We start from the raw sequence: 72,089 nt of genomic DNA, 5'->3' as shown, positions 1-72,089 counted from the left end.
GATCAGTGTAGTCAGAGAAGAGTAGCGCTGCAGGAGCAGAGCTCTTGCTCTGAGCCTGCCTTCACGGACCATTATATGGTCCTGCAGGACATTGGAGAAGGCGGCTTTGCCCAGTTGAAACCTGCCCGCCATCTTCTTCCCTGGGTCTGCCACAAGAAGTTTCCCAGTGAGCCTGCCCTTCCCTTGCCCTGTGAGCAGCAGCAGCAGCCTGCTAGAAGTGCCAGCATGCCCACCATCACTCTCCTCTGCTTCCTCAAGGACACACTGCCTCCCAGCCTAGCCTCCCAGCCTGACCCCGTGCCCAGCCCCTCACCCTCCCAAGAGACCTCCACAAGGCAACCCCCAGACAGAATCCCGGGTTGGAAGAGGGTGAGGAGGAGGATTGGCAAATGCCTCCGGCAGCTATGCTGCATACCCTGCTTCCGTGGGCCACTCTCCAGAAAGAGAGTGGTTCCGGTGGAAACGCCCAGCCCAGACAGACAGAACTGATGGACAGCAGGAAGATGCTCAGCTGTGCGGCTGCTGACATCATGGTGTGTAAGTGAGGTGTGCTGACGGGCTCAGGCTTCTCCACCCAGATCCAGGCAGGAGCGCATCTGCATCCACCAGAAGACTCCTCTGCCCCCACCTGCGAAGACACATCATAAGAGACTTTTCTCTGTGGAACACATCATAGAGACTTTTCCCTGGGACACTTCCTTCCCCCTGCCCTGCTCTTTGTCCTTTCTTCCATGCTTTGGGAGAAATTTATTTTCATTTTTTTAACATTGTATAATAAATTGTTTCAAAGATTTAAAAAATTGCAGGTTTTGTTTTTTTTAGAGAAAGGCCTAAGGACTAGAGCCAGAGCCCAGTAGCTATCCTCTCCAAGGCCTGGACCACAGTGCCGAGGATACTGAAGTAGATGATCTTTTGGGCCTTTCCAAAACCATACATTCCAATAAGTCACTTGTCTCAGAACATTGTCAAAAGTAGCGGAGGGGCTGAGGCTGGGGCTCAGCAGCAGAGCACTTGCCTAGTGTGTGCGAGGCTCTGGGTTCCATCCCCAGCACCACAGAAAACTAACAAAACCCAAAGGTAGCGGAGCCTGACAGTGTTGTCTGCTGGGCGGGCGTGGGAGGGTGGTGTGGGGTCTTCCTCTGAGAGCTGCACTAGGACAGGGAGAGGCGCACTACCTCGGTCAGCACGTGGCCCTGAGAGTCCCATATTGAGGCACAACAGGATTTGGGGCTTCTCTTTTTCTTCTCTTTCATGAGTTTGTCATGGAAAGGGAGGAATTGGTGTGGGGAGAAGAGCTCCGGGTGGGAAGGCCACTCCAGACCCTCCTTCTCTGACCTCTGGAACAGTCTGCCATTTGTGGAGAACTCAGGCAGTCCTCATTTCAAAGGGGGAGCAGTGGGCCCTGCCCTGGGACAGACTGGCAAGCCACTGCTGCCTGTCATCTCACCTGGGGAACCTACCATGGTACCACCTACCAAGTACCTTACCACCAAGTACCTTGCCTCATCACTGGGCAACTTGCTTACCTTACCACAGGTAAGTTACCACCAAGTACCTTGCCACCAAATACCCTGCCTTATCACAAAGTACCTTGCCACCAGGTGCTTTTACTGGCCCCAGCCTCTTCCCACCACCCAAGAGAGAGACGCAGCACTCACCCAGGACCAGCAGGCGGACGCGTGACTTGGAGGTTCCCACCATGTCTGACAACAGCGAGACGGAGCACTCGTAGGTGCCGTTGTCATCCATGGTCAGCTGGTAGGTGGCGATGGAGGCGTCCGGCTGCCCAACATTGCTTGATATGTTGACGCGATTCTCATAAAGCTCGCCGAAGATGTAGCTTTGGGTCTTAAATGTCCAGATGACCACTCTTTCCTGAGAGGAATAAGAAATGCCACCTGGTCCTCTCCCCTAAGGCCCTGACCTGGGCCTGTCCTTGGTGGCCCTGATTGGTTCCCCTGTGACCTCAGAGGCACAGACAAGCAGGCCCCTCAGACCAGAGCCAGCGCAGGTGCCAATTGGTGGTGCCTTCAGCTCCTGTCCCTCTGGGAGGTCTAGGATTCACCTTAAGTGGAAGGACTGGAACCCTTGGAAAGGGCAGGGCAGTTCAGCCCCCGGGGCACTCATGTGGCAGCGGGCTTTCTGGAATCCCTTGGGCCTCTCTGGCTGATCACCCGCCTCTTGTCTCCTCCCCTTCAGTCTGACAGCCCGTGCTTACTGAGCACCTGCCGCGTGCAACCACCCAGGGCTTCCAACTCACTTTCTTTTCTGTTTTCTTTTACTTCATTTTTATTTTTTTGATACTGAGGATTGAACCCAGGGGCACTCAACCCCTGAGCCACATCCCAGCCCTTGTTATTTAGAGACAGGGTCTCACTGCGTTGCTTAGGGCCTTCCTAAGTTGCTGAGGCTGGCTTTGAACTCGGAACTCCTGCCTCACCACTGAGCTTCTGGGAGGACAGCGTGTAGCACAGGCCGAGCCCCCTGTATTTTCTTGACTCCTGGCTTTGGAAGTCATGTATGTGCTGATAACTGATTGTTGGCCTAAGAGCACATGGCGGAGCTGGACCCGGACATTCCAGCCAGGCTGCTTGTCTTCTAACCCCAGTTCTGCCACTCATTGCTCGGGTGACCTTGAGCATGTGCTTGACCTCTCTGTGACCCCATTTCCTCTTGTGCCTGCCTCAGGGAGCTGCAGTGAAGGCACAGAAGGTAGCTCAGGCAAAGCAGCCAGGTGCGGGGTTTTGACCGCGTGGCCTCGGCCTTGCTGAGCCTCTGCTTGGCTCCTGCTTGGCTCCTGGCACTCAGGGGTGGGTAACTTGGGGGCTCTTCCCCAAGAGTGATGGGCTGGTGGGCAGCCACACTTGGGAACCTCTAAGGCCAGCGCTGGGACTGCCCAAGACAGGCATCACTTCTAGGCGTGGAGCTCGGGGGCCTCCTAAGAGAGGGGCTAGGAATCCTGAAAAATAACAGAGAACTAGCCAGCGGAGGGCTGGGGCTGGCTGTGCCAGGAGGAGCCAGTGGACGTTGGGGCAAACGGACCAGTCAGTTGTCAGTGTGAAGGAGCTGGAGGGAGGATGGCAGGGAGGGGGCGGGGGAGGCCAGTGGCGGCTGCTCCTTAGGCAGTGCCTGCCCCGCATTGGCTGCGTCCCGGCAGTTGGCCTGTGTCAGCTCACACCTCACGCGGTGGATCTTAGGGTTCCAGCTGCATCCCATGAGGCAGTGCGCACCCTGAGCTCAGGTCTCTTCCCAGGCCGCGTGGCCCAGGAAGCGGCAGAGCTGGGTTCCAGCTGGGCACCTGGCTCTGGACCTGAGCTCTAGAGCCCATGCCAAGCCAGCCCTGGGGGACGCCTGCGTGGGGCTGAAGAGCTTGCATCTTACTTTGAAGGCACTAGAGTCTCAGATTTTAGGAAGTGGGGTACAGAATGAATTGGAAGGGGAAAGGGGATCCACCAAGAAAACAGTCCCACAACTCAGGTGGAAGGTGCTGGCCCCAGACCAGGTCGTGGTGGTACACTCGGGTGACGGGGTGGAGCGTGGAAGAGGCAGGCCCCAGGGTTGGAGAGGGTTTAGAATCAGGGTGGGGCAGCCCTCCAGGGTTGGTGTCCTTTCTCAAAGAGGAAACGGGAGGAAGGGGGTGCTGTAAGAAGAACTGCTGGCTCCCGGAAGAGCAGGCCAGCAGCAGCCCGGGGCGGCGGGCACAGCTGGCTGAGGGTTTGGGGGCAGTGACAGGCAGGTGTTCTCCGACTCGCAGGCTAGATAAAGCCACCCAGCGAAGGAGTAGAGAAATGGCAAGCCTGGTAGTGTCACTCAAAGGGACCAGGGGGGCTTGGAGAGAGCCAGGGCAAGACCGCCCGGGTGCTGGGGGCCTCTGGGTCCCAAAGGTTAATAGTGAAAACACGGGTGAGCTCATTTGACTGTGGGGGTGAAAGCAAGCCACAGGGGCAGAGGAGCACAGTGCCACGGTACCGGGGAACCAGGGTGTGGAGCCATGTAGATAGAACAGGGGTGAGGTGGGAACAGGTTTTCAATGGGGAGGGCCCCATCAAATGACCCGGCCTTAGAGTGAGGAATATGCTAATCAAAGAGAGGACTGACTCTACTGGAACCATCAGGTCATTCGAGACTGGCCAATGGAGAGATCTGAGGACAGGTGACTTCGAAAATGAAGATGATGTACTCCAGCCGTCCTTCACCTGACACACCTGCTCCTGCCTGGCCTACCCCGCAGGTGCAGTTGATTCTGTGGATGGTATCAGAAGACCTTGTATTGTTGGCCTTCCGAGGGGTCACGGTCAGGTGATACCCATCCCCGTGATGCCCCGGCCTTTCATGGAGCCTTACCGAATGAGTCCTTAGAAGCTTGTCCCACTGAATAAATCCATCTCTGTCAGGGACAGAAGTGTGGTAGGTGCACGGAAGGGTGGCACTCTTTCCCCTGGCAGCCCGAAGAATTTCCTGTGGGGGTTTCCACAGAGATGGCATTGATGGTCACCCAGACTGGAAAGAAAGCAGGAAAGCCATGCAAAGGTAATGACGTGGACGTCACCATGCATGGCATGGGACCTCTGCCAGAATGCCCAGCCCTCCTGTCCTGATGGCCATGGGAACGGCTGCCACAACAGCAATGGTTGCCAAGGACCTCTGCTGTCTTCCAGGGCTGGGAGGCCATCGCCTGTGCCTGGTCCATGCATCTCCACCTCGAAACATCACAAAAAGGTCTGGTGCATCCAGTGGCCAAGCCTGGCTGTCCCCTCAGCCCCACCTCCTCCCATCTCCGCAGATTTTGTAAGCCTCATTTTCTCATCAGTAAAATACGAGTCTTCATTCTGACTTCCCAGAGCTGTTGGGGAAATGAGGAAAGAGACCGTGCGTCCATGTTTCCTGGTGCCTGGTCACAGGAGACCTCGACACACATTGCTGGCCTCCCATGGGACTTCGTCATCTACTAACTGATGTGTGTGGTGAGAGTAAAGGGATGAGGGTGTTCCTGGGTGTGCCTCTCAATTCCATCTCTGCTGGTCAGGATCCAGCCAGCAGCCAGAGGGGGAAACACAGGACGACACTGCCAGTGCTCTCCGATTGTCACTCCCGCGCCAGCTTTACCATAGCTTGGCGGCTCAGCCTCCTGTAGTCATCTTGCAGTTCTCTCATGTATTCTCCCAGTTTCCTTGACAGTAGAGACTTGTTACCCCTGCCACAGGGTCAGGGACGTCAGGCAATGTGCTCTGCTTAGCAGCTGACCCAGCCACGGCAGCCAGCACCTGGCCAGCAGGCAGCACGGCCATCTGACAGGCAGCCCCAGAGGGCGGGACCACAGGATCCACCTCCTGTCCCAGAACTTCACCTGCCTTCTTCTGTCCCCCTCGAATAGTTAATATGTGCCTACGGTGGGGACCAGGCCCCTGCTCTGCCCACCACGTGGTCATCTCCCTGGGGCACAGTCTGTGGACATGAAATGGGCTCACACGTAGGATTGGTTCAATGACCAAACTCCAAGGACGACTCTTGCTGGTAGGAGGGAAACCAAGAAGCAGCTGGGAACCGCGGGGCAGCAGCGTCCACCGCTGGTCTGGACCCCTCCGCTCTCGGGCTTCACACATGTAGCAGAGGTGTCACCTCCAGATACAGGACACACAGGGCTGAGGCAGCAAGCCTTGCCTCCCGCAGGGCAGCCACCTTCTCCCCTGGCCCTCCCTCTTCTAACTCGGAAGCGCCCTTTGACCTTGTATCCCCTGGTCTGCGCCCCACCGCGCTTATCACACCCCCCTCCACGGCCACTGGGGAAGTTGCGGCAGAGAGCTGAGCGCAGGGATTCTGGGTCAGGGCCTCTGCAGGGCTCCAGACCCTTCTCTGTTCAAAGCACGACCTTGGGCAGTCGACTTAGCTCTCTTGCCACAGGGTCCTCACTTGGGTGTGGATTGTATGGGATTAAGTGACATGAAATGCAGACTTCCTTTAGGGGTTCCTAACTCAAAATTGGCGCTCAGCAAATGAGAGCTGCTACTCCACAGCACACACCTCTCCTTCCCCGGCCATGGGCTGCTGCCGCGGTGCCCCTGGGTAGGAATTGATCCCAGAAGACAACCACCCACCGCCGTCCCAGGTGAGCTCTCGAAAGGACTGGTGATTGCTAATGATTGTAACCAGAGAACAGATCAGTCTTAGATATCGTGACAACAGTGAGTTAGATCCTTTTATGCTAATAGATTTTCGAGGGAAGACAGGAATAGATGAGAAAGAGCTCAAAAAGGAAAAGGGCGGCAGGTAGACTGTAAACCTGAGAAGGGTGTTAGAGGACTGGTCTCAGCCCTGGGGCTCACTCACGCTCCCCACTGCCCCAGACAGGCTTGAGAACCTTGTGCCTAAGGCCACCTGGTTATCTGCCTGGTGGAACCTCAGCCCCTCCTGGGCTCAGACACTGCCCTTGCTCTGAGGTCACGGTGACACATTCTCCACCATCCTCACCTGTTCCTTTCACTTCTTCCCACAGGCCTCAGGACCACTGTCCCTCACTTTCTCTTCTGTGGGACATTTTGGTCCCCACTGGGATGTGCCAAAGTCACCAGGAGGGACAGGTGATCCATGACTGGAAAACTGGGAAGTGAGGAGATTCCTTTCTAGAAGCTTCCAACTGCCCCCTTTCTGCTTCCTTGTAGGGGGATGGTGGGGGCACCTCCCCGCTGCCCAGAGCCGCCTCCCTGACCCCGTCTGGTCCTGCTCCACCTGCGCCCCTCCTGCTCCAGAAGTCTCCTTCCTACTCTGGCCCCCCTCTCTCCTTCCTTACCAGGCTTAGCCAAGTTGGTAGGTGCTAATGACCATTGTATCCCCCCAAGGCAGGCGGCCGGCAGAGCAGGGTCTGAGCTCCTGCTGCAGGGCTTGGTTGGGGGCTGGCCAGCAGCCTCCTCCAGGAGGCCCCTCACTCTCCCACAGATCCTCCTCCTGTTCCTGGCAGTGTTGCTCCTCAGCCTCATTCACTTCTCTGTGTGCAGTTTCCTCAACAGTAAGGTAGGAGACCACGCCTCTCACCCAGGGCTGCTGCAGGGCAGGGCTGCAGCTGGGCGGCAGAGCACCTGCCTGGCACCAGCCAGGGCCAGGCCTGGGTTCCCTCCCAGCACTGGGAAAGGAAAGATGGAGGGCGCCGGGACTGAGCGGCTGTTTATCCCGGCCAAGCTCTGCTCTCCAGCTGCCACCCTGCAACTGCGCCTCACCCGGCTCAGCCCAGGCTAGGCACACAGGGGGAGCTGCAGCAATACCCTGGGCACGCAGGGGGGGGGGGGGGCTGCAGCAATGCCCTGGGCACGCAGGGAGGGCTGCAGCAATGCCCTGGGCATGCAGGGGGGCTGCAGCAATGCCCTGGGCAGCCTAGGAAGGAGCCACAAGGAACTAGGCTGAGGGAGCTCAGAGCTCGCCACCGTAAATGAAGATCCCAAGGACTCCTGGGTCGTGGAGTGTGCCAGGTGCCCCAGACAGAACAAGAGTCACCTAACCACCTGAGGAGGCAGGGAGTGGAGGTCCAGCTTGAGGCCTCCACGGTGGCTTGCAAATAATGAAGGTTTGTTAAGAAGATAGTAAACTGTCTCTTGAGATCAAGCAGAAAGGAGTACCTCGAAGGAGGATAATGAAACGCTGGACAGACTGCTGCTGAGGCCTCCACAGCGCATTAGGGGGCCCTGGGGGAATGGCCAGCAGGGCCTCCATCAGGAAGACCCATTTGCTCAGAGAAACCACTTCCTTGGCTGGGGAGGAGATGCCGGGGGCCAGGTGGGACCAGCGGCCCCAGGTGAGACACAGGCTCTGGCTGAGAAGAGCTCCCCAGGGAGAAGCAGGCAGGTGTTCTGCATCCCAGGTGGGAAGTCCCCAGGGGCTCCCAAGCCAGCAGTGAGGGACAGTGAGAAGGTCAGGGACTGGCGGCTTGAACAAGCCCATTGAGATGTTGATCGACACGGATCCTTAGGATCCACAAATTAGATCAATTCAGTGAATTACTCCCTAGGTCCTGGCTTTGGCCCCCGCCCAGAAAGCCCCCAGGACCACTCGGCCCTCACTGCAGCCCACCCTTCTGAACTGCATCAGGCCGCGAGCATCGCCCGTGGGTGTGACTCTCCTGCCATGTGGATCTGCGTGTACAGGTGGCATGTCCCTCTGTGCCAGCTCTGTGCCCTAGACTTCTCTTGAGCCCCCCACTTGCTGGCTCAACCCCAAGTTGTCTATGCAGAGCTGGGGGCCAATTAGTCCTGGTGAGTGAGTGACCTGGGCACAGTCCCTGCCTGGGAAGCAGCCAGAGGTCACCATCAGCAGCAGCCTAACCAAGGGCTCCCCATGAGTGTGAAGGGGGCAGAGTCCAACAGAAGCCTCCCTAGAGCTGGGCCTTGGCCTGGCCCGGGGTTAGTTCACTGTGTCAAACTGGTGTAGATGAGGAGTGAAGCCGGCTGCAGAGCCGTCCATACAACACCACCAACCCCCACGGAACAAACCCAGGGTTAGTGACAGTCATCCTTGGGTTGGAGACCGTGGCACCCTGGGTCTCTTCCTGGAGTACTTTACTCCCCACACGCTCCTCACAGTACTCTGGTGGCCTTAACGCCAAGCAGGAGGTGAAGACCAGGACACCTGGGGGCCGCCTTGGTGTCAAGAAGCTCGTGACCCTGAAGGTGACAAAGCTGAAACCAGGGCCCTGCGAAGGGCCTTGAAGGTCCTTAAGTCCCCAAACTAAGATGGAGAGCCTTGGGTGGCCCGAGGTTCCCGAGAAGGCGCTCCCAGCAAGGACAAGACCAGGAATGGGGAGGAGCCAGAGGAGCAGGCCTCACGGGGAGGACCAGCCTGGCCCTGGGAGGAGGTGGCCCATCCACCCCTCACGCCCCTCTCCCAGGGAACTTGTGACGGTCCCAACCAGGAGCGGCAGTCTGGGGCAGGGCTGTGCTCGCCAGGAGTTTCTGGCCCCTGACTCCCCAGGGCAGGTCACCGGGCGGCGAGGAAAGGGGAGCGCCCAGGAAGAGGAGGGCTCAGGAGGGACCTTCGGTGCCCTGGGCAGAGAGGCCACTCCAGGGACTGGGCAAGGACCACGCCAGCTGAGCAGCAGGAAGGAGACCCCAGGCCCCCCGCCGAGCACTCCCAGCAGGGGAGGTGTGAGAGCTACCAGACATCCCCTCCACGCCCAATGTGCCCTCCACACACGGACTGTCCCCTGGCGGGAACTCCCATACAGAATGAGGGCACCAGCTCCTGCTAGACACAGGTGCCAGCTGCAAGGGAGGGGCACAACAGGGCTCCTTCAGCCCACAGGGTCTGTCCCCTCTGCACCCCTCCCCCACCAAGCCCTGGGAGAGACGTGAGGTAGACACACTCGGAGAGAAGCTAGTGTCCCAAGAATGTGACCCCTGGAGAGGAGCAGAGGCAGCCTGGGGAGACAGGGAGGGGGAACCAGCAGGAGGGAGGCAGGGAGGGCAAGCCACCTGTCACCCAGGGGGTTTGGAGGGAAGGTGCTTGTCCCTCAGCACCTAGCCAGCAACGGGCTGGGCGCCTGTGTCCAGGCTCCCTGCCAGATGAAGGAGGCGTGGCTGCCCCAGTGGTGTCCAGCCCTCGGGTGAATCAGACAATAATAAATAAGTAGTCACAGAGTAGACAGGAAGCCACGATGGTCACAAGTGTCACCCATCGAACAGAAAACAGAGCTGGGGCCTCTGGAGGTGGAAGGGCCAGTCCAGCCGGGGTGGAGGAGGAGCAGGAGGAGCGGAGAGGAGCTAGGAGGAGCAGAGGTCAAGGAGGAAAGGGTGTGTGTGTCCAGGAGGTGCCAACAGGCAGGGTGTGGGACGGCACCAAGGGCCTGGCCGGGGCCTGAGCCCCATCCCCCAGTCTTCAGCCTCCAACCATTCCCTCAAAGACACAGGTAAAATGGCAGACCTGCCCCACCCCGGCAGTGCTCTTCAGCCAGGCCACACGCTGCCACACCCAGACCCTCCTACAAAGGGACTCCAAGGTCACACCACGAGTCCACAAATGTGAGCTGGGTCCAAGCCTAAGAGTCATCAGCAGCATTAGGAGAAGAAACAGAGGAAATGAACAGAGACGATGAGAGCGAACCTCGTCAGGCACAGTGGGCATCTGGGACCAGTGCCGAGAGACAGGGGCCGTGAGTGGCCAGGCCATTTCAAAAGCTAGTCCCAAGACCCTTTGAGACTCTTACCCTCAAGAGGCAGGGGTAAGCCCCCTCTCTTGACTTGGGGTCTGAGACTGACCCACAGGCTGTGTTCACATGGTAGGGCGGTCCAGTTCTGGGCCTAGGTCTCCCACTTCCTGTCTCTTGGGTAGTTGGCTCTTGGACTCCAGCCACAGCCCTGAGAAAGCCAGTTCCCTGTGGGGACCCCCCAGTGGGGAAAGGAGTCGACTCCAGCTTGCCAGCCGCCCAGTGCCCATCTTGGAAGGGGATTTTCTAACCTCAGGGAAGTCACCCCGGCTGAAACTGCCAAGCCCCATGCCAATTGTAGATTTGTGAGCAAAATAAGTGATTTGCATGGTTTTCAGCCACTACATTTGGGGTGGTTTTGTACATAGGAATAGAAAATGGTTTTAATTCTCCCCCCCCCTGAACAATAGTGAACATAGCAGGTGACTCTTAGGGGTCTCTGCCCACTGATCCTGAATGGGTTGGGTGATGCCTAAGGACCGAGGTCACTGGGAAGGACCCGGTTAGGGGGCCGAGGCCATGAGTTTGTTTTGTTTGAGTCTGAAGTGACTTGGGACTCCAGGTTGGGCTGTTGGACTCCTGGGACTCCAGCCCAGGAGACAGGTGGCGCCTGAAGGCCGGCATCTGTGAGCCAGCTGTGCCGGGTACCAAGGAGAGCGTGGGGCGGATGTGGACGCAGAGAAGCTGGAAGGGTTGGGTCTGAGCACGAGGAGCTCTGACCCCATGGTAAGGCCAAGGAGGCTGCAGAAGAGACGCGAAGGAGCAGAGCCTCTGGTGGAAGGGAGCGGGGGATGGAACATGGAGCACCGCAGGGAGGAGGAGGAGACGGCAGCCAACAGGCCTGCCGCCCACCTCACCGAGAGCAGTGTGGCTGGGTCACCAGGAGCCCTGGGCTGCAGTCCCGGGGCCAAGGCAAGGTACGATCACACCCACGTACAGGAACAGCTCCTTCCTGGAGCCTTTCTTCTCAGCCATGGTCCTGCCACAGCTGCGCCACCAGGAGCTTCTTAGAAAGGCAGATCCCAGAGCCTAGCCTGGGCCTGCTGCAGCAACCTGCCCCGTAGCGAGGTATCCAGGCAACCATGCGCACGGCTGGGCTCCTGGAGGAGGCACCAACCAGAGGCTGGCAGACACTCGGGGAGGTGGTAGGACAAGGAAGACCGAGCTTAGACAGCAACTGATCACTAACCCACTTCTCAGGCTCCAGAGTGCAGCCCTGAACCCAGAGCACACACCAGAGCCACGTGGGCAACTTCTAGAACATCGGAAAGAAGTCCCGACCCCCCTCTGGATCTGGATGCACAGGGTTAGGGAGGCTGGCCTCTGTATTTTACTCCCCAGGTGATTCCAATGGGTGACCAGAGTTAACAGCCACTCCCTAAAGGGCCACTCCTGCCCACTTGAACACATGCCCCTGTTAGACTGACCATCCCCATGTCCTCTGCCTCCAGGGCTACGACTGGACTAGCTGGGGACGGACTGGGACCATCAACCCTGAGTGCAGTTCTGACGGACAGAGGGCCTCCTCTGTGAGTGCTGGATTCTGCCTAGTGCCCAGGAGCCAGCAGCTAGTGCCCAGTCCCTGGGGAGCCAGGGATTGGAGTGGCCCCAGGACACAGGGCCGTGGTGTGGATGGAGGGCAGGCTGCCTCTCTTGCCATTGCACCTGCCGTTGACACCCCCTGACTCTGGCCCAAACACACCTTTGGGGACTGAGATTCACTGGGCACAGGACACTCTAGCTCTGAGAAGAGCCCCGTGGACTGCCTAACCTGGGCCAGGCCACTGTGCAGAGTGCCGACACGTGGGTGACGCTGGGCTCAGACATGCCTGAGGAAGCGCCCCAAGTCAGCCAGCCAACGGATCGTGGGGCTTCAGTGTGGGCCTGGAGGGCAGCACATTCATGAGACCCGTCCTTCTGGGGATTGTGCCTCTCACAGAGGCCCAGGAAGGAGGCTGACCAGCCTCAGAAAGTCAGTAGCTTGGACTCCCTTCTCCTTGAAGACCCAGCCGGGTAAGCACCATGGGATTACAGAGGCTTTTTACAGGGAAGGAGGAGACAAGGCCTTCTTTTCTCATCGGGTACACTTCGCAGTAATGGATTCCTCCGTTTGTCTGTGTAAAGCAGTGCTTCCCTAAACCTTCCTAATTAACTGGGGAAGACAAGGAAGCTTCCCGTAGTTGTCGGAAGGTGGGTCATGTGTGTGTGTGTGTGTATGTGTGTGTGTGTGGGGTGGGTCAGGTCTTCACAGTCTTCACGGGCCCTGGACAGAGCTGATCAGTGGCCTCCTGGAGCCTCCCCACGTGTTCCTTAAGCACGTCTCTCAGCTCTACCTTATCACATCAGATCCTTTGGCATGGATTCTGGTGTCCCCCTGAGACCTGGATTCTGGTGTCCCCCTGAGACCTGGAGTCTGGTGGCCCCCTGAGACCTGGAGTCTGGTGGCCCCATGAGACATTTCCCAGAGTGAAAGAGCCTCGATTTTGTGCACAGATTGGCGCCTTTTTCTAGCAGGTTGGGGAGGGTCAGGCACAGAGTGGCTTTTTGGGTGACAGCATGGGGCTCATCCACAGTGACCTCCAACTCCATTTCTTGCAGGCATGGACCAGATCAGACCTGAGGTGAACGGTCACCAGAGCCTCATCAATTTCCTGTGTCTGCACTGGCCACACAAACAACAAAGCCGTAGTGGTGAGGAGCATTGGCGGAGTGCTTATGATGTGCTGGGGAGTGTTCTAACTCGTCACACGGTGGGTCCCAGTTGACAGCCCCAGCCTGAGGGAGGGCACAGGGGCTGTAAACCACCCTCTCCATTTCACAGACAGTGACCGAGGTTCAGCTAGGTGAAGCGGTTTTGCCTCGCAGCGGTTTTGCCTCCTCGGCTGAGGAGGAGGGGCTGGGTGGGTCCCCAAGGCCTGGTGGCAGTGGGGTGCCAAGGTGGAGGGCAGGAGCATCCCACCCACTCTGCTTGGAGTCAGGGGCTTATGACAACACAGAGCATATGGACCCGACCCGAGTTGGCTTTTAAACATTCCCAGGGAGTCTGCTGGAGCCACCTCTACACAGAGGACGTGACACCTTCTGCTGCCCCGAGGTCCACTGAGCCAGGGCCTGTCTCACCAGCTATCAACAGAGTCATTTGTGGGCACAGCCAGTGCAGGAAGGAAGAAGGGAAACAGGCCCAGGTCCTCCAGGGCCCAGCTTGAGCTCCGCCTCCTCCAGGAAGCCCTCCCTGTCCCACTCCTGCCCAGACCACCCCTGTGTACAAGGGGAAGTGTACTGGGGAAGTTTGTCACGAGTTGGCCAGAGTGCAGCTTCCTCCGCCCCTTCCCCTAGAGTAGGGGTGGGGGAGGAGAGGGGCGGGCACATGTTTCTGGGCTGAGCTGCTGGGAGGATGAGGGGGGCAGTGAGGGCAGAATGCACTTTATGAGGATGTGGGAGAATGTGCCCAGAACTGGTTCTGCTGGTGAGTTCACCAGGTCAGTGCCTCCCCAGGAAGACATGAAATGTCCTGCTCCTGGCAATTCAGTTAAGGCCCCTTCTTGTTCCCACCTGGGAGAGCAGGGGTCTGGCTTCTCCCCAGCCAGCATTACTTTTTCACATGCATGGGTGGCCACCAGACCACAGAGGTGGGGACTTGCCTGGGGCAGGGTGCGGAACTCCCCAGGGGGACAGTTCTGGCCCAGGAGACAGAGAACTAGGCCCGACTAGGAGAGGGTGGTCATTCTCTTTCCACCCCCTCCCTGGAGCCTGGAAGCATCCTCCCGTCTGGTAGGATGAGCTGACCACCAGACTCCCTGGCCTAGGGCGCCCCCACAGTGATGTGCTCACTAGAGAGTCCATTGCGGAGGAAGGAGCCAGCCAGGCTGTCCTGGCTGAGCTCGTCTTTCCCATGACCCAGCCCTCCCAAGCACCAGCCGGCTCTCTGCTCAAAGGCCCCCAGGCTGGCTTTTGAGAGGTAGGGCAGGGAGGGTGCGGAGGCCTGTGGTAGCCCAGGTGGTCCTGGGCCAGCTTGTCTGCCCAAAGGAAGGCGCTGTACGGAAGCTTTCTGGGCTCACTTCCCAGGGCGTGGGAGGTTCCTGGAATGGCTGCCACTTGTCCCCATGATCACAGGGTACCGGGAGCCCACGACAGTTCCTGAATTGCAGGGTGATGATTAAGCACACTGAACTGAAGTACCCCTAAAATCTCCCACCTCTAGCTTCCTCTCTCCGTCGGCTTCCTTCCTAGCAGCGGAGCCAAATGCCAAGTCCTCCTTCCAACTCGCGCCTGCTCTGTTGGACTCTCCCCAACGACTTCACTGCTTAGCACTTGGTTTGGATATGACCACTGACCCATAAGCGTCTGATTTCCATCGGGGGTGTCCCCTTAGAGTTTTCCATGCCCAGAGCACCGGGAGCTGCAGAGCTTTGGCCTCTGGGAAGGGCCCTCTACTAGATTATGCACTGATCATGATGTTGGTTGAATAAAGTCACCCCTCTGCCTCAGTTTCCCTCAGTGATTGAGGTGTACACTCCTACCATTGTGCCTCTCTCTGGTTTTAAGGCAGCGGTTAAAATTCGAGGTTGTGAGTGTGTCTAGATTCACATCCTGGATTTTCCAGGACGACCCTGGTTTCAAAGACTCTGTCCCCGGTGGTCAGATCTTGTGTCTGACCTAGGATCTACTTTGGACATAGTAAAAGGTGGACTTACTCCAGCAATGGGCTGGGATTTTACTTGCTCATATGCAGACGAGAACCACTCTGACCAGGCACTGGCCTGGAAATGCTACCCAAACACAGAACTCGTAGGTCGGCCCAGCGGAGCGCACGGTGTGCAGGAGCCCCTTCTGGGGGACTCTGGGAAAGCCTGTCCCTCAGCCCTCAGTCCCTGTCTCACCCACCCCTGGGCACTGGTCAGGGCCCCTCACCGGCACAGAGTGTCAACAGTGTGGGCCGCACCTTTCCCACCATGGTCTTGCTCCTGCTTTGCCCAGACCCGGCCGGGCCCTGGGAGCACCAAACGAGTCCGGCTGACCAGTTCAGGAACAGCAGCCTCGGCCTGGCCCAGCCTGAGGTCTCTGCTCTTCTCCCTCCTCCTGCCCACCTCTGCCCGGCCTGGCCCCATGCCACGCCCTCAGGTGGATGGGCAGGTGAGCTCACCTGTGGGTTGGGCCATGCTGTACCTCTCTACCCAAGGGACCCAGCATTCTGCCCTCCCCTCTTCAGAGCCAGTCACCTACCCTGCAGTGTCCCTGTTGAGCAGGTGTCCAAAGTCCTGGCCTTCTCTAAGGTGGGGCCTCTTTTATAACTGACACAAAGCTGCTGCCTGGCAATAAAAGGGGGATGGTCTCAAGACAGGATTCTGATCTAGTGAAGAAGGGAAGTGCATTGGCTGAAATACTTTAAGATCCAGTGTGACCGTCCCTGGGCTTCCCTCCTGTTCTAACAGGCTTCCCAGCGGCCAGGACAGCCAGAAAGCAGTCGGGGAGTCCCCTCCCTTAGCGCAGAATCTAGTCTGGAAAGTAGCAGATACACAAGTCAACACAGAGGATGACCTTGGAGATAAGTGACCCCTGGGACTGCCCTGGTTTTTAACCCACAGGCATACTGTCCTGGAAATCCCCTCGGTTACAAGCAAATTGAGATGCTGGTCACCTGCTAGGATGATGGTTGGGAGCAGGGGCAACTGTGTAGGAGCAGCCACTGGCACAGGTTCTTCCATAGACATGTGATAAAATGTGCACAAACGATGGTGCATAACATCCTCTATTCTGTGGTGAGGTTGGCTTTTTTTATTTTTAATTAACAAAATACCTTAGAGTTTTCTGTATCAGTACATGTAGCATAATCAACTTCTGTTTAATGGGTCATAAAATTCTGCTGTATGAAATTTCCTTTTCTGAATCTGGGTAGTCCATTTCCCCCTAAATCTGTTATGTTGTTGATTTCTAGAAGCTCTTTGTGTATTAAGGAAAATGTCTTTTGAGAGTGATAAGTATTGCAGATTCTTTTGCCAATATTTGTTTGTATTATGAATTCAGAATCTCCTACATACATTATTTTATTAATCTTTTTATGGCTAGTAGGTTTGATTGACATACAAAATTTATTTGATTTATTAAAATTTACTTGGGGGGCTGAGATTGTGGCTCAGTGGCAGCGCAGTTGCCTAGCATGTGTGAGGCACTGGGTTCGATTCGCAGCACCATATATAAATAAATAAATAATAAAAGTACATCAACAACTAAAAAAATTTGAAAATTCAAAAAATTATTTTAAAAAATAATAAAATAAAATTTACTTGGTCATCTTACTGAATTTTCTTATTGTAAGTAATAACTTTTCAGACTAAATAGTTCACAACACCATTGCCAAGTTGTTCTGACACACGGTCCTTAGATCGTCACTTCTCTGCTTAGGTCCTCTCAGTGACTGCAGAACCTAACAAGTGAACCCAGCTCTCTTGTTGGCTGTTAAGTTGTTCTAGCATTTGTTCTCCTAAAAACCATCTTCCAGACTATATTACTTTGGTTTGAGCAAGTAAGACATCCCACCCAGAACTCGGACTTCCTGGGGCAGAGCTCTGTCCACACCTCCCTGTGTACTTCCTCCCCTCCCCGTAGGCTGTGGTGACTTCACCTGCCTTAAAAGGCCAGCTCATGGGTTGCCCCTTCTCCTGGGACCCCTTGCTGCCTTCCCCGGCCTTTGAACTTGCCTAACTCTGGTCTCTTCTGCCTTGTGCTTGAGTTATTTGGGGTCTGTGGTTCACTCCTCCTAATAAACCGTGAGCTCACTCACTCATTTGGCCAGTTTCTAATGGTGCTATTCCACCCAGAGAGGAAGAATGGAAGTGTGTGTGTGTGTGAGAGAGTGTGTGTGAGTGTGTATGTGTGTGAGGAAGAACGGCTGTGTGCCTCACTGACTGTGGCCAAGTACCATGGCTGATTCACAGCAGGAAACTAGTGAGTGTCTAAACGGACAGAAAAATAGATGGACAGATGGACAGATGATGGGTAACTAGAGAATGTGTGGGGAAGGGGGAGAACCCTGGGCTCTGGGCTCTGATCCTAGTGATGGGGGCTGTAGAAGGTGGGTTATGAGCTCATTGAATGTCTATGAGGCCCACGCAATTTTTAATCACCCAAAGTTGACAACTGGCCTTATCTAGGGGCTGGAGTGAGGGCAGGGTGTGGAGGAGCACAAGTGTCACCTCTGTGGAAGGCAGCAGTCCCCGCCACAGGCAATGGCCCCTTCAGCCGCAATGTGCTGCTCACCCTACCTACCTGCCGCTCTCTCAGATGCCGGAAGCTGAACTAAGGCTCTTCTTCTAGGTCTGAGGATTCCCACCGTCTGGGGAAGAACTCTGAATGGACAGGCCCAGGCAGGAGGGCCTGGAGAGGGCCCAGAGGAGGTTGCCTCCTGAGGCCTCTCTGTCCACAGTGAAGGTCCTCCCACTCCACAGCTGAAGGCCACTGTCTGGGGGCTCAGCCAGGAGGTAAAGGGTTAAGCAGGCCTTTTCTGGGGACTGGCCCCAGCCTGCATTCCTTCCTCAGAGACCTGCCAGTCCGGGACCAGAGGCTAAATTTAGAGGGTGGCTAAGGTTTCCTCCTAACAGCTGCCTTGCTCCTCAGAGAAGTCGCCCAAGAGAGGAGAGAGCTTGGTCTCTCTCACTGGACGCTATTTCTGGACATTCCATCTGGGTCCTCGGCCCTTGGTGTGGACACCCAGGCTGGCTGGTGGTAAGTGCTCCTCCCTGGTTTTGCCCTGATGAACCTGGCTCAACAAGGGGGCAGAAGCTCTGCCCACACATCGGGGGCCAGCTGCCATGTTGGGGCCACCATCTGGCCTTGGAGTGTCTTGGAGGCTCTGGGATGGCCCCTCCTCCAAGGCCCAGACTCCTGCGGCCTTAGAAGGCTCCCTGGTGGAGGCTGGTCCCACCTCTCCCCAAGCAGGCAACAGGTGTGTGCGCCAGCCCGTGTGTGAGTGTGTGTGAGTGTGTGTGTGGAGGGGCTGGCGCCATGGCCCATGAAGAGCACCCTACCATTCAACAGAACATCTCATCTGGGGATTTGACTGTCCTTGGGCCTATGGCTACAGTTACAGTGGAGTCGGTTCCCCTCACTCCCGGCTGGCCCTGTGGAAGGGGCCCAGCCGGCCCTTCTTCAGGACTAGGTCTGCAGGTGGCTGTGAACACAGCCTGGGCACTCTCTGGAGACCTGATGGAGTTGTCCACGCTGGCTTTACCCCCTGGGTATCAGCAGGCAGTGACCTTCCCATTCCCAGTCCCACCAAGGTGACATTTCTGGCACTCCCCCGGCCCAAGCCTGGGAACCTGGTTCTAACCACCTTTTTCCCCTGCCTGGCAGGAGCTGGTGGCTGACATGGCGTCTGGTGGGGACCCAGAGGAAGAGCAGGTGGTCCCAAATGAGGAGGACGGAGCCACCGTGTGGGCGGTGCAGGCCCACTACCTCCGCTGTCCCTCCCCCAGCCAGTAAGTGGTCAGGGAGGGGCCAGGGCACAGCGCGAGGAGTAGGGCCGGGAGCACACGGCCAGCCCCTGATCTGGGGCAGTAGCCAACATCGAGGGCTCCGTGTGACCTCCTTTGAGAAGGAGGCAAACGTACGAGACAGCTGACAGCAGTGTGGCATGTGGGTCCAAAGAGCACCCTCTAGGGCACAGGGGAGTGGGCAGGGGAAGGGAAAAGTGGCCTTTGAAGGGCCAGCGGAGGCTTCCCAAAGGGGCTCTGCAGGCCCAGACCAGGCAGGTGGGTAGGTATCTGGCAGGTCTGCCCTGCAGGTGGATTCAGTGGGTGGGGCTGGGGCTGAGGGTGGTGGGGCTGGGGGGAGGACGGTGAGGCTGGGGCTGAGAGTGGTGGGGCTGGGGGGAGGACGGTGGGAGAAGGGATCAGGAGGGGCAGAGGCCCACACGAAAATAGCTCTGCCTCCAAGACGAACCTTTCAAACTGGAGATAAGTGTGCCGGGGGCCGAGTGGCAGGGCGCCAAGCGTGATAAACACGAGTCTTCCTGGCAAGGCTGCCTGGCTCTGTGACAAGTGATTCAAAGCTTTCTTTTCCACTGAAAGCATGGAGGAGGTGTGATGGTGTAGAATGACAAATTTGCATGTTTAAGAAAAACCATGAGACTAAAGAAATGCTGTGCTTTGTTGCCTGCTCAAATAGTATTGTGTGCGCCTGTCCATCCCCTTCTGCCATGAATGACGGCAGAGCCAAGCCCCGATCACAGCTCTGACACCATGTCAGAGTGACAGTCCACTAGATTCTGGAGCCCTCATCTTCTTGTCTCTGAAAGGGGAAGGAAAGGCCCAACTAGAGCACCTCCAGGTGGCAGCGTCGGAGTGTCTCTGATTCGCCTGCTGCGGGCTTCTCAGCCCTCCTGGGTCTTGCTGGTCCCTGCGTCCTGGGGTTCCAGAGGCCTCCCTGCTGGAGAGAGTGGGAGCAGGGCAGGTGCTCACCACTCCCTGGACAAGGCTCTTTGCCAAAAGGAGCTTGCAGACGGCTCCTTTAATTCAGCACCATGTTCCCATCAGCATGGAGGGTCTTGGAGCATCCCCTCCCTCTCAGGCCCCATAGGGTGGAGCAGCTGTGTGGCTGGGATGAGATGCTCTGTGTCCCTGGCTCATGCCAGCCTTCCTAGTCAAGGGTGTCTCTTTCTCATTCTAATAAGTTCAAAATCAGGGGCCCAAGAGAGCCAGGCATGGAGCTCCTTCTGCCTTGTGGGCCGCTGTTTTGAAGCAAGGAATCTAAGGTCACTGTGCCCACCCACATCGCAAGATGGGAGACCACAGAGACTATCCCGGGTGGCTTTTATGGGCCAGTTCTGAAAAAGGCCACGTCCCTTCTCAGCATATTCCATCCACCAAAATCCAAATTCCATGAGGCCACGTTTTTTGTTGTTGTTGTTGTTTTGTTTTGTTTTTTGTAAGGGGGGATGGGAAATAAGGTCCGTGGCCCAGGAACAGGAGGGAAGGAGTTCGATGATTCACAGTGGTCTTTGCTCTGCCATAGCACCCCTCCCCTCTGGGAAGCCTGTCTGTGTTGTTCCTCTACTCACAGGATACTCCCTGGCCCCCAAGAGGGACAGCCCAATTCCCAGGTAGGGTTGCTGCTTGTCCCCTTCAAAGGCCTGAGCATAGCACCCATGGTCCAACCTATAACTGCTAAGAAATCTCCCATCCTATCAGAGGAGTGGGAGACCAGCTGTCACGTGATTGGTGGGCATCTCCTAGGTTCAGCCCGATGTGGCTCTCTGGGGGACTTCTGCCCATCGTTCTCTTTGACCACAGCTCCATTTCCTGGTCCATTATCCTCCAGAGACCCAGCTGAAGTGGGTGGGAGGGCAGGTCTTCCTGCAGGCAGAGTGGCCTGTGGAAGTCTAGGGCTCGGAGCTGCTTTAAGTCTTGTGCCACCTGAGGCCTTTTTAAAGAACATGGTTTCTTTGAAAATATGATGGCTTCCAAAACTGAATAGGTGTCTGACTCTGCAGGCCAGAGAACTCCGTGTGTCAGGAGCATGCCCAGAGGTGTGTCTGGATACAGGTCTCAGCCCTTTCTTCCTTGTCAGTTACTGACAGTTATCTTGAAAGGCACCTGAAGCGGTAGATGTGGGTGAACATCCAGAGTGCACACTTCGATTTCCAGTGTGACTGCTGAAAGGTTTGCAGCAGGTGCAACCTGTCATATCCCTAGTCAGGGAAGACACACAGTGGAACACAATCAAAGAAGGAAAGAGAAAGAGGAGAAGAATGTAGAAAGAGCAGGACAAAGAATAAGGAGAAGATGGGAAGTAGATTTAAACCCAGACACATAAGGCATGACCTTACACTTGGATAGAATAAATACTCCAATTAACAGCCGAAGATTGTCTGGCTCCATTTTTCTATAAAAACCTACCTACCATTTATAAGAGTTATGCCTCAAAAATAAAGGGACACAAAGATAGTGGAGAGTGGGAAACTTATGCTGCAGGGTTTCAGTCCCTTTTGACTTCATGGTTCAGTGATACAGAATAGCCGTCCTCCACAGTCACCATGAGGCCCCTGGACAAGGCACACTGGCCAGCTAGTGTCTGCTGTAGGTTGTGAGACCTCAAATGGGAAGATCTCAAGGGTGACTTTAGGCTGAGGGTGACTCAAGAGCTGGGGGCTGGGACCACAGAGGCCTCTCTGGACGATGGGCAGTTTGTGTTATGGCTCACCAGGGCTGTTGGCCCGAATCCTGAGGACGGCCTTTCCACTGCGGTCACTTTGGGCTTCCTCAGAGCACATTGCTGATCCAAGGGCTGTGTCCGAAAGAACGGGCCACAGGGCATTGGCTGTGCGTGGTCTAGACTCAGCAGTCACACAGTGGCACTTCTGTGCTCCACCACCACAGGGTCCACATGGTCCAAGGGGAGGACCACAGACTCCCCGTGTCTACCTGTTGGAGGAGGTGCCAGGGTCACAGAAGAGAGAGTGGGATGGGCACTCTGTGGCCAGTGGAAAACCCAAGCTGCTCCGACTGTAATCACCTGCAGAAGGCCAGCCAGCAAGGCGGCAACGAGAGCAGATGTTAGGGTCCCTGGACACAGAGAGGGACCCTTCACAGGGATGGAAGAGCATCGTTTTAGATATCTGTGATCTAATGACATCCTCAGGATACACACAGCAAAAACCAGCAGACTCAGGAAAAAATCAAAGTCTGCAGCTTTGCAAATATATATTTTTAAAAATCAATAGATTATAGAAGAGCGGTGAATACCTGTGAGGGGCTCGGGAGGTGGAGGCAGGAGGGGCACAAGCCCAGCCCAGCCTGGGCAACACTGTGAGCGCCCATCCCGAGGAAAATACAGAAAGTCTGAACAAACAATAAAGAATCTAGACTGGCTGGCACGGATAGAGTGTGTGCCCAGCAACTGCAGGGGACAGGCTCTGATCACAGGTGTGTGGAGTATTTATCAAAATGGATCATATACTGGCAATGCATAGATCCACAAACTTCTCTGACCATGGGAAAATCAAGGTGGAAATCAATAAAAACAGGAAAAAAAAGATTAACAGTAAATCACCAATCAGAACTACTCTATGCCACCAGCATACCTAAGACTGAAGAGTGACCACAGCCACTCTAGCACTGTGAGGCTATAGGAACCCAGTCACTGCCAGTGACAGGGGCTCGGACACCGGTTTTCACAGTTCCTACTGAAGCTGAGGACAACTGAGCCCTGGCCCAGCAGGCTGCTCCGGCATGCACTGACCAGGAGTCATGCCATGGGCCCTCGCCAAGGATGTGGGTGTCCAACAGCAGGATAGGCTGCCTATGGACGTGGAAAGATAAATACAGTGGCATAGATTCTTGAGTAATTCCCTGGGGAATATGCATGTGATGAGCCGCCTGTCACTGGTGAGACTAGCTCCTGAGAGCATTGCTGGGGAAGGACATGGGAGTGCACTGCGGGGGGGGGGGGGGGGGAGGAGTCACGGGGGGAGGAGTCATGGGGAGCGGGGCAGGAGTCAGGGGGCGGGGCAGGAGAGCAGTCTGCCAATCGCCTGGCTCCACACAGTTCCCCTGCCCTGGGACAGAAGCGCTGGCTAATGGGGATGTCCGAGTGGCACTGGGCACTAAGCCTTCCAGCAGTCACTTCAGGGAAGATCTGAGGACACTTCCTGAGCATCTCTCCCCACAATGTCATCATGGGATCCTAGGATAAATGTCACAGCTGCAGGGGCTGTTTTAATTCATTGTTTCCTACCCCTGAGCTACATCCCCAGGCCGTTTGGGTTTTCATTTTGAGACAGTGGCTGACCATGTTGCTCAGGCTGACCTTGAACCTGCCATCTTCCTGCCTCAGCCTCCTGAGTTGCTGGGATTACTGGCGGAGGTACTGCACAGGCTTCTGAGCTGGAATAGATGAGGCCCCCTCCATTACACAGAGCCCAACCCAAACGGGCCCCTTGTGGGTGGATTTCCAGAGTTTGAAATAAAAAGACAACCCTCAGACTGGAGAAAATATTTGTAAATATCTGATAACAAATTTTTATTCCAGATGTTTTTTTTTAATCAGATATCAAAACCTAATAAGAAAACAACACAATTTAAAAATAGACAAATATTTGAACACATTCTTGAGTGAAGAAGACATGTGGATAGTAAACAACCATAAGAAAAAGATGCTCAAAATCCTTAGTCATTGGAGAAATCCAAATTAAAGTCACAACAAATTGCCATTATATATTAATTAGAGTACGAAAATATGATTAAAAATTAAGAATACTGAGAATGTGGAGTAGCTGAAATGATCTCTTGTTGCTGGTGGGAAGATAAGATGTTGCCACTGTTTTACAAACTGTCAGCGTCTCACAAAGTTAGAGATGTGAAGGCCTCTGTTCACAGAGGGACTTGTGCATGGAGGTTCATAGCAGCCGTATCTACAATTGCCCAGAAACTGGGGACAACCCAGATGTCCATCAGCCAGGGAACTGCTGGGCACACTGTGGCATCTGTCCACATGTAAAGACAGCAGAGCTGTCAAAGGGTGCAGTGCTGCTTCAGTCCCAGGGGTGACCCTAAAGTGGCCGTGCACAGCAGAGAAGGCCATGCTACAGGGCTCTGTTCATGTAAAATGCTAGAAAATGCAAGCTGATCTCTCCAGCGACAGACAGCAGGTCACAGTCACCTGGGGGACACCAGGCAGGCAGGGAAAGGAGAACAGAGGCACGAGATAGCACCATGGGTTGACAGATGGGTAACAACCTGGATTTGGTGATGTTCACAGGTAAATATGTGTGTCAAAACTCAACAGTGGTACATTTAAAATCAGTGTGGTTTGTATATCAATTTACCTCAAGTATAATTCCCTTTGAGAAACAGTCCTAGAACAATCAGTGAAGCCCTCCTGGAGGAGGCAGCGTGGTGTGGGGGGAATTCCTGGTGGAACTGAGACCAAGACTGAGGTCAGATCTGCTCCTGGCCACCAGAGCGCATGTAGCTGATTGAATCATGGCCTCGGAATACTCGCTCTACCCAGTGCAGAGATTAAACCATGTGCCTGTTCAGAGGCACGTTAGGTATTCAACAGATGGTGGTTCTGTCCCTTTTTCCTCCCACGAAGGCTCTCTGACTACCAATCACTCTCAGGACTCAACCAGAGTCCCACGAGCGCCATTAATACGTCGCATTTCTCTCATTCTGCCAAAGCAAATACTGTCTTCTCAGCAACGCAGGGCCACTTCTTCTACTGTCCCACCCCCAAAGAGTACTCCCTGTGGTTGGCAGGTGCCTGAAATCCCATCCTCTTGCTCTATTGCTTTAGCTAGAGGCTCAGATCCTTGTAAACTCAGGTCACCCCAAGGCAGCAAGCACTTCGCCTGCAGACTGATGGCTCTCCTTCTAGTTGCCTAGGGCTGATTAGCACATAGCCACAAACTACCTTGCTTAAAAGCATCAGAAGTTCACTGTGTCACTGTCTGGGAGGGCAGCAGTTCAGTCAAAGTAGCAGCAGAGCCACATGCTCTCTGAAGGCCCCAGGGGAGAGGCCTCCCTCTCCTCCCAGCGTACGTTGGCTGTGGGCCACATTCCAGTCTCTGTCCCCACCTGCTCTGTCTTCTCCCCTTCTCTTAAAAGGACACTTGACTTTGGAGCCCACCCAAATCTAGGGTGATCTCATCTCAGGGTTTTAGCTTCATCACATCAGCAGTGATCCTTTTAAAAACTTTGCATTTATAGGCCCCAGAGATGCACCCCTGTGAAGAGCCACCATTCACCCACCGCAGCCCTAGCCCCAGTCACAGGAGAGCTGACGTATGCCTTCCAGTAGAAGGGGAGTGGGCCTTGAGACTTCACCAGGTCCTCCAAATAGCTGTAGATCAATCAGGGATGAGGCCTGCTTGCCGTCCTGACCGGGGTCTTAACGTCTCAAGCTTCCTCTGTAAATCTCGTCCTAGGGTGAATGAAAACCTGGGCAAGTGCGTGATCAGTGGCTGGAATGTCAGGCTTCACGTTTGCCTGAGCAAGGCTCTGGGAGTCTAGTCCTGCAGCTAGTTTTCCACCTCCTGGCCAGGCAGTTTCCCCAGGTGAGTGTGAGTTAACAATCAATGCAAACCCCTCTGCCCCGTGGGGTGACTTGGCAGGGCTGTCCCTTGCCCGTCACCTGCAGCAGGCCTGCCCAGCTACCCAGCCAGAGGCAGCCTGAGCATGGCATGCTTCTGTGCCAACCACCTCTGTCTGCAGCCGCCTCCTTGGTGATGACCAGGCTCCTCCTCCTTCCTAAATCAGGGAACAGGGATTTCACTCTCCTTCCCTTGTTTCTGATCTGAAGAATTCTTTTTCTATGTCCCTTTGTGCTTTTAAAATCAACACCAGCCCTTGCTTTGGATCCCCAGACTGTATCCCTCCCTGGTGATCTGGCCTGGCTCCCCCTGGACAGCATGTCCCCCTCGACCTCTAGGAAGCTCCTGACTGTGTGGCTGTCCTTCCCAGTGTCCAGCTGCCGTGGTAGAGTGGGGGAAGGAAGCGTGATTTCAGGGTGTCCACACTGCTTCCTTGGGCCTCCCCTTTCTCTTACATTTCTTTCCATGAAGATTTCTCCACCTCGTCTTGTTCACTGAGCGACCTGGAAACTGCCTGCTAAAAATCATTTTTCTCTAGTTACTGACTCCGTTCCTTCCTTAGTGCCTGAGCTTTGCCTCTGTGTGGTCACTTCCTCTGAAGTCCTGCACACTTGGAGATTAGAAGGTGCTCAAAAATCTGAGCTCACAAAAGCCAAATCAGAAAAGATGCCCCTTCTCGGGCCTCTGTCTCCACTCAGGTCCCAGGGCCTGCTGGACTGGGAGCGATTGGCGGTTGGGCATCTGGGAAGGACCCCAGTCCACTCCATTCTGTTTCTGCGCAGCCTGGAAAGTGGTTGAAAGCAGGGGCTTCCCAACTCTGCTGGCTGTACTCTGCAGGAGGACAGGCCTCTTGGAGTGTGTGTCTGAGCTCTACTCATCCCTCCCGTGAGTGGTACTGTCCTCCCTCTCTCTTTTCTCCCTCCCTCCTCCCTCCCTTCATTCTTCCTTTCCCAGACAGTGGCACCGTATGTTGATGCAGGACTGGGTCCAGCCTGCCATTCTGAGAAGCACAGGCATGAAGAGGGCTTCCCGGGTCCTGCCTGGGTTGGGAGTCCGTCCTGCTCTCCTGGAGACTCACCTGTGGGCGTTTAGCTGCTGCCCCCCATCCTGCGAGGAGGCATGTCTCCATCCTAGGTACTCCTTCCCCTCCCATCTGCTTGAACAGCCGCCCCTGCGGCCTTCCCATTGCCCGAGTGTCTGTCTCAGGTGTGTGGCTGGGGCACAGGTGTGCCTGTAGGTCACGACCCCTAGGGCTGCCATTTCACCAGGCTTGCCAACATCCCCCACCGGGCACAGCTTCTCAGGCTGCTCCTTCCTCGTTTTTTCTCTGCCATCCTGCTTCTCTGCAGAAAACAGGGTCCTCTGCGGTCCGATGGACACAGCCCTCTTTATTAGACGTAATAAACAGAGTCGGGGCTGAACAACTTATGACGACTAGGCTTACGTCTTCCCTCGTGGCAGTGACTCACTCACCTGGAGCTGCCCAGGACAGAGATGCGGCAGGGCTGGGAGGAGACCCACTTACTCTTCTCCATCCCCATTTCTCAATGACAAATCTGCCAACTTCTAAAATTGTCCTGGGTAGAGTTCATGTGTGCTTTCTCAGATTTGAGATGTTTCGTCTTTACACCCACAAGAAGGGAAATGTTTCTCAGTCATTTTGTTTTCAACTTTTAATTTCAAATTCTCCCCTATCAACCCATAGCCTCAGAGTTTAGGTATATTTTGCAAAATATCTCAGTCCTGAGGATTTTCACCTAAAGCCAAATCCTCACAATCTGAGGTCGGTGTGTTTAGGGAGAGGGAGTAAATGATGCCAAGCCAGGATCGGGGCAGCACCCCCGCCCTGCAGAGCCCCCTGTGGGGCTGTTCTGCACACATGACAGGTGGGGCCTCTTTTCAGTCTGTGTCAGTGCTCGGAACACTGCTCACACATCTGAGAAATCCTTTTTGGAATGCAGGGCCCTGGAGGCCCACAGAGGAACAAAGGAGGCTGCCCAGGGGGAGAGAGGGGGAGAGTGGAGCGGCTCTTCAAAGCTTCAGTCCTAGTGCAGCCCCAAGATTCTCAGGGTGCATCTGTGTTGCTTCGTTTTGCCCCAAACCTCAATTCACATGATGCTGGCCCTTAGCACATGCAAGGACTCATATTTTATTAATAGTAATGTAAGCAATGTTAATACCTGAAATTTAAAAATCCCTTAATATGGAAATATGATTCACAATAGTACAAAACTTGAGATGCGACGGCCCTGTGGGGAGCAGGCTTGGTACACAGGGCCGTCCAGAGCAGGCTCTGCTCTCCATGTTGGCATGGGCTTGTGGCTACTCCCAGCCCCAGCAGACTGGCCGGCTGGCCTTGGTCAGGCTCTCTGACTCTGTCACTCTCAGGCAGGACAACAACCTGCACCTGCCCAGAGCTCACAGCAAAGCCTCAGGAGTAACACCGCTCCCTTGATTTACTGGGACTTAATGAACGATCCCAAAACTTAGTGACTGAAAATCATCCACTTATTTTTCTCAGTTTTGTGGATCCGGAATTTGGACAGGAATTCACTGGGCGGCTTGTCTCTGTTTCACAGGCATCAGGTGGTCTGAAACGCGGGGCTCTGCCTGAGAGGCTCCTCACAGGGCTGACTGTGGCAGGGAGGCCAGCCCTCTCCCTGCATGGGCTGGGAGTGGACTTCAGGGACCGTGCCAAGAGCCAGGCAGTGAACCCGAGCTGGGAGACCAAGATGGCTATGTGAGGTCTGGGAAAGCCACCTCCCCCAAAAGAGTGAAAATCCGAGAACGAACAGCTACCCTCTGGCTGAAATGTTCAGGGGAAAACTCTGCACACAGCATGGACAGAACGGAGTGCTGTGGAACGTGGAGACTGCAGATGGCTTAGGGAAGAGGGGACAAAGTGCTGCAGAGGCCACCCCTTGTCCCAGTCAGGATCAGTTTGAACCAAAGAAAGTCCTTTCATAATGGGGAAGAAGTACTCGGGGAGGCCTGCAGCCGTCCACCTGGCACCAGGGCTACCTCGGGTTACCCTGCTGGGCAATCCTGCACCCTCATGGCCCCAAGCCCCACGAGGGTGTTACGGAGTGCACCCCATCACGGCTCCAGAAAGGCACCCACTCACCCTGCACCTCCCCCATAGGGCCGTGCTGCAGGCTGCTGGGTCGTGCCTACCCTCTGCTGTGCCGTCCCGGCCTGTGGCCGCGGCCGGCCTGATTTACACACAGTGTGTAGGGCCTGCCAGGCATGTGCTGCGTGTGCCACACCCCATCACACAGGCATGTTGCCACCTGCATGTAGCCACCAGAGACTTACAGGTACGCACCAGCCACCTAGGCACCCTGCCCCACCTTCATGCAAGTTGTACCTCACCCCCCACCACCACGCTGGAGTGGCTCACTCCACACAGCCTCCAGAGACTGACAGGTCACTCTGCACCACGTAGGCATCCACTGCATGCAGGCTGCACCACACCTGCCAGGGCTCGGGGGAGCAGCCCCACCACCCTGCACGGCCTGCAGAGACTGGCGCGCATCCTGCCCAGGCTCACTCCAGGCCTCACGCCCACACGGCCCCCAAAGGCTGACCACCACACCACTGTTCCCTGTATCTGCCTGAGCACATTGGGGTGGACGTGAAGAGGACACCCAGCCCACTGCTATATGTGCCACCCTGTGTGGCCTGCAGCAATGGATAGGGTCTCCAACCCTGCTGCCACATGCACCATGTCAATCAAGGACACCATGCCATCAATAACAGCTGAAAATCCACCTGTCATTTTGTGAGCTGACTGCCCCAGGTGTGACCAAAGGGAAAGGGTTGAAGGGCCACTGGGAAAGGCAAAGCAATAGGTGGGGCTATGAGGAGGAAGATCCCTAAGCTTCCCAGAACTATGTAGGCATACAAACAGAAGCATGAATGTATCCCATGAATATCTGAAAAGTAATCAGCACTTGTTATCAACTAATAAAAAGATGCCATTTTCTGCCTATTAGTACATTTTGGTGTTTGTTTGTTATGAGAAGACCCATTTTTTTGGTGGGGAATAAGGGGGATTGAATTCAGGGGCACTCGACCACTGATCCATATCTTAGCCCTATTTTATATTTTAGACACAGGATCTCACTGAGTTGCTTAGCACCTTGCTTTTGCTGAGGCTAGCTTTGAACTCCCAATCCTTCTGCCTCAGCCTCTGAAGCCATTGGGATTACAGGCAAATTCCACCATGCCCAGCTGAGAAGACTCAACTTATTGGCAATGTGGAGGATAAATACTGTGTGAACTTATTTGGATTTTCTGGAAAGCAATTGTCAGTATCAACCAAAGATCTCAAAACACTCTTTGAGAAACTACTTCTACACATTGTACAGAAATGCTCAAGCCTGAGTGTAAGATAAATGGAGCATTTCTTGACAACTTCAAAAAGTTTTGGAACAAATTACATGTCTAATGATAAGGATTTAGTTAAATAAATTGGAGAAAAGTGTATAGCCACTAAATATAAAAATTATAAAGAAAAATGATCAGAATATGTTACATGAAAAAATTGGCTAGTAACTAGTATGGTCAGGATTTGACTTTTCATCTTTTATTCCTCTTCTGTGTCTCCCACCCAGATATACCTACCCCCCTGTGAAACCATATGCAGCATCCAACTACCATATGCAACATCCATATGGATGAGGAGAGGGGTAGAAAGCAGGACACGGTCTCAAGGCAGGGCCTCCATTACTAAGTGGACAGAGTCACAGCCTGAGTGTCAGTTTATGAACTGTAGATATTTTTAGCTTCATGTGGCTGAGCAAAATCCTCTTCCCATAAATGCCTCCTTATCTTTGATTCAAAGGTACCTCTATATGACCCAGCAATTCCAAGAGAAATTAAAACATGAGTATTCACTGCAGCATTCTTCAAAATAGTCAAAAGTAGAAACAATCCAAATATCCATCAACTAATGAGGGGTAAAATGATATAGCTACATAATGGCATGCTATAGTTAAAAGGAATAAAGTACTGATATATACTATAACATAGATAAACTTCAAAAACATTGTGCTATGTGAAAAACAGCCAGAGAAAAAACATTACATATTGTATAGTTCCTTTTGTATGAAATAGCCAGCTAGGCAAAGCTATAGACACAGGAAGTAGATGAGTGATAGCCAGGCCCTGGGGCAGGGAAGACAAGTTGTGGCTGAGGAGATAGGGAATGGCTGCGTATGGGAAAGAGATTTCTTTTGGGGATGGTGGCAATATTCTAAAATGAGATAGCAGCAATGACTGCACAGCTCTGTAAATTAACTAAAATCATTTAATTGTACACTCAAAACAAGTACACTTCTTAATATATAAATTACTTCTCAAAGCTTTCTTAATGTATCCCTAGATGAAGTTGTACTTGAGAGACACAATTCTGAATACATGTATTCATTCATCTAATATTTTACAACTGCCCATGATTTGCTAGGTATTACTCTTAAGATTATATATGTGAAAAAATTATCAACCATATTTTAGTGATCTGCAAACCAGTTCACATGTTTATTTTTATCACTAGGCTCTTAGATATATGGGAAGAGTTATTTCTTATTCATCTTTCTAACCCCAAGAGACTGCACAGTGCCTGGCATGCAGTAGACCCTGTCCAACATATGTTGCTGGATAAATGAATGAAGCAGACACAAAGATGGTTAAGAGTGAGAGAAGCATTGAGAGAACTAAGCCTTCCCCATGCTGTTTCCTGGAGTAGCATGGGGGAAAGGTGACCAGAGAAGAGTAAGCCAAGAATATAGACTGAAGTCTTGACTCAGATCTTCTTCTGGCTTCTTAAGATCAGGAAAGAATTTATTTGAAGCTCTGGTTGATAGAATCTGGCAGGTGGTTACCCATTTGAGTCATGTTTTAAGATCCTGCCTGACAACTTAGTACTGGTTCAGGCACAGAGACTGGAAGCTTCTAGTTCTCAGAATGTGTGGGTAGCTCACCCCTTCTTGAGGGATTTAGTGGGCAGCTCTGCTGAGCTTCTTCTCTGCTTCAAAGTTCCCATTGCACTCACCCCCATTTGGCCCTGACCACCTGGTGAGAAATGGTTGTCAACATCTGAGTCCCTCCAACCCCACCTTCTCCACCAGTGTTTCAGAGCTCTCTCTATTGCACTGCTTCCTGGAATTTGGAAATGTGAGTGTTAAACTGCATAGATATCTATTCCTTTGGTGAAGTAATTTTACTTCCAGGTATGAATTTGAAGAAAACAATGTGCACAATGATCTGTTTTTAAGGTTATTGGTGATGACATTTGTAACATTGCCACATTGGAAGTTACTGAAATGAAGAACAATGGAGGAAGGCTAATGCATTTATAGCACTGACGTGGCTCCCTAACTGTCAAACCACACAGCTAGCCCACTAATCCCTGCTGAGAAGCAGCAAAAGAGCAGATCTGGCTGGCCAGAGTGCAGGAGGAAAGCAAAGCCCATAGCCATGTGGAGCCTGCCATGTTGGCACAGGCTTGAGGAGTGGCGAACCAAGACTGAGCAAAGCCAGATCTCACAAACCTGTCACACCCAGTGCCTAGCCTGGGCCAATGAGGGTGCCTGCTCCCCTGGATCCAAACCTCCAAGAATCCAGGATCCATTGACCTCAAACTCCTGCCTCCCAAGAAGCTAGGGGGAAATGGAAGTTGCATGGACCAGAATGGAGATTGCAATAGTGGATCAATACTTTCCAAAACCTGGTTAGCATAAATTTGGACCAATAGTGTTGACCCAAGATCTGTATAAACCCCTAGACTAGCACACTCAAGCAGCAACTTGCTATCAGGTCCCCTCTCTTCCTGCAAGGCTTCTGTTTTTAGTATTCCCACTTGAATAAATATACCCGCTCTTCTTTTCCTTTGGATTTTTTTCTTTAAATTCATGACACAATAATCTAGGAAAAAGAAATTTCTGGGGAGCTGCTGGAGTCTGCTGCAACACTGGAGAGTATGGCTCACCATTAACAGCTGCAACATGCCACTTGATGGTAGTGGAGAAGAATCCGGCTTTGCTGGCTATGACTGTGAGTGGACACTGGCACGTGTTCTCAGTTGCAGAGTGCAACAACTTATGCAGAACCCACTCTCCAGCGAAGCAGAAAAACTCCAGTTTCAGCACCACTGTGTAATGAAATACTATGCAGTCACAACAATCCAGTTACAGATTAATTTAATTATAAGACAGGGATTTGACCTTGATATACTGTTAAGTAAGATATGTATATTTCAATCTGCTTCCTGCAATATCATCAGTCTTAAAGGTCTTATTGAGATGTCTATTTGGTGGAAGGAAATCAGTAAGAATTACACAGTAAAGGAATTAGGGGATCAGGCAGCTGGTGAGACCTCCATGCATGTGTGCACATGTGCATAGAAAAATGAGTTGTTGGGGTTGAGGCTTGTAGCTCAGTGGTGTAGCACTTGCCTCTCACATGTAAGACACTGGGTTCTATCCTCAGCCCCACATAAAAATAAAGGTATTGTGTCCATCTACAACTAAAAAAAATCCAAAAAAACCAAAAAACAAACAAATAAATAAATATATAAATGAGTTGTTGTACATATGCATGAACACAGTAATGGTCATTACGTCAGATTGATAAATATAGCAGATGTTTATGCATATTTGTGTTTTATGGCATTTTCCTAAGTTTTACAATGAACAAAACATGAAACCTTAAAAAAAAGACCTACTTATTCATGTAAAATAAATGGCAGTTTCTAAAAAATGGTGATATATACAAATTACCCCGTCAGATACATCCTGATTCCTCCAAGTCTGCCTTGAACTTAGTGTCCTAAACCATCAACACAACCAAACAGAAGAACATCATTCCTCAGTCTCTGGCCACAGGCAGACATCAGTTTCAAGAAAAAGGAACATGAAGTCCTTGTCCTTTTCACAAAACAATACTGTAAATGTATAGAGGTTTTCCTCTATAAATTGGAAACGGATGTTTCATATTCTGATAAGTGTCACGTTAATGTTTTGGAATTGCAGTGGGAACAGTCAAGAGTGAAGCAAATAGTGCCTTTCCTCTCTCTCTGAGTCCCCAGCTCAGCCGGCAACGGCAAGGGAGGCTCAGGAGGTAGACCTCAGAAGTGAAGTCAGAGTAATGCTTCCTCTGGGATTATAATCCCAGATGGATTCTCAGAAGAGGAGAAATTTTAGAAAAAACTTGGAAGATAATAAAGTATGAAATGACCTGGAAGAAACAAGTAGGAGAACAATCATCAGTCTAAAGGGAATAATGCAAGTCTCCCCTTAAAATGTCAACCCACACTAGGCCTCATCTCCTCTGATCCAAGGCCTTTCTAAAAAACCTACATACATCAAACCTCTGGTGTTAGTCAATGTTTTGTTACTGTAAAGAAAGAGTTATTTTGGTTCATGGTTTCAGAGACTTTAGTCCATGGTCAACTGGCACCAAGGCAGAAACATCAATTGGAAGAAAGCTAATCAGCTCATGGTACCTGGGAAGCAGAAAGAATGTAGAGGGGACCAGAGATAAGATATAGTCCCAAGTGAATGCTTCCAGTGACTTACTTCCTCCAGCTATACCCCTCCTGCCTACAGTTTCTGCCTCTTCACAGTAGCCCATTCAAATTATTAATCCATCAAATGGATTAATCCATTAATGTGATTTGAGCCTTCATGAATCCAATCACTTTCCAAAATCCCCATCTCTGAACATTGCTACTTGTTTTATGTCTTCAACATAAAAGCTCTGGGGGACATTTCAGATCCAAATCATAACACGCCAATAAGAGAATGATTTGATTTTATACATGAAGATACTGGTAAAGGAATTTTGGCCAAAAGTCCTAGAACTTATTCACCTGCTCCACGAGGCCCTGGAACAGTCGAGGTGAGGTAAGAAGTGTAATGAAGATAGTGAAAAGTTCCTCACCCATTGCCAGGGAGGTAATCAGGAGAACCTGGTCCCTTGTACACAGAGAAGGGTACTGAGGGACAAGAGGAGCACCATGCATGTATCCTCCGCAAAAGCAAAATAGTGTCCCTCAGATGGAGGACAGAATAGTTTCGGTTGTTTTCTGCTGTTGCTTCAGAGCCAAGCCCAGCATCTGGCATGGGACCAAGACTCAATAACTATTTGGTAAATTAATGTTTGTGTGTTAACAGACTGGAGGAGATGGGCTAATCCTACTCCTACTCCTATTCCTTCCTGATTAAAGAAGTACTGTGATTAAATTGAAGACTCCCCTGGGACTCCAGTTGAACAAGACAAAACCCAAGCACACCCTGACCTCACAGAGACTGGCTGGTTTTGTAGACATCATATTTGGACCATTGTCCCTATCACCACCAGTAGCTGAAAAAAAAACTAGTGGTTTCTAGTGACCAGGAAACCCACGGGGGTGAGAATGTCCTTGTCCACATGTCAGGTAGACTTGTGAGGACAGGTGCAGTCTCAGTCCTGTGTTTGTCTGGGGTAACAGATAGTATGAGAAGGGCTGAGAAGGAGCTCAAAGCCGCACAGACCCTAAATGGAGACATGCCTTCATGCCTTTCCTTTCCAGAGGGAAGCTGTGCATAATCATAAACACCTAGTGGGAAGGGGAGGAGAGGGCTTCCCATTGTACACCACAGCCCTATCCCCTGAGCCAGGCTTACCCTCCAAAAGTGGCTCATCTGGAGAGTGTGAGAGAATTGCTGTGCATGTGTATGGTGGGTGGGCTTAAAGACAGTCTTAGAGAGTAGTGTGAAATGGCTTCCCTGGATTTTTAGAGGTGCTGGGAGGGGATCTGAGGTTAGGGTGGGAATAATGGGATGGGGCCTTTGATTCACATTTGCCTTTCTTTCATTCCTGTGTCACAAATTCAGTTAGACCTCTTTATATAGGATTTCAACCAGGAGAACATGAGCTACCCTTCTTCCTGCCCTATCTCCAAAGATCCTCAGAGGATCTTCTTCACTGAGTGTAATAGGCCCCTGTCAAGTCCTGATGAGATCCTTTGATTTCCCGTCTCAAGACCCTGTGGTTTGTTGCTATATGTGACAAAAATCCTGACAAGAACAAATTTAGAGGAGGAAACTCTCCCTGTTTCAGAGGTCTCAGTCCATCAACAGACGACTCCATTGCTCTGAACTGGAAGTAAAGCAGAACATCATGGCAGAAGGGTGTAGAGGAGGAGAAACAGCTCAGGAGGTGACCATCAGGAAGCAGAGAGTGCTCTCACTGAGCAGGTACAGAGGAATACTCCAGTGACCTAGCCACATCCTACCTGTGGAGTTAGTTACCACCCAGCTAATTCCTATTAGGAGATTAATGCATTGATTAGGGTAAAGCTCTCATAACCCAATCATTTCATCTCTAAATCTTCTTGCATTGTCTAACAGATGAGTTTGGAGGGGACACCTAGTATCTCAATCATTACACTATAGTTTGAATCTTTCATGTCCCCCAATGGCCCATGCATTGAAGGGTTGGTCTCTAGCACTATTGGGAGGTGGTGGCACATTTAGGAGGTTAGGCCACAGTGGGCCTGCCTTGGAGGGGGATATTGAAATTGGGGGGTCCGTTTCTGTTTCTCTCTTTGCCTCCAGCTGCCATGCTTTCCTGTCCTGGCATACTTACTGCCTCATTACAGGCAACAGAGCCAGGCAGCCATGCACGTAGACTGCTGAAACTGGGAGCCAAAATGAACCTTGTCTCTTTCCATGTTGATTTATCTTAAGCATTCTTTATAGTACTAGAAATCTAACTAACACTTGTAAAATGGGCTGAGAGACTAAATCAAAGTGGAAACTGAAGATGTTAAACAGGCTTTCAATGACCTGAGGGGCAGAGATAAACTAAGTGCTAAAACTGAATGCAGACTCTGCTGGCACAGCCCACACTGAATAGCTTCTCTCTCTCTCTCTCTCTCTCTCTCTCTCTCTCTCTCTCTCTCTCTCTCTCACACACACACACACACACACACACACATACACGCACACACACACACACACACACGCACACACACACACACCAACACACACAGACTTACGCACTTTTCAGCCTGTTTCGAGTTTTCGAGTCACTGTTTCTTAATCTTCCATCTCCAGGATTCTTTTGTCAATCTGTGACTGAGTAGGGGGAAGAGAGAAGCTATCTGAGTTGTTTTGTTTTGTTTTTAACTATACATTTTAAAAATTCATTTTATGTTTCATTGTTACAATGCAATAGTAACATAATTGTTATAGAAAAAAAACCCAGACAAGAAATTGTTTACTATCTTTTCTCCAGAATACTTACTCTAGCAAGTACCAAGCTATAGAAACTTCCAGACATTCTTCTGTGCTTATTTTATTTTCCTAGGGTGATATAGATATAGTATAGATGCAGATCGATCGATATGTATACATGTATACATATTCATTTTTAATATGAAATTATGCCTTCATAACTTCTATTTATTTAACTTATAAAGAAAATATTTTCGGGCCAACAACACATGTTCACAAGATTACAATAAATAACAGAAGAATACATTAGAGGCACACTGGCATAAAATCCAATTCTTTATTGTTAGAAATGTAAGTTATATTTCAATGTGTAAAATATATCTAATGAAAGACAAAATTCTTATCTAGCCAATAATGATACACCTTTAACCCTGAATTTGCCTATATAGTCACTGTTTTCTAAGTAAAACTCATTTAAATGACTACCAAAAACCAGGCTTCCGGAAGAGTGGAACCTTGCTGAAAGGCACCTATTCAGGCATGGTGGGAGGAGAAAGTGGAGAGTCACCCAGGAGCTGGGAACTGCCACCAGTGGAGGGAATGACTGAGGAAGGCCCTGGGATATGAGGGTGGAACACGAGTCTGGTAGATCCTTAAATCCCCAGAGGCAAACCTTCCAAGAAACTAATAAAGCCTCAAGTTCCAGGACCTTCTCTTGCACTGGCCTTCCCTAGACCCTGCCAAGGAGAGGTCTCAGTCACTCAGCCACAAGAGTGATATGATTTTGAAAATTTTGCATAAGGAAGATACCTTGATGAATTCCAATTTGCTAAGTGCCTGTTGTACTTAGAAGTTACTCTTAGCTCTATGCCCATTTATGGGCAAGCATTGGAATAGCCATGGTCATTTTAGAATAGAGTAAGAGTAACTGTCAGTTTAAAGGGTTCCTAACTTCTCGAGGGGAGGAACTGCTTCCAGGAAAATGTCTCCCATTCATGTGTGATTCTCCTCATGCTGAGACAGACATTGCAGGGCCAGGGGTCAAATTGCAATATGCACATGTTCTGTGAGGAGAGGAACAAAGTTGGAATTGTAAGAGCCAAAACTAGTCTGTGGAAAGACTATTCTGATTATTCAATGTGTGAAGTTGAGAGCCAAGAAGTCTGTTCTCATCAATACCTTGTCAAAATAGAAATTCTCTCCTGTAAAAAAAATATACACTCAACATCGCAGAATACATATCTATAAGTATACTGTACATTTCTTTTTGATGGGATTCAGACAAAAATAAAATTTATTGGAAATCCTCTGTCTGCAAGGCTTAAACTTACAGCATTATTATGAACAGGGAGTTCTTCTGCTCTGTGGCATCATAGATTTTTGTGCATCCTAATCATTGCTATTAAAAAACAAATTTCACTCAATCATGCTAGAGAGAAGGTCAAAGTGTCTTTCTTTTCTTTCTATGAAAAAAATATTTTTTTGGCATGTGCAGAGGTGATTGAAGAGAATGTAGGAGGGAAGCCCTATGCTAAGGAGTTAATTAATGATAACATGATTAGTCTCCTGGATTGGAGGATGTTTGTTGTAGATGTCATCTTTTAAAGTGTTTAATTTGTTATTATTCCTTTTTTTTCAATCTAAATAAATACACCTCACATTTAATTCTAGGTGCACAGTTTTTACATTCTTTTTCTAACTCATGAATTTTTCCCTACCAAAGCCAGGATGCATCCCTTGTAACCTTCCTAACTCCTGAGTACTATGCTAGGAACAGAGAAGTTTCTCAGTTAATGTTATTTGATTAGGATTGACATCCATCAAGCTTGGAGAGTTTAGATGCCTTTAAAGAGCACAGAAACACAAGATATATGTTGTATGCTGCCTTGATATTTAACATGCTGTGATTCCTGAGTACACTTGTCTGAGTTTTTTACATGTTCCCTATCTCCCCAATACCTTCACTTCCTTTGCTTTACTGGTCTTTCCCCTCTCTAACTTTTCTCTCTCCCTTCCTCATCCTCCACCACCTTGCCTCATTATCTAATTTTTATTCCAAATCTTGATAGAAATCATAAAAAGCTGATGAATGTGGCAAATGAAAAACTGAGGTTCAGTGGCCAGATTCTGATGGGTAATGCCAGGATCCAGTCAACAGGATGCTCTTGCAGAAGTGATACAAGAGTTGTTTTCATTTAAACTGGGGAAGACTTTGGAATTCATCTAGTGCAACCCTTTCATTATATGCTAAAATCAACAAGTCAAAAGAGGGCAAATGACTTGTCTGAGGTTAAAACAAATTGCTTTTACTTTTTTTTTTTTAGTGTGGTGCTAGGGATTGAATCCAGGACCTTGTGCATGTGAGGCAAACACTACCAACTGAGCTATATCCCCAGCCCATTTTTACTCCATGAACTACTTAAGCCATACTCAAGAGCATCGGTATGAGCAAATTCATTATTGACTTACAGGTGCTAAAGAGGATCAGAGGTTTGAATTGAATGGTTCTGAATGCCTGGCCCAGATTCTTATCTTGCCAAAAACAAATTAATTTCATTATCCTAGTTTGGTAAATTTCTTTAAGTCTTATTGAGTATCAAATGCTCTCTTTTTGACTGTTCCCACTGATCCTCTGGGTCTCCAGAGCAGAGTTAGGGATATTGGTCTATGTGATGAGCTCCACATGTCCCTCCAGTGCCCATGGTAGGAGGACCGGGAGCCCCAGCTATCTGGGCCACTCACGGTTGTAGGACAGATAGCCCCACTGTTAACTTCTAAGTACAAAAGCGGGGCACAGCACCAGAGAGCAAAGCAACCATGCCACAAGTAAAACCCACAACCCACGCAACTGCAGAACAACCAGGGGTGCCTCCTTTTGGCCCTTCTGTAATCACCTGTTCTCCTGTTATTTCAGTCTGATCAAGCTCTCTACCACCCCACCCCTCAGCACAAATTGCCAAAGGCATTTGGGCAAATTGCATTTAGAACAAGAAGGTCTACATTCAAATTTTGATTTTTTTTAGTATTAATTTTCTGTGTCATCTTGGGCCATGTCACATTGGACCCAGCCTCTCCTCTCCTGAACTCTGCAGGCCAACCAAGACCTGGGAGGGAGGAAACAATCACAGTATTTCCTACATCCTGGTCTCATTCCCTCTCATTTTTCCTTCCTGTAGCTGACTAAGAGTAACCCTGAATTTGGGGATTTTAGCTCACAGAACCCACCACTTGAAACAAAGTTTTTCTTCAGCATTTTTTTTTTGCCCTCTTTGAAAAGCACATGCTTCCTTGCCTAAAGTCTGAGCTGCCCCAAGACCAAGGTCCTGCAGGCTTTTCTGCAGTCTTGGAGTGGTTACTAACACTCCAAGACAACCATGGAGACTGAGAGGGAATCACAGGAAAGAAAGAGCTATCAATCTGTCAGCTTGTCTCCTGCCTCAGTCTGAGGGGTTTGATATAGGCAGCCAGAATCTTCCAGAGCAGAATCTGCCTGGGGCACTACTACAGAGCCCTCATGCATCCACAGGGAAGTTATGTTTGAAGCTGCTTCACAGTCTTTCCTGAGACCTCACTTGCCCCCACCAGTGTTCAGGAACTGCTGTGCTGGGCCTCAGGGGGAGAGTGGGCTACAAGGAGAATTTGGCAAGTGGTAAATCTGTCTTCGAGGATTTCATGGGCAGCAGCATGGGTGCTGTCCACCTGGTCAGCCTCCCAAGCTGCAAGATTCCAGGATGCTTGTTCAGCCCACATCCAGGGGTGAAAGCCAAGCCCCCACTCCCCACCAGTGCAAACTCTTCACCCATTCTGAAAGAGAGCAAGAGGGAAGGAGAAAGACCAGAGGAACCCAGGAAAAAGGAAATCCTGCAAAAAACCCCCCTATGTCCTCCAGAAAGTTCCCCTGCTACCCCAAGCCCCGGCTTGAGGGAACCCCTCCTTCAGCAGCATGTATGCATCATGCATGCTCTTGTGACCTTTTCCTATGAATAAACCCTGCTTCAACTTCACAAAACTTCCTTAAGTGCAGATGTCCAATGTAACACACGGCTTATTTATGTGACCCCACACCTGGCACAGTGGCAGGTGACTAAGAACAGTTTGCTGACTGGGCCATTCTTTGTGGTGATAATCCAAAAGTCAGAGAGCTGGTGAAAGGAGGGACAACTTGAGGCTGTGCTTGTAATGGTCTTGCTTTGACTTGCAGATCTGAGTCTCAAATCACACATAGGGTGTGCTTGATATTCCCACAGAGAAGGAAATCCTACTTAGTCCTGTCATCGCTCAAAAGGAGCCAAGTGTGTCACACTATGATGTTAGGGGTGTAAGTCATCAGGGGGAAGAGAAGGGTATCCAGGGCACAGAAATTCGCTTAGCTATATATGTCTCAGACCCCAGGATTTCCTTTTCCCCTCTCTATTGCCCTACTCCACTCACCAGGATATCCTCAACCAAAAAGTTGCAGGAAATTCTGCCAGAAGATAGGAAAACTGACATTAAAAGCTCTGTCCTCCCCAGGAACCATTGTCCATTTTTCAACTATGCAGGGAATATTTTGTCTGCCTTTAGCATCTGTAGAACCTGACCTTTGAGAAGGGAATACGGCAAGGCTAGGGGTCCACACCCATCCCAAAGGCAGTGTCATCTAGAGCAGTGATCACAAAATGAGGAGCAGACACCATGGGTGTTGGGAGAACCTCAGGCTGTGCATGGAGAGGCACTGACTGCTTGAAGAAGTGCTCTGCCCATTTCAATTGTCCTTCCCATCAAGGAGAATGACTGTCGGATGCTAACATCTTGTCAACACTTCTTAAACCCTTACTTCCTATTTTAATCAAAGGAAAATAGGTCTTGGAGTGAGATCCCTCAATTGATCACAATATGTAGCTAGTTTCATAACATAATTTTTCACTGGCTACATTTGCCTTTTAATATTCAAGTCAAGTGATGCTACTTTTCCATTGGCATTGATGATATAGTTTCCTTAAAAAAACAACAACACAATTACGTTTTATGAGAATTGGAACTGGCTAAAGAGAAAGAATTAAGAAGAAGCACAGTTGTTTGCAGATATACCAAGAATATCGTGAAAATATAAATAAAAATTGCAGCCCATGACCAAAGTTTGGGAACCACTGGAAATATGAAAAGAGAAAAAAAGGTTGGACGTGCCCAGTTTTCATCCTTGTCCTGATGCTCTCAAGTGTGTGGTCTTGAGAAAGCCACTGCACCTCTTTGCATGACTGTTTTCATATATTAAAATGAGGAGAGTTGCTAGACCAAAGGCTTTAAAGCCTATTTCAATCCTGAAATTCTAGGATAGTTTGCTGATGGGATGGGGTGGGGTGGGGTGGGGGTGATGAGAAGAAGAGAGCATGGCAATAATTCAGAGTAGTAAAATGTGGTGTAATTCTGCTTGTGAAGGGATCTCCTTCTTTGATTTTACTATGGACAGTGACCTAGATGCCAATCAGTTAGCAGTTCCATCTGTAGACCTCCCTCACCCATGCACCCAGCTTCCTCAGATGACAGCTATTTATCTCTCAAGAGGTCCAGCCAGAAGAGGGATCTTTCTGGCTGAACACCCTTTGCTAATCAAGCTGTCCTGAAACATGAGATCCTGGGAATAGCCTGATCATGAATGGCTTGGACCTGGCCTAAGAGCCAAAGAATTCCTGGAGGATCTCTATCAGCCACTGACTGTCTCCCTATTGTTACAAGTAAAATGAGAAGCTTAGGGATGAAGTAGTCTCCTTTCCAGAGACCTCACTAGAACTGAGGGTGTGTGAGGGAGGCAAGGACATGTCCCTATTCCAGGGAAGGGAGATGCCTGGCTTTGTTCCCCTTTCTGTGTTAGAGACTATTGAAAAGAGAAAGAAGAGATTTGATCTTGGATGAACTTTTCTTATAGTCCTTGAAATAAATTGAGCTCAATATCTAAATATCTGAGCAGCTAGAGTCAAGAAAAGATATCACACGACTTGGCAAATCACAATATGTGAGGTAAGACAGGTGTCTCACAGGAACAAAGGCTGGGTATCAGGGAAGAGGCAGGGGGGAAACCAGATGTGTAAAACCCAAACTGTGGTTTAGAGTCTGATCATTATTCCTTGGACAGTGTCAGATGTGCTTATAACTGTGACTCTTTTTGAAGACAGAAGACTGAAATAAAGAGGCTGAATGTCTCTGCTCCAAATGGACTCTCCAAATACATCTCTTGCAAATGGGCTTTTGCCTATGCTCTCCCCTGTCTCTAACCAGTCACCATTTATTCTGCAGGCATCTCCTCAGAATGTTTTCCTATGCAGTCTAAACAGGGATGTTTGCAATTATTTCTGTGCATTGTCTGTAGCAGGATAGTGAGCTAAAATATTCACAGGGGAGTACACTGTGTTTTTGAACAAGGAGCAGTGGGGACCATGGTGAGATGGCATCCATACTCTTCTAAATATGGCCATTAAGGCCGGCAAGGAGGACAGCTTATAGTGCCCTATCATCTGGATTTTTCAAGGACATCAGGAATTCAAGATTTTTATTTGAAAATTGCTGAATTACAAAAATTTTTTTTTTGTGTGTGTGTGTGTTCTGTGTGTGTGTGTGTGTGTTCTGTGTGTGTGTGTGTGTGTGTGTGTGTGTGTAGAAGAATAACACTTAGCAGGAAGCCAGTTGGCAATTCATTTCATCTATCTGCTCATTTTTTGGTTAGAAACCCAATCTAGAAAAGGTTTTATCCTATGAACTCCTAGACTTATCCCAACCTTTGTCTCCTCATTCTAGAAACAGACATGGTACCTGTTGAAGTTGAAGTAAAAACAGAAACAGTTCCTTGGCCTCTCCCCTTAGCACTGTCTTGTTCCTGTTGCCCACTTCTCACAAGCAGAAGAATGTTTTTTTTTTCCTTTCTGCAGACATCAAGAACTCAATAACAGTGTTTGATCACACATTTCTCAATTAATATTCCTTGAAATCCAAGTACCATGACTACAGCTGTGAAGCATATTAGGGGTGTGTTTGTGATGGAAAGTAGGATGGATCTGCATTAGAAGATCTGGATTGGGGTAAGGCAAAATTAGGAAAATTTGAAGGTATTCTGGTAATGAAGAGCACCTAGGGTGAGAATGTGTGAATGACATGAGAAGGATCCCAGCTCTCCAGAGAGTCTGGAGCATGGGTGAGTAGAAGGGGAGAGATGGACAGGCCTGGGTGATGGAGTGTGATGGGGCTCGGTAGATGAACTGAGGATTTGGGGTGCTCTACTCTAGACCTTGTCCAACTATGACAGAAGGCAAAGCATATGTTATTTTTGAAGCCCTGTGGATTTAGTCTACTAGCTTGAAACTTTCCTGAGGTTTCTTATTACATATCCAAAATATATGACAACTTTTGTGTTCTATCCCATATTTTTGTGGGTTTGTAAAAAATAAAATAACTACATTTTCCTTGAATTTTTAGTAGCCTTGATGCTTGGAGAAAGAGTTCCTGTGGCTTTGCTTAGTCCCTGGGACTTGTCCATTCATCCCTCAAGTCCGCCCTCATCCCTGTTTGTTTTAACCAGTTTTTTTGTTTTGTTTTGCTTCTGTGACTAAAGGACCCAACCAGCACAATTATAGAGAGGGAAAGGTTTACTTATGGGCTCATAGTTTCAGAGGCCTTAGTCCCTAGAAGTTCAGCTCCATTCCTCAGGGCTCCATATGAGGCTGAACATCATGGTGGAAGAGTGTGGCAGAGGGAATCAGCCTACCTGATGATCAGAAAGCAGAGAGAGATTCCACTCTCCAAATACAAAATATACACCCCAAAGCCACGCCCCAATTCCCACCACCATCAGTGACACCCTACCACTTCAGTTACTGGTTAGTTCCTGTCAAGGGATAAACTCACTGATTGGGTCAAGACTCTCAGAACCCAATCGTTTCTCCTCTGAACCTTCTTGCATTGTCTCACACGTGCACTTTTGGGGGACACCTCCCCTGAACCGTAACACCATTTAAGAATAGTCAGTGTAAGTCATGAGCAAGAGAGGGATGTGGGCAGAGCAAGGGTGCAGGCAGCTCTCTTGGCAGCATGAGAATTTGGATATGTCAGAAAGTTGCGGAATTATATAGGAGAGAAATGACACTTGGCCTAGTCAAAAGTGGAAGCAGTAAAATTGAAAAGGAAATGTCAGACTTTAGGTAAGAGTTCCAGGGAAAGCTTATAGATTCCAGTTGTTGACTGGACCAGAACGATGCCAATAAAAGCAACTTAACGGAATATTTTTTTTTCACCAGTTATGGAATGTCCTGGAGCTAACCAGATCCAGAATTAGGGAACCAATCCAAAAAATAAATGACAAAGGCAACTCCCCCAAGCCTACTTTGGTTTAGGGTTGGTTTAGGCCTGTTAGCTCCTCAGTTCAAGGCTAGGAAAAACTCCTCCATCACGCCAGGCTTATATTATCGACTCATAAAAGACTCCCCAGAAGAGAATGACTTCAACTAAATAATATTTTGGTGAGTTAAATGCAAATGAATCAGAGCATGTGTGGTCGTTTCTCTCCACATGGAGATTACACACTGGGAGTGGAGTGGAGGGGAGGAAGGACCCTAACAGAAAACCCTGGATATTCTACCTAAAAAAAAAAAAAAAAATGATGTTAGAGTAGTAGCAGTTGCTCCAAATCTAAAGCTTTCTGATCCTCAAACTGTGCTGGGGTTTCCCTGATTTGGGTTTTCCCTGATTCTAATTTGATATATGTAATGGAGACAGACTTTTGGGCATCTGGAAAATTCCTGCGTTCCCACTGTGTTTAGGCCCCATACTCCCTTTGCTCTGTGCCCTAATACTTTTTCCAAGCTGCAACTAAATTTCTAAGTCTTCAAATGCATGGAAACCTGATGCCATCTCTTAACACCTCAGGACTACCAACTAAAGCCTAGAAGGGAGAACTTCCACCGTCCTGAAAAAGGGACTCACGCCAGGATTATACTGTCGGCACAGTATTTTCCTGTTCCCAATCTAAGACCAGAGGCTACTCCTTTTGCTGTCCATCCTTATTCTTGTGATGCATCTTGGTTGGGAAATAGCTTCACAAGAATTGCTTCATTGGCCAAACACCTGTCTCTCTGCCCTTGGTGGAATGCTTCTTAATGATGTAATGCAGGGCCCACAGTTATCACAGAAAACAGGGGACCTCACATTGATTCATATCCTTTCTCTGGAATATGTCTGAACTTTCACTGCCTTGATGACCCCTCAGATTCTGCACTTTTTGTCCTTGAAGCTCAAATTCACTTTAGCCCACTCTCTCCTACACATAAACTCCCCAGGCAAGAGAAAGGCTATTCTTCAATCATTTACTTCTCTTTCTTTCTCCATTATTTTCTCATAAATGTCCATTGATGCTTGGAAGGTTTTGCCCTTTGCCTTCTGGCATCTGGTCCTTTCTGGATGCTTTGTCTCTTCTCAGACCTGGCTATTGTCAACCAACTCCCATTATTCTTCATTTGTGCTTAATTTAACTTACAATGTACCTCATTTGTGCCTGATTTTAACTTGTAAAATGTCTCCTACTCCTAGTGATGGTGACAATTTTTTTTTCATCAGAGAAATGCAATTTAATAGCACAGTGGGATTTCATCATACATGTTAAAAATGGCTATTACAAAAAAAAGATGACAAGTATTTTCAAGGATGTGGAAAAAGGAAACCACTTTATACTGTTTGTAGAGATATGAATTAGCACAACCACTATGAAAAATTTTTATTCCATTTTCCATGCTGCATAGATCTATGCTCTGAAACCTGGATTACAGTGATTTTTAGATAGAATCTTTAAGCGGCCTTGGTTTCTGAAGGTGCAGAATATGTCGGACTTGAAGCATCTTGAGGATAGAGGCTGTGTCCCTCCCGTTTCTTCATCCCCATGTTACTAGCCAAGTGTTCATGTATATAGTTGCTCAAAAGTGATTGATGAGTGAATGAATGATGCAACCCTCAATGTAGTGCTCTTAAGAGCCGATATGAGATGTTAGTGCAGATTCCCAGGAACCAACATCTCTAAAGACCATGAATGTTGTCTCACTTTGTAGAACAGCTAAAACATAGGTCATTGGTTCTCAAGAACTGGATAGAAATTCTAATAACATGTAGTGTTCGTATCTGGGAGTGACATGTTGACATCTTTGGAGCTTTAGAAATGAATGAATAACTTTATCAATGACTAACTATCACCTCTAAACTAAGGAATCTCAAGGATAATCTAGAAACACATGGACAGAAATTTGAGAATATACAAGGCCAACAGAATGATTTAGGCTAATCCCAGGGTGGCATCCTAGAAAACCATTGCAACTAAAAAGCTGGTATGTAATGAAGAAAGACTATATTGACTGAAAGGTGAATGAATGTCAGCTATTCAGAGACAGTAAGAATTTAACCAGTATGAACTGGCTAATCAATGCTGGACAAGTGAGAATGGGTCAGAATGAAGACAGCAGTCTGTTCTCAGACCCTCTGTAAGTTTCTCCTGTTATAGCAGATTGCCTGCCTGCCTTTCTTTCTTTCTTTCTTTCTTTCTTTCTTTCTTTCTTTCTTTCTTTCTTTCTTTCTTTTTGTGCTAAGAATCAAACCTGTGCCCATGCTAAGCAAGCAGCTCTACCACTGAGCCACAATCCCAGCCAAGCAGATTGCCTTTCTGTCTCCATTTACCCTTGTGCATCAAAATGGAATTGCCCATTCATACGATGGGAAGTATCATTAGGTTCCAAATCTCTGTGAAGTCATGGGAAGCATTCACTCACACTGCCTAATTTCAAGCTCAAACTGCCTTATTACAAGGCTACAGTAATCAAGAAAGTGTAATTACATTGTAAAGATAAATATACAGACCAATGGAATGAAATAAAAAGTTCAGAAATGAATTCTCATTTAGGCATTATATGTTCTTATTAGGTTGAACTAATTTTCAACAAAGATACAAAGATAACACATCAGGGAAAAGATAATGTCTTCAGTAAATTGTATAAGAACAATTTGCTATCTATAGAAAAAATAATAACTTCAACCTAAGCCCTATATCAAGAACAAAAATTAACTCTAAAGGCATCAATAACCTAAGTATCTATCATAATTCTAGAAGAAAACAAAACCTTTGTGACCTTGAGTTAGGCAAAGATTTCTTAGATGTTATGTCAGAAGTATGTTTCTTAAGAGAATAAAGTGACAAATAGCACTCCTTCAAAAGATTGTATTAAAAAATGAGAAGACAGCTACAGATTGGAAAAAAATTGCCAAACAAAAATTTTATAAAAGACTTGCATTCAGAGTGTTATAAAATACTCTCAAACCCTTTAATAAGAAAATAAATGATCTAAAAACAAAATGGAAAAAGTTTGAACAGATACTTCACCAAAAATATCCTGATCAGAATATAAACACATGAAAAGATGCTGAACATTGTTAACCATGATATAAATGCAAATGAAATTAAAACCACAATGATATTCCAACACACAACTATTAGAATGGCCAATTTTTAAAAAGAAAAACTGCACGAAATATTGTTGAATAGGAACAAGAATAGAATTCAGATTATACAATCTGGATGAGAATATAAAATAGTACTCCCACTTTAGATATCCTGTGAGAAGTTTCTTAAATATTAAACATAAACTACTGGGTGATCTAGCCATTCCACTCTGAGATGTTTGATCAAGAGAAAGGAAGATCTGTGTGTATGTGTACCATACAAAGGCTTGTATATGAATATTCATAATAGCTTTATTCCTATTTGTCCAAACTTCAAAGAACCTGAATGTCCATCAATAGATGAATAAATAAACTGGCATATCCACACCAGTGAGCACTACTCAACAGTAAGTTGAATGATCTGCTGATATACTGAACAACATGGATGAATTTTTTTTAAAGTTTACTGAATAAAAGATGAAAGACAAAAAAATACATACCCTATGATTTCACTTTCAGTAAAATACAAACTGTCTGTAGTGTCAGGAAGCAGACCTGTGGGTGCCTGGAAACAGGAATAGAAGGATTTTAAACAGGCATGAGGAAGCTTTTGGGGGTGATGGACATGTTCACTATCTTGATTTTGATGATCATTTCACAGCTGTGGAAGTTGTCAAAAATTACCATTTTTTCCTCTTAAAATAGGAAATGTAATTATATGCCAATTATGCCTCAATAAAGCTGTTAAGAGTACATACATATGAGTTCTGGCAATTAGTTCCCTATTTTTTACTACAGAGATCAGAAAACGGTTGGAACTTTGAGGACTGCAGGGTGCATCAGAACCTGTTTGAAATGCTTCTTTTGGGTTACCTGATAGGTTACCTTGACTTTGGGAAAAACTAAAACAATTCTTGGGCCACACAGAATTCATATAAGTTTCCCCATATATACATAATACTTTATGTGTATTATAACTGATTGCTGTTAAAGGTACATATGCAATACTTTCAGTCCAACAAATCCATTCCTAGGAGGATTCCTAGGCAAATGCAAGCAAAGAAATATATGTTTATGACAATACTGCTTGTATAATGACAGATCGAAAACAGCCTAAATATCAACCAACAGTTGAATCAGTAAAGAAATTGTGGAATATTTTTATAATGGAAAAATAATAGAGCAGTGAAATTCATGTCTCAAAATGTCTATGTATCCCGATGAATAAATCTCAAAAAGGTGATGCTATATTAAAAATAAGCTAGGCAGTGATGCAAGCTATAGCATACCATTACTGGAAGTCTTAAAGATATGAAAACTAATACTATACCTCACTGGTAGATACATACACATAGAGTGAAAGAAATAAATTTGGATGAAAACAGCAAACATTTAGTTCAGATAATAAATACTTTTGGTGAAGACACAAGAAAAATGAGATTAGGAGTTTACTCAGACCTCAAGTATATCTATGGTGTTTTATTGTTATTGTTGCTTTCTAACTATTTTAAATCAAAGGCTTTAATTCAGAACTCATCTCTAAAAATGGATATTTTCTTGTATAACCATAATAGGTTGCCAATTCTAACAAAATTATCAATATTTTTGTATCATGTAAAATATGCAGCAAATATTAAATTTCCACAATTGACTCAAAATATATTATAAAACTAGGAGTTATGGTTTGAATGTGAGGTGATCCAAAAGCTCTTGTGTGAGACAATGCAAGAAGGTTTAGAGAAGAAATGATCGGGTTATGAGAGTCTTAACCCAAGCAGTGTATGAATCCCCTGATAGGAACTAACTGGTAACTGAAGTAGAAGGGTGTGGCTGAAGGAGGTGGGAATCAGGGTGTGGCTTGGGGGTACATATTTTGTATCTGGAGAGTGGAGTGTCTCTCTCTGCTCCTCATGTGAGATGCTTCCTTCTGCCACACTCTTCCGCCATGATGTTCTGCTTCACCTCCAGCCCTGAGGAATGGAGCCAGCCTTCCATGAACTGAGACCTCTGAAACCATGAGCCCTCAAATAAACTTTTCCTCCTTCACAGTTGTTCTGGTTGGGTCCTTTAAGTCACAGCAGCAAAATAGCTGACTATAATACTAGGCAAGTACAAATCAAGATTCAAACATAGTCTACATTTTATGCTTTATTTTAATGCCTTAAATTGCTTTAAATGGAGAGTCTCCTTCCCTCAACATCTCACACCCAACATCAGATACAACATTTTTATACTTGCCTAATTATTGAAGCTTGATTCCTTGCCCTGAACCTGCCTCCCATTCTGCATTTATCCATTTGCTTCTTTCTAGTGTAATTTAACTTGCTTCTTTCCCTCTGTATGTCCCACATGAAGAATGTGTGTGAGATGGGGTCAAACTCAGATTCAGAATTTTTTGGCAAAAAAAAAAACTCTCCTGGTTAGGCTGAATACTCTGATTGCACACCTCAGGAGGTTCTGCTTCAGCTATGATAGGAAATAGATGGAAATTTTATTGATGGTGTCGGCCTAATATCCCCCATGTAGAGTTCCCCAACAACCTTTCATTTATTAGTGTCAGTCATCAATGCTCATTGCTTGGATTATTTCACTGGAAGTTATAAAATAGTGATTTGTATATCCCATTATTTTTCCACTTAAATTGAATATTTTATTTAAAAGAAGAATTTCCTTTAATCTACAAAGTCTATTTGATTATTCTGATGTACACTTCACAGAGGAAAAGCAGAAATCACACTTAATTATTTCTTTTTAATTATCAATTCTCACCATCCTTGCTAATCCCCTGCCCCTCCATTTCCCTCCCACTCCTCTTCCCTATCTAGAATTCATTGAATCCTCCCATGCTCTGCTCCCTACCCCACTGATTCAGCCTCCTTATATCAGAGAAAAACATTCAGCATTTGTTTTTTTCACTTAGCATTATATTTTCCAACTCAATCCATTTACCTGCAAATGCCATGATTTTATTCTCTCTTAATGCTGAGAAAAATTCCATTGTGTATATATGCCACATTTTTTTTATCGATTCATCCACTGAAGGGCATCTAGGTTAGCTCCACAGTTTAGCTATTGTGAATTGCGCTGCTATAAACATTGATGTGACTGTGTCCCTATTGTATGCTATTTTTAAGTCCTTTGGGTATACTCCAAGGAGAGGGATAGCTGGGTCAAATGGTGGTTCCATTTCCAGATTTCCAAAGAGTCTCCATACTGCTTTCCATATTGGCTGCACCAATTTGCAGTCCCACCAGCAATGTATGAGTGTACCTTTTTCCCCACATCCTCACCAACACTTATTGTTCTTTGTCTTCATAATAGCTGCCATTCTGACTGGAGTGAGATGATATCTTAAAGTAGTCTTGATTTGCATTTTTCTGATTGCTAGAGATGATGAGCATTTTTTCATATATTTGTTGATTGATTATATATCCTCTTCTGAGAAGTATCTGTTCAGGTCCTTGGCCCATTTGTTGATTGGGTTATTTGATTTTTATGTGCTTAACTTTTTGAGTTCTTTATATACCCTAGAGATTAGTGCTAATATGATGGACATCATTATCCAAAGTACATGTATGAAGACACAAATTGGATGTCAACATACTTTATAAACAGAGATACGAAAAATCGTGGTATATATGTGTAATAAGAATTGTAATGCAAAAAAGTATATGTATAAAGGTATGAATTGGCATGAACATACTTCATATACAAAGATATGAAAAATCGTGCTCTATATGTGTAATAAGAATTGTAATGCATTACCAATTCTCAGAATTAGGAGTTGTGCCTTAATGAGTTTTTTTCCCTTTAAAATTTTCTGGAAAAAATATATGGCTAAATGTTAAAATTTTTAACAACTGGGTGGGAAACAGGCAATCATTTGTATTATTCTCTAAACTATTTTACTGGTGTAGTGCTATTCTTTTTTATTTAAATGTGTGCTACAGTTTGAATGTGTCCCTGAATGTTCATGTGTTGGAAACTTAATTCTCTCAGCAACAGTATTGAGCATGAGATTTTAAAAAGCTGATCAGGCCAGAAGGGCTCTGACCTCATGAATGCATTCAGTCCTCTTTCCCAGACATAGGTTAGTTATCTCAGAAGTGGATTCCTGACAAAAGGATAAGTTCAACCTCGTTCTCTTCTTCCTCTCCTGTGCGTACTCTTACCTTCTGCCTTTCACCATGGGATAATGCAGCAAGAAGCTCCTTACCACATGTAGGCCCTTGAGCTTGGACTTCCCAGCCTCCAGAATTATAAGAAATAAATTTATTCTCTTTACAAATTTACAGTCTGTGATATTCTGTGATAGCAACACAGAACAGACTAAGACAATATGTAAGTATAAATCTGTATCAGTGATTATAAACGCCATAGTATGTTCTGAAAGCAGCTTAGTTGTGACAGGCTATTGTTTTGGTTATCATATCATACTCCAAACCAAAAGTGCACCTGTAAGAATAAGGAAAAGAAATTCTGTGTGTGTGTGTGTGTGCGTGTGTGTGTGTGTGTGTGTGTGTGTGTGTGTGTTTATGGACACAGAGTGACTCAGAATTGTTTCCTAGGGTTTTCTTTGTGACAGAGGGAAGGATGGACTCTGGTAAACAGACTTCACCTCAGTTTCCTGGTCTGTGGAAATCCACAATGTTAAATAACAAAGCCATTTCCACATGGTTTTACTCTTTGTACATACCTGGCAGAATAACAATCCCCAGCATACATTACATTTAACTACAGTGCCCGTGAACATGTCAATAACAAACCTTGAGGAAATGGGGCAGTGAGTATGTACTGATGCTTCTTTACATCACAAGCATATTCTGACATATTAGCCAGGCCTGGGCCCTATACAAGGTATTATTTTAAAGGACCAGGAAACAATTTGAAATCAATTATGAATGCGAGCCCATCACCTTCACAAAGGCTCTGGCCTCCACTGCAGGTGGCCTTCCCAAGAGAGGGCTGTGCTACTGTTCTGCTGGCTCCCTTGCTGCTCACTGGGCCTCTGCTTCTGTTTTTTTCCTTGTCTCATCTCTCTCATCTCCTCAGATTTCTTGCTTTTACAGCTTTCTCAGTTTTGTGAATTTACTATAATGAAACTGTGGTCATCCAGAAAACTCCCTGGTGGTGGTGGCTGCTCATAGGATTTGTTGGCTATGGAACCCTGAGCCCACCCTTTAGCGTTTCCCTTGTATGAAGGTTCTTTCTGCTTCTTTTCTCCTCTTTCTTTATCAATCTGCTGAAATGCACATCAAAGGATGCTAGAAATGCCCATCTATAGGAGGAAACCCTTTTTTCTTTCTGTAAAGTTGTGAGTCAGTGAGAGAGGGGGTCTGATAATCCAGTCAGCAATACCAGCTTTTCTCATTGCTGCGACTAAAAGATATGACCTGAACAATTTTAGGAGGAAAAGTTTATTTAAGGGCTCACGGTTTCAGAGGTCTCAGTCCATATACAGCCATCATGGTGGAAGAGTATGGCAGAGGGAACCAGCCCACATGGTGATCAGGTAACAGAAGAGAGAAAGACTCCATGCTCCAGATACAAAATATATACCCCATAGCTATGCCCCCAATGAACCACTGCCTCTAGTCACACCCCACCTGCCTCCAATTACCACTCAGGTAATTCCATCAAGGATTAATTTACTGATTAGGTTTAGGTTAAAACCCAATCATTTCTCCTCTAAACCTTGCATTGTCTCACCCATGAGCTTTTGGGGGACACCTCACATCCGAACCATAACAACCACTCTCACTCCTTTGCACTCCCTTTGCTGATAAGGAAAGCCATATAAATTGCAGACAGCCAAGCCTAATCTTAGAGGATTGAAACACAATAACACATTGGACCCTTTGTATCTACAGTTTCTTTGGCCACAACATGAAAGAATTAGCCGAGAACCCTGCCCTAAGAGGCCTGGACAAACTCATGGACAACAGGAATATGAATAGGGAAATGCATAATTCAGAGCAAAGTCATCTGCTACAGATCAGATACAGAAATGGTATGAGAATGCAGATTTTAGGCCTGGGTAAAAATAACAGCTGAAAATGAGTTTAATGCAAGTTTCTGGGGAGAATGGTTTGGTTTTATTTGGAGGCACGAGAAAAAAGAAAATTCTTGTTGTAAGACCCAGCTGACATTTAGAGATGCATGGGAAATGACTTCTAGCCTGGGGGGTGGAACACAACTTCTTAAATGTGATGAACTCTTCCTTTAAAAATGTTTGAGATCAGAAAAACCTCTAAAGCAAATTTAAAAAAAAAAAAAACTATTTTTAAAAGAATTGCATCTTAGCCAAACAACGGTGGTACACACCTGTATCCCAACAGCCCAGGAGGCCGAGGCAGGGGGATTTTGAGTTCAGAGCCAGCCCCAGCAAGTTAGTGAGGACCTAATCAATTCAACAAGACTCTATTTCTAAATAAAAATATATATATATTTTAAAAATGGCTGGGGATTTGACTCAGTGGTTAAGTGCCCCTAGGTTCAATCCTCAGTACCAAAAAAGTAAAATTTAAATGGTCAACTTAATTGGAATAAGATATGCTGGAGATTAAGAGGTTTCTGGTTGTGTCTAGGATGATTGGCATGTGGGATAGCAAACTGAAGTGGAGGCCCTCCATAAGTGGAGTAGCACCATTCAATGGGATCTTGGCTTGGATGGAATAAAAGTTGGAAGAATGAGGAAGCAGCAGCTGATGCAAGCTTGATTCTTCTTGAACACGTTCTTGATCGCTGCTTTATTTGTCTGAGGACACGAGACTCTCACTCCTTCACTCTTTCAAAGCAGACTCTGCCAGTGATTCTCCAGAGAGTTTTCAGAAGCCTTTGGTCTCAGGCTGGGGGTAGGATCATTAATCCCTCTAGTTCTGAGGTGTCAACATCTTGGACCACACAGCTACTTGTTCCTCGAGCTCTCCGGCCTGCAGACAACTATTGCAGACTATCCAGCTTCTGGTTGTGTAAGCCAATCTAATAAATCCCTTTTTATAGTCATATCTCCTGTTGTTTCTGTGCCTCTGGAACACCTAATACAAAATGTATTAACTTTTTTATCTTTATTCCCTAAATGACACAGTATGACAGCTATTTACATAGCATTTACATTGTGTTAAGTATTATAAGTAATCTAGAGATGATTTAAAGTATACAGGAAGATGTGTACAGATTACATGCAAATACTACAGCATTTTACCTGAGGGATTGCATATCTGAACATTTAGTAATCAGGGTGGGGAAATCCCTGCAGCCAATCACTCATGGATACTGAGAGATGACTGGTCCCTCTTTTCTCCTAACTGGACAAGGTATAAGAGTCATCATTTAAATTTTTACTGGATAATAAAAATTTATGCAATAAAATGACATGATGGAAAATGTTGTCTTTATTTTAGTGTAGTTTATGTGCCCTTTCATTATTTCTCTTGGGAATCAGTGGCTACAATGTTAAAAAAAAAAGGAAGATCCCCTGTATCTGGCACTTACAAGAAAGGATGAATTAATTAAACTTTTGTTAAAGTTTTCAGAACAACTGAGTAAGTGAGCCAGTGTTCTGGGTCCATTTCTGGTCATGGCAAATGCTTTATTAGGAAGCAATGTATTTGAGTTCTCAGAACAGACATGCACACATGACCATTCTTGAAGGAGAAGAAAAATTCTACATTTTTCTTTGTTTTTAAGAAAGAAAAAACCAACCTTTGTTCCCACTTATTCATATACCCTCTTCTAGGAGAGGTAGGAGTATGCTTAATTCCACAGAAAAACAAAAGCTGAAAACTGTTTTCTTTACAAAGTTAAAAAACCTGTATTTATAAACAAAATAAAACTAATACAGTCAGCCACTGTAGCAAAAAACAAACAAACAAACAAACAAAAAACACCCCTCTTCAACCTGCTGCTAAATTATACCATGGATGGCCACGGATGAAATTTGAAAAAAGAAAAAAAATCCCATTGCCAGAAGTGGAACAAGGGTCAAAAGGATAACTCATTTCTATGCTAAGCTGTCCCCAGTCCCTTTATGGAAAGAGAAGCCCAGAATTATGAAAAAATGAAATTTTCTCTCCTTCCTCAACATTAGAAAAACTCACTGCAATACCAAGCCTTCTCATGGTTTGGCAGAGGAAGGAAAAACTAAGAATGAAATGGGAGGATTTATACATTTGATTCACAAAAAGGAAAAGTTTAGACTAAATGGAGAGGAGATGTCTATCAATACTCCAAATGTATTTTGCTTGTGACGTTCTCCATATTGTGTTTAGAATACAATATGTTGTTGTGGCCAAAGGAAATAAATGCATATATGTTTATCATTTTGTGTAAAAATGTTTTCTAGAAAGCCCCAATCTAAGAGTGGCTATCTAGTATAGAAGCAGAGAATCCTAGACTTTCAGATCTTTTAGACAGAAAACTTTAATCTTCTGTTTGAAACTCTAATTTCTCCTTCCACAGATGCACTATTTAGAACTCTAACTTTATGAATAAATTGCTAAAATCTAAACCCTTCATCTATTTTGCATTTGCCTCTCTTCCCAGGAAGCATATGTTCTGTGATTTGTCCTTAGTGCATTCCAGATGGCTTCCAGTGACCAGGTCACTCCCTTCCCCAAACTCATACCCTTTTCTTTCCAACCATACCTTCCAGAATCTTCCTCTGGCTCCCAGGCCTCCAGATTCTTCTACTTTTGACAAAAAAAAATAGAGGCCTACCACCTCTCCCAGCCTCTCCAGTTCCTCACAACTTGCCAAAGTTGGTCTTTGCAACTCCCTGAACCGGCATCTCTTTATCTAGGAAGCTGCACCACAAATACATTAGCAAGGAGTTCTCTGACTTCTCTCCACCCAGGCAGGTTCAATTCCTCCTGTCTGGCCCATGCCAATCACAAGGTCATTGTCCAAAGCTGGAGAGGAGCAAAGGAGCTCTGTGTTCTCTCTGGTGCCTGTTGACCTAACTTGCAGGCTTCAACACGGAGCCTTGTACCTGACCCAGCTCCAAAGGAAACATCAAAGTTGTCTGGGTTGTTTTCAATTGTTATGTTCCCTAACATCTCCATGTTTTGACAAGACCAGAAAAAACAGGAAGTTCACCCTCTTGATTTCATGTCTTAGGTCTCTAGTTTCTTTTCTCTGGAAAAGAAATCCCCCTGTTATTTCTAGACAAGCTCATGTTTCTCCTTGCCCCAGTTCTTCCAATTTTCATCTGTTCCCTTGACCCCACATCCCAATAAGCTCCCAAAAACCTGGGACAGAGGCACCATTTACTCTTCATAATTCAGAGTATACAGTCTCATGTATAATGTACACTGTCTTATTAATTCACCAAACAGTAATGTTGACTCCTCTGAATCACTACAGACTTGTTAAAGAATATGTATATGTCATTTTGTATAACCCATATAAGAGGAAAGGAGGGGTAAGACAAGATAATTCAAATGGAAGAAGTGATTTACAGTAGAAGGGGTAGAGAGAGAAAAGGGGAGGGGAGGGGAGGGGGGATAGTAGAGAATAATACAGACAGCAGAATACATCAGACACTAGAAAGGCAATATGTCAATCAATGGAAGGGTAACTGATGTGATACAGCAATCTGTATACGGGATAAAATTGGGAGTTCATAACTCATTTGAATCAAACTGTGAAATATGATGTATGAGGAACTATGTAATGTTTTGAACGACCAACAATAAAAAAAAAAGGGTACAAAAAAAAAGAATATGTATAAACAATGTCATCCTGCAATCTGTACATGTGGAAAAATGAGAATTCATACCCTATTTGAATCAAATGTATGATATGTCAAGATCATTGTATTGTCTTAAGCAACTAATAAAAAAAAAAGAATATGAGCTTTGGATCCAAGTTCAAACCTACCTATATGACCATGGAAACATTTCTCAAGTTTCCTGTGATTTATGTTTCACTTATGCAACCAACCTAATAGGATTACAGATTATATTATTTGATTATACCTGATAATATATGAGTGATCAATAAACAGATTTATATTATTATCATCAATGAGGACATAGAACTTACCTCAAAAAGTTATTCTGAGATTGTATGAAAAATAACTAAAAAGATCTATCAAATTGCAAGTCATTAATAAGTGTTAGTTGGCTTCTTGTCTTCCAAATGGATATGCTAATATCCATTTTTACCCTGGTAGCAACTTTATAGATTAGTTGAGTAATGTTCTCAGTGTGATAATTAACCACAACTGAATATCAATTTGCACTTTATTGGCATATTCAAATAAAGTATCCTCAGAGCTGAAATCATATAAATTAATTGAATTAACTTTAATTAATTGTGAAATACAGACCAGGAGTGTAGCGTATGGCAGCTGATATGGTTATATATTGGAAAGATCTGGGAATTTGCCTTGGAAGATATATTTTTCCGTTGATGTCAGGCAGGATACATGCCCTCCTCAGTTCCTCATCTGCAAAGTGGAAGTTATAATAGTCCTGGTTCAATTTATTATATTGGGTATTGGCAATTCAAATAGCTGAAAACATGTTTTGTAAAATACTTTATTTAGAAGTTAGTTACTGTTAGGAAAAGGTGGCAATGAGTACAGTTTAAATTATACAGAGAAGGTTTAGAAAATAAGATTAGAACTACAAATAAATCTCTAATATTATTTTGTTCATATCAGAGTCCTTACCTAGCCCTTCCTGGTGGAAAGAAGATAATTTATGACACAAACCAACTACCAAGTTATTAAAGGATAATTTTTAGAATAAGATATAATCAAGACTCTCATACAAAGATAAAATAAAATGCCATCAAAGATTTTTATTTAACTCATCCATTGATAAGGGAAGCAATATGGTGTCATAACTGACAAAGGAGAATTGAATGAAACCCAGGTTTACATGAAGTAAAGGAAGGCTAAGATGAGTTTATCAATAAATGTGAACACTGGGCTACCCACAGAGCAAACATGATGGCACTCAACCAGATACAGTGGATTGGATTTGTTATGTGGCATAACCATTAGCATTAATGTCAATTTTATACAACTTAGTTACAGAATAGTTTAAAGAGAATGAAAGGAAAATATAATCTGTGTAGAAAAGTTAATCAGAAACCCATGGAATGATGTCTCTCCAACCTGTCCTGTCAGAGTTATTCAGTAGGGTAACCCAATAACTAATTCATTATTAGGGTCACTGCTGAACACTGTGTTTGGGGAACAGACTGAGATGGGGAACCAATGTGTCTCATGTATCAAAACATCAAGATGCTTCAATTTTGATTAAGAAGACATGAAAAGTGAAGAAATAACAGATATTCCCACCTAATTTTTTTTCTCTCCTTTCAATGATGACCTCCTTAAAAATGTGAATGTTTCCCCTAATTCAAAGCTATTTAATGCACATACATAAAAAATCTGGCTGTGACATTCAGACTAAGCAGCAACCGAGATTCTTTGTGAATGGCCCGGTTCCTCCACTTGTACCTCCACCCCTTGGGCCATAAGGTTTTATTAGCAAGACAGGGGCAGAGTTGTGGTAAGGCCCCTGACTTCTCCACTCTCAGGCCCCTTCCTAGGGGAATTCCCCTGCAGGAGGGTTGGAACCCAGAAGCCTGTGCACTCATATGTTGAGCTGGTTGGACAGATTGTTGTAGTGGGTTCCCGGTCCTCTAGCAGGCTCTGGTAGGTGGCTCCTACTGAGACTAGATATCCATGAGCTGCTGGTACTCATGGTTCTTCCACTTGGTATCAGAATGCATGTTACCTATCTGGGCTTCTGTGCTACTGATCACCACCTGAGTCTGTGCCCAGTTGCAATTCCTGGGCTCCAAAGTGGGACTTGGTCTCTGCCAGTATGCCTTCCAGAGTTTTTCAGGCTGAGCTATTAATAAGGTTTAATTTCAAAACCCTGTAGGGTACTCACAGGTCATTGACCTCAGACTTGGTCATCTGGAGCAAGCGAGCTCCAGATTCAGCTCTTTGGTCCAACTCGTAAACCAGGCTTAAGTATCCTTCTGGTTCTCAGCCATGACTTCATATTGGCTTCTCAAGTCTTTCAGAGTCTTGGCTAGCTCAATGCCTGGGAAGAATCTCCACACTGACTTGGCTACCACCTGGCCCTCAGAGAACAAATTTCCTCCCCAGGGTTCTTCTTCAGGCAGGCAGGCTCCTCTTTCAGGTCTTTGATCTGCATCTCCAGTTGCTCCTCACCCGTGTCAGCTTTCCCAGCACTCGGTGCAGGCCGTTGATGTCATCCTTGACACTCAGTTGCAATTCCTGCTCTGCCTCAAACATAGTTTGGAAGTCATCTGAAGCCATACAGGCATTGTCAATCTGCAAGAAAATCTTGGAATTCTCAATGGTGGCACCTAGAATATTGTCCCTCAGGTCCTTGAAATGGTAACTGTATTTGCAAGAGGGACTGGCCCCTGCATCTTGTATCAGTCAAGGATTTTTACCTTCAGTTCACCCTTTGCCTGCTCTAGGCTGTGCACCTTGTTCATCTTGGAGGCCAGGCCATTGTTGAAGTTCTCCGTTGTGATCTTCTATTTACCCACCAGAAATTGCTTACCCAGGATGCCCACATAGCTGCCACTTTAGCTGTCACCATAGCCCCCAAAGGAGGAAGAGGACAGTAAGTGTCAATGGACACAGATCCACCACAGCCACCTGAACCCTGGTGGATAGTAGGTGTGTAAAAAAGGCATCACCAGCTCCAAAGTGCATACTTGGCATGAGGTAGCCAAGGACTGGGGACAGCTGTAGTAAGTCATAGCAAGGCAAAGATCATGAGCAATACTGATCTACGGAGCTGCAGACTGAAGAAGAAATTGATTGTAAGGTATGTCAAAGCCATGGGGAATCACAATAGAGGAAGAGGCTGCACATGGTTCCCTTTGGCTGCTGAAAGACTGCCATCTTACCCATTAGGGAGTGGAGGGGGTTGGAGAGAGGGAGGGAGGGGGCAATTGGTGGCCCTTAGTTTGGTTTTTATTATCACTATCACCATCATTATTGCCACTAGACTTATCAACAGCAAATGTAGATAATGAACTCCTGTCATAAAGCTTGAAATCAGTGGAATCATATTGAAAGTGTCTGTTTATTTCAGGCAAAACTACAATGCGGAATAAAAGACATCAGGCAAAATATTGTGACTGTGTTTAGATGGACCATTTCCAATCATTTTCAAACAAGTTTTCTAAGTTCTGATAAAGTAAATAAAATGACAATACACTTTATAAAAATGTAGCATATTTTAAATCCATTTAATAAAATTGGAAACATACCCTTGCTGTTTCCAGTGACTATACTCATTTGTTGCTCTTGTAGGATGTCTTATGGGACATGTGGTCAATCATTAGTTATGATCTAAAGCCCAATATTTGTCAGGAATGTAACCTCCTAAATGATAACAGTCTTAAGAAGGGAAAATATGGATATGCTTTACATTAGCCCATTTTATTACAAAATTTCCCAGAATGCCCTATGTAGAGAGTAGAGGGTCAAAGAGATCAAATGGGGAAATAATTAAGTGGATTTTGAGATTTGAAAGTGACTATTCTTTAAGATGAGAAAACTCTCACAGGGATATTCTATCAACCCTGAATTTCAGTTTGTGGATTGACTTAAGACTCACTCATTAATTTAAGAAAAACCTTTCATGCATGAATTATATTTCAGACACTGAAATAGAAATTGGGAATATGTAGCTGAATGATGGTGTTAACTGTTTCAAGAAGATAAAATCTCTTTAGAGAGACAGATCATTCATAATACAAGCAAGTGGAGTCTACAGAGACTTTGATCTCAGAAACATAATAGTTCAGTCATAGATCTAGAAGAAATTGAGACAGACCAGAGAAATATGCAGGAATATATAGGTTGTGCCCAGGGCTTAATCAAAAAATTTCCAGCATTTAAGATCATTGGCATGTTAGCATTTGGACATAGTTTGAGAATTCAAAAAAAAATCCAATAAAATATATAGATATGTTCTCTGGGGAACAATGACTGATACAAAATAGATGGAAGAAACATACTTAGCATCGTAATGGACACATTCCATTCTCATAGCCAACTGGCTGGAACTAGACCCCCATTTCACTGCTATGGCAGGGCTGAAGACCCAGGAGAGCCCATGAATTCTTAATGATCAATACCTTTCTCTTTCACAACATCTTAACTAATAATTTAAGTGAGGGGGTTGGAGAGAGGGAGTGAGGGGGGAATTGGTAATTCTAATTTTGGTTTGTGATGTGGTGTATAAGGTAAAAAGGAGATCTTGTGGGAGTAGGGCTCTTCCAATAGCAGAAATCACACACATGTGTAGCTGTCCAACTTATGACTGTGAGGCAATAGAATTTAGTGGAATTAATCTATGTCCAAACCCCAAATGTGCAATTTACTAGCTGTATAAACTGATCAAGGAATGTAACTTCTTTTAGTCTCAGTCTACATTCTGATAAAATGAGAATGATAACACCTAGCCCCTCAAGTGCGTAGGAGATTAAAGAGGTAAATTATGTGAAATTTAGTACTCTAAACTGGTAGTTATTAAGTAAGACAAGGTCTAGAACTCTTAATTATAAAAGAAATCAATGAGCTCCTGTTTATAAAAGAAGGCAATGTTGGTCAAAATTGGGTGTTCATAGGTACAGTGAAATGGGAGATTGGGTGCATTGGGGACATCCTTTTTGGTTATCTGTGGGATCATTAACATCCTCAGATAGACTCTAATGGTATTTTCACAAATACATACTGTATTAGCCAGTTTCCCCTTCTTATGACAAGAATCTGAATAAATCAACTTACAAAGAGGAAAGATTTACTTGGGCTGACCTTAGTAGCTGATGACCTTAGTAGCTGTGGCTGGAGTAGTGCAAGTAAATAAACAACACTACCCAGTCTCAGCTGTTCACATGTAATTCTTGCTACATGGTGCTGGCAAGGTTTACTAGCTTCAGATATGCTTCTGCTTTATCATTTTCAGTGCATTTTGAATCTTGTTCTTTTGGACCAATTATCATTTTAGAGGGGGAAGCAGGAATGCAGTTTGGCACTATGAGCTTAAGGCTCTCTGATTTTCCCTGGTTCAAAAGCTTTTGTGGTCTTCATACTGCTTTAGATTATGACAACAATAGAACTTTTATAGAAATGGGACTTCTATGCAGTAAGCAATAAAGAGAGTCTGAGGGATTGGGTCCCACCATGCAGCCTAGAAATGTGGAAGGAGACTCTGAATAATGAAATCCCTCACTCCCAACATCTCAAAAATTGTAAGGCTGAGTCCCTGGATCCATTCAAAGAAGAAAAAAAGAACAAAAGGTGTAATTCTGGATGACAGCAGGGGTTCACTGAAATGGTAGGAAAGAGGAAAGGGAGAAGATAGAGAAGATTTTCAGAAGCCTATCATTTTAGCACATTAGTGATTATTTGTAATCAAATGAAAGATAATCTGTGGGAGTTATTAAGTAGTCATTGCTTACAAAAGGTATGTACAAAAAAGAAAGAAAAAAAGGAGGGAAAATTAAGGAAGGAAAGGAGAAAGCAGAAAAGGAATAAAAGAATAAAATAATTTTGGTAGTCTGTTTTATTTGTTACAATAATTCAGCGAAGTGTTTATTATATATATTATAAGATCATTGGTTGGGGCAAGGAGAAATCTAGTTAAAAAGAATAATCACATATACACACACAAAAAAACCCAAAGTTAAATATCTAACATAATCAATAATTACAACACATAGAAGGAAATAAAGACACTGTGGGTAGAAAGTGTGATAATTTCTTACCATCTTTTTATATTAGTGAGGATGTGCTGTGTTGTGCTTTTGTAATAAACATCACAGAAATGATGAAAAATTCAAGTTCTCTGCAGGTCCACATAATTTAGCAACTCTTCTCTACATGGAAACTCATTTGTACCAACATAAACAGGAGGCAGCCTTGGTTGATTTTGCAGAGAAAGAGGACCCTGGAGTCTTGTGCTGCATTTAAAATGCATTGACTCAGAAGGGACATACGTCCCCTTTGCATATAGCCCATTGTACAGTGACATGACTCTGTCTTGGTATCCTGGCTGTCATGTCTTGAGCCACTTTCCTTCTGCCATAATGTTCTGACTCACCTTGCGCTCAGAACTATGGAGTCAGCACACCATGGACTGAACCTCTGAAACTGTGAGCCAAAATAAACTTTTCTTCTATGTTGTTCTTTTCAGGTCATAGTGATGCCAAAGCTTAGAAAACAATACACTCCAAATCCTAGAGAAGAGCTAGAGAGAGTCTGTGAGGTAAAGGTAAGAATGAGAATCTGAAGGAAGGGAAGGAATTCAAGGTTATGGGATTTTTCCAAATATTTGGAGGGAGAAAGGCATCCCATAAATTAGGAAAACCATGGCTTGGCTCAACTGAAGGGAATTTTGGGAACAAAGATATTATGTTGTGCATGCGGGGGGAAGAGAAGAGAGAATAGCAGGAACAGCTGACCTTTGAGGAAGGAACACAGTCACTGAAAATGAGAGCATGATTTTATTCAGGAGAAGATAGTGCTTTGGAGAGGTTGTGTTTTGTGCCAGAGGATCAAATAGTGTACAAGTATAAATCTAAACCATATTCAGTTAAATGCTTGATAAGAATTCATAATCATTTGGAAGGTAGTTCTTCCACTGTTTATGACTCTACAATAGCTTGCCCCAATAATTAGAATGAAATTCAGTCTTAGCTGGCCTACCAAACCTTGAATTGTCTGGTCCCAGTCTCTAAATTTTTATATCCTGGGACTCCCAATTTTGCTTACTCTGCTCAAGCCAAAATCTTGTATCTCATCTTACAGTATTCATTTGGGCTGTGTCTCTTCCTGGAACCTTCTTTCCCAATTTTTTCCTATCTAATGGGTACTCCAATTTCAGGTCTTAACTATCATTTCCTCTGAAACTCCCTACTTTATTTCTGGATACTGATTAGTTCTCCCCATCATATCTTTTTATACCACTCTATTCATTTTCTCATGGCACTTTCCATTATTTGTAATTATACTTCTTATATTTATTTGTTCTAGGTTTATTGTCCCCAGCTTTACTGAAACCATAGGAAGACAGGAAATGTGTTTACTTCTGTCTTCTCAATGTTTAGCATAGTGTCTGGATCACAGAATTTGCTCAATGAATATATATCAGCACCCTAGCTAAACTTGATCACATAAAACCCTTTAGTGTTTTAATAAGATACTTTTGTAGTTACTGTTTCAATGTAATCATTCCTTGGTTTGTTTATTTTGTTTGAGGTCCTTCTGGAAGTTTTTGTTTGTTGTTGTTATTTTATTGAACCCAGGCCCTCCAGTATGCCTTGCAAGGACTCTACCACTGAGCTATATCTCCAGCCCACCCCTTATTGATTTATAATATGTATTGTACTGGATTACTAATTAGCCTATATCCCCCATTAAACTGTGAATTCATCAATATATAACTTCATGTCAAGAGTCAAGTACCTAGCAAGGGTCATGTATTTGTTGTGATAGCTAAACTGTAGAATTTAAGGAATTCTATTATTTTTAATATATTTGAGTAAGTGTTTTTTCTTGCCAACAGTCAGGCAGTGATAGCTTCACACTGAATCTGGAAGATACTGGAGGAAAGAAGGGGAAGAACCCTGTGAATTCCAATGTTAAGAGAGGAGTATCACTCAGAAGGAAGACTTTTGACCCATCCTTAGTAAACTATGCAGCCTCTCTCCATACCGGACTAGAGAACTGTAGTCTGTGAACTGAAGAAGCATCAGACCACCCTGCAGGATAATTTGCAATTTGCCTGGTAAAAATTTTCACTTTTCTTCTGTTTGAAGTACACATACCGGTTTGTGATCCAGCCAGGTTTGGAGGAGAATCAGATCTTGTTTATTCTTCCTTTGCAAGCTGTGTTTTATTTATTTATTTTTTTTGACTTAGAGAATAATAGGCTGGGTGGCTTATCAAGAGCGCAAATTTATTTCCCTCAGTGTTGGAGGTTGGAAAGTTCAAAATCAAGATGACAACATGGTGTCTGGTTAGGCTCACTGTCCAGCTCACAGAAGAGGGTATTCTTGCTGTGCCATCATGTGGTAGAAGGGAAAAGAAAGCCCTTAGGGTCCATTATATAAGTGCACTAATCCCTTAGTGAGGGCTCCATGCACATGACTTATGACTTTCCATATGTTCTAATATCCATATGTCCTAATACCATCATATTGGTGACCAAGTTTCAGCATATGCACTTGAGGGGTGGACTGCAAACACCTGGCTTATTACATTTGTCTACACTTCAATTCTTAGGTTTGAAAGAATTGAATAAATGAAAAGAGGGAAAGATCTCAAGACAGAGAAGATAACAATTTTGCAAGCACTCTGTGTAGCAACCACACAGGGAAACAGGAGTATGTAACAGCTATGCAATCTGTTGGGTATGGGGAGGAGTGGTGGTCAGTCTACAAGGTTGGAAGTATAAATGAGGGTCAAACGAAAAGGACCCACCAGACCTATGATAGCTAGAGGACCTGAAAGTTCATATCTGATTAGGAACAGGAGAAGTGTCATGGGATTTTTAGGTAAAGAGCCACTGATTGGAGTTACTAAGAACAATAGAGCTGAGTCAGTTTGTTCCCTTACTCAGGGCCCTCTTGTTTTTGATCTTAACATAACTTATAAAGGACTCCATAAAATTGCCAAACAAATGACCCCATCAATCAGTTGGGACAATGGGTCGGGGATGTGGCAGCCTTAGTAAGAGCACCTCTCCTTCTTTTCTTTGCCAGAAAATAGGAACATCTTACGCTCTGTGTTTCTTGGCTCTTAGCTACCCTTCTCCCAAGATCTTGGCGATTTAAAAATTGACTTGCAGTGAACAAATCCTTGATTATGTTTTTAATCCATATCCAAACACACTTTTTAATCCTAAAGAAATGCAGCTGGAAGAAGATGATAGGGGCTGTTCTAGAGAGGAGTCAAAATGGGCCTGTCATTGTTGCCTTTGGGAACAGGAGTCTGCTTACATTTCGGAAAGCTTATTTTCAGATCCTAGTTCCAGAGTGAACTCAATATCCTCTTCTTAATATTTTTGCAGCTTATTTTTGTGTATGTGTGTGTTTCTTTTTTTAAATTTATTTTTTAGTTGTAGCTGGACACAATACCTTTATTTTACTTATTTATTTTTATGTGGTGCTGAGGATAGAACCCAAGGCCTCACATGTGCTCTACCACTGCACCACAATGCACCCTGTGTGTGTGTGTGTGTGTGTGTTTCTAATCAACACCCAAATTTCACTTCTTTTACCTACTCCATACTTAGCTTTAATTCCTGATGACCAAATATCAAAGACATGGAGGTGGAAGAGTGACCTCACTCAGATGTCTGAATGTCACAATACACTTAAAAATTATATTTAAGTATTGGCTCTAAATTTAGCATATCCTAATTCAAGTTGATCAGGTTCAGAATAGGTAACTCAGCAATATTTGTTGATAGAAATATTAAGCAAATGATTAAAAAACAAGTGGAGGGACCAGGGGTTGTGGCTTGGTGGTAAAGCACTTGCCTAACACGTGTGAGGCACTGGGTTAGAACTTTAGCATCACATATAAAATAAAATAAAGGTCCGTCAACACCTAAAAATATATACATTAAAAAAATCAAGGGGAGCTACTAGTTTAATACAGAGGAAGTGCTTTCATCCATAAATTTGAGAGGACTGTGGGTATAAACTTGAGACACAATTCATGATTATAGTCAAGAATCTACAGCAGGGCTGGGGATGTGGCTCAAGTGGTAGTGCGCTTGCCTGGCATGCATGCGGCCTGGGTTCGATCCTCAGCACCACTTACAAACAAAGATTTTGTGTCGGCCAAAAACTAAAAAACAAATAAATAAATATATTTTTTAAAAATAATCTACAGCAATGCTTATATATGATATAGCTAAGGATTATTTAGACAGAAGAAATTTACTTATTTACTGATAAACTTTCCCTGCAGATTATGGTGGTAGTGAGTCACAGTCTTTCTTACTTTTAGCATGCAATGGTGCAAAGAATGAACAACAAGAAAAATAATGAAGAAAGCTACTAAGGTCATTTATCCTGGGTGGTCAGGGAACTCAGCTGCAGGGAGAACTGGTTCTTGGACGTGTCTCTGGAGATGGACACTTGGCTCTTGAGGGATGGACTGTAGGCAGTGCTACCATCATAACATATTAGACTTATCCACTTCAGCCCCTTCCCTACAGGCTGATGAATCCAATCCCAGCAGTAACCACTGATTGTGATGGAGAATCCAGAGATGGCACAGGTGAGGGACAGGGTCTGCAAGGGCTTCACCAGTCCAGGTCCTGACTCCTGCAGCTGCACCTGGCACAGGACACCTGGGGACAAGTACAGTCACACCCTTTCAGTCACCTGGAGTCACAATGTCCACATAGACCCAGGTCTGACACTGAGGACACTCACCTTGGGGAGCTGTGACCAGGCATAGGAAAAGACCCAGCAGCCTCATCTTCTGGAACACACCTGCCTTCCCAGAGACCTCAGCCCTGTCTGAGCAGAAAGCTGGGAGCTCCCACAGCCCAGAGGGCATTTGAACCCAGAGCAGGAGGAGGAATTTGCATGTGGGTGAGGCTCCTCTTATATATGGAGAGCTGAAGGCAAGTTGCCCAGGTCCTCTGTGCTCCTGAGATATGTTCCTGTCTGGAACCCAAGTGGAGCTTTACCTGTGAGAGGAGAGCAGGTGGTTTCAGGGGTGCTGGAAGGCTATCAGAGGAGGAGCCTGTAGGGCATGATGTAACATGTGGGGCATGTGCATCATAAAGGAGGAAACCTAACTTGATGTAGGGCATGCAACATGTGGGGCATGTTGCATCAGAAAAGAGAAAACCTAACTTGCTACCCGCTTCCTGGTCCTGGGGCCACATGTAGCTAAGATAGCACCTGGCAATCAGCCAGAAGGTATTGCCTGGGTGGTGACAAAAAATCAGACCACCTCTAGGATAGGCTCAGAACCCTTCTGCCCTAGTGGACAGCTCCTACCTGTAGGATGAGCGTACATGTGAATTTCCCCCACCCTGCTGATCTTTATCCTCATTGGCTCCTGTACATTATATTAGCTGTGTATGTTTTCTCAATAAGCTGAGATCCTGCTTTGACTGGTCTCCCTGAGGCATCTGATTGTCCTCCTGCCAGGGAGGGCTGAGTGCCAGCGGTCAGTTGACCCTTTCCTTTCTTGGTTCATCCTGGTCAGGAAGTGCTCTTCCCAATATCTCCTACAGGTCAGGAGGGAATGGGGCGGGGGCTAAAATCCCGACAGGAGCCAATCTTCCTGAGCCCAACACCTTCTCCCAGGACTCTTCTCTCTTTCTGATGCCCAGTCTCACTCCTGGAATCCACTCTGGCTCTGGGTGTTGAGTCTTCATGTTTGAGCCCAGCACAGCCCCTGCTTTCTCTTCCACTGCTCTCTGAACATACATATCATTTTTCTATCCTGAGAGTACACAACACTGCCACTTTGGTGGTTTTTACATGAGGTATAGCCTTCCTTATCTTCTATACTCCCTGTTATCCAGGACACACAAGCAAAGAAAACAACAGTAAAATTGGATACAATATTGGGGCTGGAGTTCTGGATCAGTGGCAGAGCACTTGCCTGGCATGTGTGAGGTACTAATTTTGATCCTCAGCACCACATATAAATAAATTAAAAATATAAGTATATCAACAACTAATAAATATTTTTATAAAAGATTGGATATAATATGTGCTCTGACTTTTGTCACATATGTGATGGTGAGCATTTGTGAAGAGAGAGAGAAATTCTGTCTAAATGGCCCAGTCCCCAAACTGTGCATCTAATATGAGAGTGTTCTCTAAGTTCAGCTCCCACTTTATGTGCAGGGATTTTGTTGGATTCCAACTCATCACCTTACCCTATAAGCTTATAGTGTCCTGGCAGGGTTCCAATATCTCTCTTTGATGGGAAGAACAAGGTTAACAGATCCCAATACAAAACATATACAACCTTAAACAAACTGGTTGCTATTAAGATGTATATTTTTGTCACAATATACAGTATGTTTCTACAATATAAACAGTATGTTTGCAAAAGGATTTACAATTTCTGATGGTGGACAAAGAATGAGATGTTGAAGGGGTAGAAGGTGAGATTATAGAGTTATTAGTTCTTAGGAAGTAAGAAAGAGGAATCAAAAGATGATGGTTAGTAGCAGGAGAAGAGAGAGAAAGTGATTTGGGGGACATCAGAAATGGGAGACAATAAGTACATAAGCCAAACACTTAATATTAAGAAAAATAAAATTAAAAAGTGAAAATGATAAAAGATGTAAAACGTAAAAATGAGATAAAAGAATATACAACACAACTGTAATGTATGATTCAAACATCCCTGTCTTCAAAATTCTAATTCATGCAAAGTACTTGGTTTCACAAATATTTTAGATAGCATCTTCTCCCCTCTGCTGCACCTGCTCTCCAGGGAGGCATCAAGCTGAGGTCCTCAGAGACTCCCTGCAGTGGGAAGGCTATGCCTCCCTGTGAGGGCCTCCTTCAGCTCAGGAGCATCCAGTTGGCACAAAGCCCTCAGGTCCACATGCTGTTGCCATCTGTGGTGGGCACAGGGAGAAATTCAATCTCTGTCCTCACTTTCAGTTGTCATAAGCTGAGTCCACATAGGGCCCTGTCTAGCTCACTCTTGTGACAAGCCTGGGAGATGGACCAGCCAGTGTCCATATGGACTTCATGATGTTTTCAGGGTGAGGATTAATTTATTCTAGTTCAGTATGTATGTGGTATCTATCAATCTATCTACCATTATATTTCATCTATCTATATATACTCTATCAATAATCAATTATCTATCTTTCTTACCCCCTTGTTAATCTGTCATCTTTGAACTAGGCCTCCCTTCCTCCTCTTGTGATTTGCAGAATTAGGGGAAGCAACTGTCTTGGGATCATCTTGGAAGCACAGTCACCTGAAAACAATGCTGCTGCTCTGCAACCCTCACCCTGTCAATGTGGTCCCAGAATAGATAATAAAACTGACATCATGGGCATGGCCACCTGGTTTCTCATATGGCTGGTAGAGAGCCTTTCTTGCACACTGCACCCCCAGTGTGACCCCAGCACCATTCTGTCATTTATAACCATCTGCCTCTCTTTGCCTCCTGCCTTCTGCCATGAGGTGGTACAGCCTCAGGAAGGCCTGGTCAGGAGCAGCACCTTGATATTTGCATTTCCAGAACCTGCTGCAATGTAGCTCTCTCATTGTGAACCATCAGCCATGGGAGCTGCTCAGAGCAGTAGAGACTGGACTCAGCACACACTGGTGCAGGGGTCTGAGGTGGTTGTAGTAAAGATCTAAAGATGTGAATGCAGTCCTGGGACTGGGCAAAGTGTTGGTCTGTGCCAGCTCAGAACTGGGAGCTGAAATAGTCACCCAACAGCCAATCTGACAGCACCTGTGGGGCTAACTCTGCAGGCATATAGGGTGTAAAAGTGTGGAGGTGGTCTTCCCCCACCTGCATTCCAGAGGATGTCCTGGGTAGCCCTGGAGCTCAGACAGAGCTTTGTTCCAGGTATGGCCCCTGTAAGAGTCCCCCTATGCCATGGCTAGTGGAGCCTTGGAGGAAAGCCCCCTAAGGCCACAGCACATAGATCTGCCATCTGCAGGGCCAGCTTTGAGGGAAGCAGGCAGGAGATGCCACCCTGTGCCACATAGCCAGAGGCCAGCAGAGACATCGGGTGGGACAGTCTAAGGCTTAGGGACAAGCCTCTGCCCAATGTGCATAGGAGTTAGTATATGTAGTCCAAGAGGCTTGTTCTTAACACCAGTTCCATGGATCTTGAAGCACTTTGTATGATCATATTTTTCATTAAAGAAGATGTGGAAATATGATATAAATAGAGGAAGAATGTCATTTAACTAACAAGAATGGCATCCTGACCCTCCTGGAACTAGGCCTGGCCCTGGAGTACATGGATCTGGCTGAAATAAGACAGGCAGAGGAAGACCATCACCACACCATCAATCATATGGGGAAACTACTGCATCTGGAAAAAGAGGACTCTGGCCATTGGAGATGGGAAGATGTAGAGAGAGCAAGGGTTAGGATGAGTGGTAAGGACCC

General features: G+C 46.5%; 1 long non-coding RNA gene and 1 pseudogene across 1 annotated transcript; one reads left to right on the top strand and one right to left on the bottom strand.

The window, feature by feature from the left end:
* The first annotated feature begins 17,804 nt into the window (after nt 1-17,804).
* On the top strand, nt 17,805-54,760 carry LOC144256277 (uncharacterized). Its single transcript, XR_013344050.1, has 3 exons — nt 17,805-17,908; nt 18,536-18,660; nt 54,523-54,760. It is a non-coding gene; the product is annotated as an uncharacterized LOC144256277 (long non-coding RNA).
* A 4,866-nt stretch (nt 54,761-59,626) lies between these two features.
* LOC144256088 (keratin, type I cytoskeletal 19 pseudogene) lies at nt 59,627-68,447 on the bottom strand (annotated as a pseudogene).
* Nucleotides 68,448-72,089: the final 3,642 nt, after the last annotated feature.

This window comes from Urocitellus parryii, chromosome 7 (genome assembly GCF_045843805.1).
Source record: "Urocitellus parryii isolate mUroPar1 chromosome 7, mUroPar1.hap1, whole genome shotgun sequence".
NCBI classification, from domain to species: domain Eukaryota; kingdom Metazoa; phylum Chordata; class Mammalia; order Rodentia; family Sciuridae; genus Urocitellus; species Urocitellus parryii.
This window is presented reverse-complemented; position numbering and strand designations above follow the sequence as displayed.